At 40.4% G+C, this 72,089-nt stretch overlaps 1 protein-coding gene across 1 annotated transcript; it reads left to right on the top strand.

Moving 5' to 3' along the window:
• Positions 1 to 10,028: 10,028 nt before the first annotated feature.
• LOC122813792 (zona pellucida sperm-binding protein 3-like) lies at positions 10,029 to 58,739 on the top strand. The gene is made up of 9 exons (XM_044086303.1): positions 10,029 to 10,566; positions 11,938 to 12,056; positions 12,278 to 12,381; positions 13,100 to 13,277; positions 41,896 to 42,016; positions 42,088 to 42,179; positions 55,494 to 55,618; positions 58,192 to 58,302; positions 58,571 to 58,739. Exons 1-9 carry the CDS (start codon positions 10,162 to 10,164, stop codon positions 58,681 to 58,683), a joined length of 1,368 nt encoding a protein of 455 aa, XP_043942238.1. The 5' UTR covers positions 10,029 to 10,161; the 3' UTR covers positions 58,684 to 58,739.
• Positions 58,740 to 72,089: the final 13,350 nt, after the last annotated feature.

A 72,089-nucleotide genomic window follows, 5' to 3' on the forward strand; every position in this document is an offset into this window, starting at 1 on the left:
TTATGTGTATTAATACAATGTCATGCAGACTATAGGCAAAGCACAGAGATGTCCAGTGCTTACTGATATTAGCAGATATTAGCTGGTGATATACCTGTAGCATAGCAAGTGTCAGTAAGGCAACATTTTCTTGCAAGTTGATGTGACTGGATAGTAATGTGCTTTGTGTGCTTGCTGTTAAAGGGGGAGGTGGGGGAATACAAAGCCTTGTGAGTGGAACTTTAAACACTATTGCAACTTGAAGCAGCACATATGTAGGCCCCAGATATTTAAGTTTGTTTACCTCTACACCCAAGTTCCTACAATGGAATCCAATATGTTCCTAGTATTTGACAAATCAGCCATGGGATTATTGAAGTACCTCTGGCCTTGGTATGGTATGTGTTTATGGTTTACTTTAATGTATGTACACAAATAACACACATCCATGCATACACCAGTTAGCTCTCATACACATATAAGTTAGCTCACATACGCATATAACATTAGCATATGTTCTTCTAGTGGGCATGTGTAAAATTTATGATACTCAGCTGTGGAATACTGTGAGAAACCCTTATTATCCTCCTCTGCATGGATTCAACTTTTTTATCTTTTGGAGTTGGGGCTTATAAGGGGTCTATATCACTTTATTGAATGTTTTATTCAGCGAATCACTATTTATTGAACTCAGTTATGCAAAAGTGTATTTAAGCGAACGATCATTTTAGCAAAAATTTTCCAAGGGAAAAAAATAGTGGGCCAGCTACACACAGTAACAAACACAGCAAAATGAAAAACTCTGCAATGTGGAGGGCTGTGCCCCCATTCCCCAACTAAATATACCAACTCCGAGATTGCACTACCATGGAAAAAGGGCAAATTGCCATTGATGGCCAACCACATCTTTTCCCTTAGAGAAAACTTGTTGTAACAATTGTACATTTAAATGAGCTTTCACTTGTGAGTTTGATAAATAGTGATTCATTGAATAAAGCATTTGACAAAGTGATATAGACCCCTTTTAAGGCCTATGCAAACATACCTACCTATTTGTACTCCATATCTGTATGAGTTTCCACACAAATGTATAAAGGCTGCATACTTCTTTCCACACCTTCACTTTGCACTTTAAAAAGCTGTTATATGTAGGTTCATTCAGAACATAAAATGCTCTTACATTGGATTTTCCTTTCCATTTCAGAAAAGTATATTACATTGTGATAAACAATGGAAAATCAAGTTATTCCACACAGAGAATAACATCTTGCTACAGGCCATCAGTTTCCATAGTTGTCATATGCTCAGCCATGAGAAAGCTGACAAGCCCTTCTGTGACCATGCCTGGTGGGGTATCATGAATGACATCATTGCTGTCAGTGGCCATAACAGAACATGTATAGCCCCCGAACATGATAACAGCTGCAAAAGGTCAGGCAACTTACCTGGTACAGGAGCAAAGGGTGACATGAAGCAGCTCACCCACCATAGGTTCATAGTAGGTTACTAGGATAATGGCCCTAGGGCCTTTACAAGCCTAGCCATGTTATACCTATGTTCCTTAACTGACCTTGGGTAGATGGTCATTATTCGCAGAGTGCGTCTATGTTCAGCACTGACTGCCCCTGTCCATGAGGGACATTGGTGCCAGCCCCCAGGGTGAATTTTTGGTCTTCTATCAAATTGTCTAGGTTACACTTGAATAGAAGAGCTCTGCTTCAAGTGAATTGGGAGTTTATTCCAGAGGAGCGTCTGTCTGTGGGAGATATATCTGCTCTCCAGCATGTTCTGTTACTGTCACAGGCTAGGTTGAGATCCCTGGAGCGAGTGACTCTTGTCCCATTTGATTTGCAGACATGCAGCATTTCCATTAGGGCAGGGTCAGAGACTGCTCTGTAGGCCAGGCACAAGTCACATCTCAGAACCTGTAGGATACAGAGTACAGTTTTGGAGGACCTGACTTTTCTTGATGAGAAACCTCTGTTGTCTTTCCAACAGCTGCAGGTGTCTGGTGAGGTACATGTAAAAGCGAGCATTATACTCTATTAGTGGTCTGATGAGGGTCAAGTACAGAGGAGTTAAAGCATCCTTAGTCTTGGATGCAATCCCCTTACTTATGAGATGCACAATGTAGATCATTGACAGAGATGGAGGAATTCCTGGCAACCCTGCATTATGATCGGAATGATACAAAACCCATGGTAGAGTCCAAAGTAGTAGTACAGAACTAAGAAGAATGCTTTGAAAACTTCTTTCCTGGTGTCCTAGATGGATATGTCTTAACGTGCAAATGACTGCCATAATTTGTAAAACTCTGGTGTATTACAATGTTCAACAATGACAACTTCTTTTAATAGGAACATCTGGGCTTCAGGTCCAGAGAATACTGGAACAAGGTATGTTACCTATTAATCTCATGGATTACAATATTGAGTAGTAGTATTTCATTCGCTGTACTTTAGCTACTGGTACAGGTTGTTTTATGTTGGTGCTTGCACAAGTGCTGCTTTACTAGGGTTCTCCACTGTGGATATACAGATGCAGGATGGTGAGAAACTATCTGGCTCTGATAATGATGGCATCCAGCTCTCAGAATGGCCAGGAATCAATGCTGGACACAGGGAATGTGATGTCCACATCACCACTCCATTCCATAGGCATAGATTCTGTGTCTGTGCAATCCCACCACACAAACCCAGGATAACATATTAAAGCAGGAAGACACAGAGAGAGGGATGTCTTCATCTGTTGCCCACTCTCCATTGGTTGCTGCAAGCTCCACTGAGCAAGACGAAGACATCGTTGGGTGTTGTGCCAATGGCCAAGTATAATATTGGTACCATCCAACCAGTAGTTTAGCTAAATTTGGGTAGAGAAGGCAGGTATTTCAGATTCAAGGTGTTAATGAGGTGCAGTTGTACTGGCATTCTGAATATTAGGATGCAAATGAAACTACTTCTGCTGTCAGGACATAAGTGCTTGTTTCAGTGCTTCATGTGTGGTCTAAATTATAGCAAGTTGCTAGCTACAAATATAACGAGATTTCCTACAATTTTTAAGGAAGATCTCTTTTCTTTTTTGCTCATTTCTTAGTGATGAAGGGCACAATGCACATGGCACTAATCCTTAGGAGATAATTTAGGAGTGCCCAATCAGAGAAAGTGGACCTTTGTTTTTATTTATTTATTTATTTTTTGGATTATTTGCTTTTTGCTTAGAGTAACGGGGCACCAGATCAGGGAGTGGAACTTGATGCTAGATGTACTAACTATGTTGTGACATCCAGCACCCAAGCTTGTTATATTTATGGTTGCAGTCCAGCATTTCTATAGGGCCAAAATAGAGGGACAGGCAGACATCAACATCTGTCTTGGTGAGCTGGTAGGGTTAGTACGTGGCCTGCTTGATGATGTCTGTGAGTGCATTGGCCACATCTGCAACACCAAGGACATGTGATGTAGGGGGCTTGCATGCAGCAAGTGCCCATATGCAGTCAGACGTCATGGCCAATGCACTTCCCATGGCCATTTCACTGCTGCCTCCAGTTGGGAGGGTCACTGTGGAAGTGGGACGCCACAGTTAGGTACACTTAAAGCCACCACATCTACTCTGTCCTAGAATGTTGTGGGAAATGCTTTGTTAATGTGGATGTCCACATGGGAGTGGTGTTTGTGCTGAGTTCAGCAACTCACTGTTTATTGTCATGGAGTTCTCCATCTGCACAGCATTGTGTAGATGATGCCTTTGACTTTCTTTGGATACAGCACTGCCATTTATCAGGATGTGCATGGTGCATGCATACATCTCCTGTGGGTGTTCTGGAATGTCCTCCAAATCCCAGCACTGTGTTGCAACATTTGCTAAGGCTGTGTCCCAGCAAACACCAGACTGCTATATTGTCTACCTCTACACACTCTCACAGTAATAGACACAAACCCCCCTTCCTGGTCAGTCTACTTCACTCTCCCAGCCCACAAACTATGTTTGGCACACACAACATTTATTGTTCAAACACATGACCACACACACAATTAACCATTATTTATATTTATTTATTTATTTTATTTATTTTACATTTGTTAACCGGGATGGTCCGACTGGATACATGTCCTTTTTCAGCGGATGCCCGGGGAGAAAAGCTCCAACAGAGTTACATTGATAATTAGGTACAGTAAATGAGCTGAAAGAACTTAACAAAAACATAGGCTATTTACATACAAGTACAAGACTGTCATTACTATTTCTGAGATTACTACAAATGTAACATTAATAACATATTAGCAAGGATGGTAGGCAGTATAATGACATAGAGTTAGACAGGATGCATATTTCTTTATCACAGTATACAAAGTACTTATCATCTTAGCTAGTTGTTTATGTTTTAGTTAGTGGCACAGAGCTAGTCTGGGTTTGAGCAAGGACATAGCCAGTGTGACTTGAAGTGGAGTTTTAGACTATTTTTGAATTGACTTAGAGAAGTTGCAAGCGTGATGTTATTTGGGAGAGAGTTCCATATTTTACCAGTGGTGTTGGCAAATAGCGCACCCTTCCTTCTGTTCTGTTACTTGAATAGCCTATGCCTGATAATCAGTGTGGCCAGTCTATGCATGGTATAGTGCAGCCAGGGTGTAGGTTTGCATGTCTCTTTTTTACTGCCCTGTATAATACTGTATTATAGTCTATAATTATGAACCAGATGCTGCCTCTTAGCCAGTGCTGGCCATACACTGCCTGCCTTTGCCTTCCGTAGTTCTTCTCTGCAGTCGGCTCCTCCATAAGCTCCTCATCAGGCATCTCCTCCACTGCTAAGGTTGTGAAGATGTCCTTCTGAATGTGTCTTCCCTGCTACAGCTGGCTGCATTTAATGATGTTCTTTAACACTGCATAGACAGAAAATATCCCATAGCATGTGCTGGGGTTGTACTGTAAGGTATACCAATATATATCCAGACAGCAGAAATAGGAGTTCATCCAGCCAAATACAAAGTCAACAACAACAACACAGGTCCAAGAGAAAGTTCTTTTGTTGCTATTCTCTGCCATTATCTGGGGAATTCTGATAGGTATCATTAACCACTGCTCCAGGGCATATTCTCCATCACCAATAAAATGCTCCTTGGCAAAATCACCCTTCACATACCACAAATATACACTGCACATATGCCACATGTAGAAGTCAAGGGCACTGTCTTGGTGGCTTGCAGATATGCTATATATTATATCTTGTACATAACAGACTACCTGGCATTTAATAGAAGGGAATGATTTTTAGTTAATATGCATTCTTCCATGTTCACCAGATAGTGTCTTTATTTCAATGTAGGTACACTCTGTGTAAATAGACCATATCACAAAATTACACCATGTGTTAGGTGTCCCCTTTGTTGTGAGTAGAATCCAAATATGCTTCTCCACAAGCTGTTGCATGGCATCTAGGAACTGGTGGTCCATCCTTGAAGCAGATGCTTGGGATACACCCTCCAATTCTCTTGTTGGTCACTGAAAACTCTCTGTTGTTAGTATTTTCAAAGCCACATATATCTTGGTGTCCACAGGCATACATACTCAATGCATCCCATAGACCTACATATGATAATAGTACACAATTTGAGTGTTATGGAGGACATAATATGTTAGACATGGATGGATGACAGAGCGCCCCCAGTGCAATGATGTGCAAGACAATGGCTACCAGCTGTGAGAACAAGCCTCTTACATATGCAGGTTACTATGTGCATCCCCTACCCAGTACATGTCTTTGTAGTCTGTGTACTGTAACTCCATGCTTTTCCTCTGGGCAACAGCTTTGGAGTTAGCATCTTGGAGCAAAATATATGCATTTCTGAATCACTCTGCCATGTTGTATACCTTCATTTTCTTCATGTTTGCCCACATTTTAATACTGTTGCTCATTAACATGTAATTTTGCTGTTATTTGCATATTGTGTAGGCTATGGAATTTCTTGTACTTCCAATCCTATACTCAGTATGTCTCTGAATTACCCCCCACCTTGTATTCCACTGATCGTCAAGAAAGATTGCTTGCCACGACAAAAAAAAATGCTTCTGTTTCCCAACCATTCAGTGGCAGATTATAATAGGAGCAAAATGGGTGGCACTTAGTACCCCTAGCAAGTAGGGGTCCCATGTTTCTCAAAAGCAATTTAATTTTAATTATCTCTATTGATATCTATGGTGCAATCTGAGGAATTCTCTTTTCTAGGGACTACAGCTACAGGAGTAATACAAGCACTGGCAACAGACGTAGTGGCTTTCTTCAGTTAGAAATATTGGCTGGTCAGCTTTGAATCACCAAAGACATGAATCACTGTTCTAACTGCAGCATCTTGTAAGTGCTTGAAAGTTACTGTGTGTGTCCCTGGAACATGTAGCTCTAAGGGATTTGGATTTCCTGAGGTGGAGCATGTCCATTAATTCTGGGTTGGACAAGGCTTTATACGTCAGATGGCTTTATACGTCAGACACAGATCGCCTCTGAGTACAGCTGGAGTTTCTTTAGCCTAACTGCGTAGGGCATCTTTTTTGAGTCCCTTGATCCTCTTGATGAGGTACTTTTGGGGTCTTTCCAGTTGCTGCAGGTGTCAGGTAAGGTACATCCCAAATGGGGCATTGTATTCAATTATGGGCCTGATGAGTGATGAGTAGAGGGGCACAATGATCTCTCTTGATCTAGATGTGAACCCTTTCGTGATAAGGTGGGCTATATAGAAGGCCTTTCTAACCACTTTGGCAATGTGATTGTCAAAGGAGAGATTGCTATCTACTTGGGTCCCCAAATCCCTAATTAGTTCTTCCGTACTTAATGGATTACCACCTATGTGGTAATTTGTGGGCACTTTGTTTTTGCCAAAGGGGATGACTATGCACTTTTTGGCATTTAGCTTTAGGCCATGGCTCTGGCACCAGTTATCCGTCCCTGTGAAAGCCTTTTGGAGGATGCTTGTGTCAGTCGGCGAGTCGATTATGGCACCCAGTTTGCAGTCATCTGCAAACCTAGTCAGCCATAGTCCTCCCATGTTAGCCTGTACCTCAGAGAAATATATACCGAACAAGAGAGGTCCCAGGACTGAGCCTTGTGGGACATCACTTGTAACTGGTTTAGAGTCTGACATGGCACCTGCAATTCTGACCATGTGGGTTGTATCCCTGAGCCAGTTTGCAACCCATCTCATGACATAGGGGTTGATATTTAAGCTGGTGAGCTTATTTATGACGCCCAAGTGGGTTATTGTGTCGAAGGCTTTTGCGAGGTCCAGGTAGGCTGTGTGGACTACCTTCCCTTCATCTATGGCCTTGGTGATTGTTTCAAATAAGTCAACCAGGTTCAAGAGGCAAGATCTGCCCTTAACAAAGCCGAATTGGGTAGGATCCAGTGTTTGGAGGTTCCCAATGTCTTTGTTTATGAGTTCCATGATGATACGCTCCATAGCTTTGCAGACCAGGCTAGTCAGGCTTATAGGGAGATAGTTTCTGGGGTCCGTTGTGGCACCACCTTTGTGGAGTGGGACCACTGTTGCTGTACGCCATTCCTTGGGTACATATCCTGTAGTAAGGCTGAGATTGAACAGTGAGTTTATGTGAGGGTTCAGTTCTTCTTGGAGCTCATGCAAGATGCAGCCCAGGACACCGTCTGGTCCTATTGTTGTTGTGTTTTTTGCTTTGGAGAGAGCAGCTCTCACCTGTGCATCTGTGATGCCAGGGAGGCTACACTCTGTTGTTTAACAAATTGTTAAATGGAATCCATAAGGTCTGCCTTATTTTTACTTCATCATTGCCTCAGTAAATAAAGAATAATATAATTTGATAAAATGCACATTTTGGTGGTTTCTGGTTATGTTGTGTATTTGTCTTTGCTAGCCTTTATAGTTTCTGGTCATGTTTTGTGTATTTGCATTTGTTTGCCTTTACCAATTATTTCACCATGCTTACTGCTCTTTCAGTCTTTATTCTTTGCGTCCAATGATGTCGTCAGTTTGTATCCTTATTCAACGAGCACTATTACTAATATATGCACTACTCTATTGCTGTTTTTTTTTTCCATTAGATCCTGTATCACTAATGACTTCCTCGTGGTTACTATTCTCTATGTGTAAACATTCATACCAATGAATTACTTTAGCAGGTAGTTCTAATGACATGTTACTGTTCTTTTCACAGCATTCCCTATATAATTAAAATAATCAGTTCAGTCTTGCCTAACACCGCGGTGCTAGCTCAACGTTCAACCTTCAAAGAAGGCATGCCCGTTTACGCATGTCTTTCAAATGCCCACCCAACCGTGGGAAGGACATGCAGACTCCTTCTGTATGGAGTCTGCATGTCCTCCCCGCGGTTGGGTGGGCGTTCGAAAGACATGCGTAAATGGGCGCCCCTTCATTGAAGGTTGAACATCAAGCTGGCACCTCGGCGTTCGTGAAAATCTACTGCCAATCATTAGGGGACCGAAGTTCCGCTGTGGTGACCCCTAACCGGGAAAAGCCAAAAGACAAACAACAACAACAATCTGTTTTTAGCATATTATAAATGCAATGGATCAAAGTCACAGAAACATTTGTAAAGTTAACCCAAGCACCCAATGACATAGGTATGAATGGTATTCAGACTCTGGAGTCATTCCCAGTAGGACTAGTGTGGAACAGTGTTCATTTCTGAGCTGACTGTTGTTCATACTAGTGATCTACTATGTTAGGAAACAGGTTGGAGAGGAGTCAGAGGATGGATCAGTGAAGTTGCTGTATGCAGACTGTGTCAGCATAAACAGACAGCCTCTGAACAGGAACTTCAGCAAAACTGAAGGCATATGAGATGAAATGGAGAACAGGCAAAAGATTGCCATGTAACAAACAAGGGAACTAAGAAGAAAGTGAAAACTGAACAGAAAATAGTGTTACAGTTTAACACATTTGAGTATCTGATAGAGAAGGTGAGGAAGAGAGACGTAGGAAGAAACAGCTAAACTATATAATCAAGATAATTCAGCCCAGTGGCACAGTATGTCAAGAGTTGTACATAACACAAGAATACAAAAGAAACTGAAAATTAAGGTGTACAAAACAATGGTGTGACTAGTACTTCTGTATGGCACAGAAATCTAGGCAATGAAGGGAGAGCAGGTATCAAAGATTGAGTTAGTAGAGATGTGCTGTGTGAAATGGAAAGTAAGAAACACATTGTAGAGCACACAAAGAAATGAGTACATATGAGTAGAAGCCAAAGTAGCTATATTTGCAGAAAAGTTCAAGGAAAACACATTATGGTGGTTTGGCTACAAGCACAGGAAATCAGAAGACAATTTGGAAAAGAGTATTTGAGAGAGACAGGAAGATGGAAAGAGGAAATGAGAGGTCTAGTCAAGAGATGGATGGATTGTGAGACAGAAGATCTGTAATAGTCAGGCATTACTGTCAGAAAAAGCAGAAGAGTAACACTGACTGGACAGAGGTGTCAACAGTTGGTGCAGTACATTGACCCCATGTGTTAAATGGGTAAAAGTGGTTCATGATGATGATCTTAAATATCTTAATGTGTGGCTGCCTCAATCTCTGCTGTAAATATTTATTTTCCAGTTGTGCATTCTGCCAACAATTAATAAATAAACATGTACATAAATAAAACTCTCAGCATGGAATAAAAACACTGGTCCTGTCTGATTGCTCTTTAAAATGCCTTTAAGTTCTGAAAGTTATATCTAGTCTGTCACTGCTGATATACATCTGCGTAGTCAAGAATACCCCATTAAAACTACAGGTTATCAAAATATGGTCAGATATAATTCTGTTCCTTAAATTTGGTGTCCATCCATAGCAGAAACATTTGAGTTAAATTATTTTGGTAAACAAATGGCTGTGCATTCCTATTAATAAAGACTGAAAAATGTTATACATCCAATAGGACTTGTTTTAATGCAGTAGTGTTTTTCATTGTTAAATTTATGCTCACACCCAAAATTTCAATTATCTTCAGGTTGCAGGCGTAATAGAAGTAATTAACTAATCTGAGCTTCTAGCAATAGGTTAATTGACAGCAGTTGCAGAGTAGGCTTCAGAAAGTACTTCTGAGATTACTGAGAGGAGGTAAAACAGAAGTGCTGTGGGTTAGAAGTGTTTTTTTTTTTTGGTAGTTAAAAAGTCATTGCTAGACTACTGAAGTCTCTACATTAGCATGGGATTTTCTTTTGTTCTCCAGTACTTCTTTCTTTGCTTATTGGCAAGTAAAGGCTACTGTTCTCATGGGCAGGGGTCACAGAAGTTGAAGACCTTTGCTAAAGGCGGTAGTTCCTATGTTTGGAGTTATCGGTCTGTGGCTGGTATTGCACAACCTTCTGGGTACAATGGATATGATGGCAGTTTTCCTCAGTATTGGGCTCTGCCTCCCTTGCCAGCAGTTACAGTACAGTGCAGAGAGGCTGAACTACTTGTGACTGTGAACAAGGATTTGTTTGGTATTGGGCAGCTTGTAAAGGAGGATGATCTTACTTTGGGTTCTGAGGGTTGTACCCCTTCTTCAGTGAATGCCACTACTGCTGTTTTCCAGTATGAGCTTCATCACTGTGGGAATACTGTAATGGTAAGGAACTGAATACTAAGTCTTTACTAGTAAAATGCCATAAATGTAGTACAAACTAGTCTATTATATGGCTCTTGGTTATTAAGAAAATGTGCAGTATAATTAATAGTGACTGCAACCATTCCTAAATTATGCTGTGCTATTCCCACTAATCTTTAAAGTTGTGTTTTTTTAATGGGTGCTTCTCTCTGTTGTAAATTAACTTGGTCTTTATTTTTTTTTATTTGATCCTCTCATTTTAAACTGCTAAAAAAAAATGTACTGCTTTTAATATGGTGCATGGAACCTTTAAAAAAATGCCCCCAGCATACCTCTCAATGGTCCAGATTTTTGCAGATTGCCCAGATTTTTTTGACTCCTACAGTGGTATGACTTACACACTTGCGTGATATATTTTCATACTATAACTGGAGGCCACTTATCCCCACTATGAAGTACATGGCTCAATTTTCCAGTAGGCATTTACTGCCCATCTTATTTTAAGAAGGGGCTTAATGTCCTTGTATAAGTGCAATTTCAGTCACCGACTAGACTAATGACATCTTTTCTTGGAAGATTCAAGGTGGTATTTTTACTTTTAGGGGAAATTTTGGTCCGGGTATAGCAGCTTTTTCCCCCCACTCCTTTGCAATATTTGCCTGAGCTACCACCAGCTCAAGTAGATGGGACCTCACTTTAATGTCTTCATCCAGAGGATGATCGTACAATGCCCCTTCTATACTATTGTAGTATTAGCAGTCCAATCACCTGATGTGGGAATACAATCCACAGCCATTTGGATTTCCAGCACCACAAACTGCTAACAGTGATACTATAACAGAATGATTTTTTTTTTAATTTAGCATTTGGCCTCATCTAATTTTTGATATTTGGGAAGAAGGTATCAAAATGAATGTCCTACAAATGAATACTGAATTTTTTTTTTTTCTTTAAGTTGGCTAGAATTGCATCTTTTCCCTGCCCTGTTCTAATCGAACAGAAATATTTTCTAAAGTTATCCACACTGGGGATTTCAATGAATTGTATTATGGACTGAGTGAGTACATATGCCCCATAACCCACACACACACACACACAAAAATACTGAGCTTGGAAGTTGAAGGATCCTTGTGCCCTGCACTCAGTGTGACTGGACACTTCTCATAAATGAGTGTGTATAAGAAAATTGTTAAATGCTTATTTGTCTGATTATTACAATGCCAGCTTATATCACAATGGCAGCTTGTCTGTCAGGATGTTAAGTGTTAAATGCTTATTAAGTGTGTATGTACTCCTGGAAATCTAGCATATTTACTTTGCTGTGTTGGGATGCTTTACCACCATTCTTGTCAAAGACTGATGCTACAACATGGTAATTTTCTATCCATATAGATGACTCCTGACTCCTTGGTCTACAGCACAAGTCTCTTCTACAACCCAACTCCTTCTGATAATCCTACTATAATAAGAACTAATGAAGCAGTAGTCCCTATTCAGTGCCATTATCCAAGGTAACCTGCTCCAGTACTTTGTCTAGTTTTATATAAAACACGTAGGTGTCTGTCTACAAAGCTGCATGCACATTTGCCCAAGAAAGCAGGAGTGCTCTAGTACTTGCTGTTGTTGGCAATGATCTTGTTAGTTTTTTTGAAAAGCTGCATTTGACTCTGCAAGTTTATCTGCAAAAGTTATGCATGTTTATCTGCACAACTTTTTATTTTTGCCTCCTCAGGAGAAACAATGTGAGTAGCAATGCCATCAAACCCACCTGGATTCCATTCTATTCCACTGTGTCTTCTGAGCAAAGATTGCAGTTCTCTCTGCGCCTCATGAGTGGTAAGCACCATGAACTACCATAGAAGCACTTTTAAGGTCTGTTTTCTACTAAAACTGCAAACCTAATGTCCTTTTAAGCAGCTCTTGAAAGACCAGCAGAACAGTAGCATGAGTGGAACACTTAAAACTAGTAATTGATGCTTGTGTGGCATGTTTGGCTTCCTGCATGGATACTGATCACGTTCTGCCCAATAACTCTAAATTGTTCTGATATGAAGCATTCTAAAGTTTTATAAGAATGTGCAGGCCCATACAGTTGATTAGCCCAATTTCCATGCACTGCTATTCTACTTGAAGCTGTTTTACTGATATGTTTAAATTTCCTCCTTAATCTGATTTCCTAATGGATGCCTTCATTTCTAAAGCATCACTTGGCAGCACTGGAGATGCCTACTTAAGGTATAAAACTTTTACATTTTATAGACTTGTTTTTTACACATTCCTTGTTTGTTCACATTTAAAAGCTTTCAGGTTATGCTATGGTGAAAAACGGATCTGCATCTCCTGCAATAACTATGGTTTTCTAGTCTTAAATATTGCATTCAGTTGTCATTGACCAGGGTCTTCATGTTTAGATGTGGTATGAGCAGACACTTGTAAGTGAACAAGTAGCTTTTTATTTCCCTACATTCTGTGCAGTTGTGAGCTCTACATAAGAATATATAACTTTACAGTTGAAATTTTAATAATGGAAACAGTAATGGCTATATGTTCCTAGATGACTGGACCACTGAGAGGACATCAAATGTGTTCCTGCTGGGTGATGTGCTGAATATTGAAGCATCTGTCTCCACTGAGAACCAGGTTCCTTTGCGCATTTTTATAGATGGCTGCATTGCTACTCTGCAGGAGGATGAGAACACTTCTCCTAAATATCCAGTCATTGATAATTATGGGTGAGTAGCTACTTGATTGCTAAACCAGAATGGGGAAACTGTGGGGAAAGGAAACTGAAATGGTGGGGAGGTACAGAGCACTGTGTGGAAAGGAAACCAAAATGGGAAACTGTGGGAAAGGAAACTGGTGAGGTACAAGCACACTAGCATTCATGGAAACATCAGATCTTAGAATTTAGACCATTTGCTATTGGTAGTACACTTCAGCTGTTGATATTTAGATCATGAATAGCAGCTAAGTGGTGTGTTGCCAATTCTTTGATATAGAACAGATCTGTACACTTGCCAAGGCTGCCACTCTTGTATGATGTAGCTAGGATTAGTCTTATGTCAGTCTTTGATAACCCTTACTTGGGAAGGGTAAAACTATCCAACCTTGACCTAGATGTCTGGTCTAAAACAAATATATAATATGGGTCTAGGACATTGAAAGTCAAATTAGTAAGCTCAATTCACAATTTTATATATGGCCTTTTCCCCACTGTAGTGCGACCCTGGAGCTTGTGTGTGTGGGGGGCTAATTTTTTATATATTGGTAACATTGTCGCCTCAGACTTTGCCTGTTCGATTCTCAGAGTGTCTTCTGTGTGGCGACATGCATGAATGGGTGTTCATTCATTGAAGGTTGTGTGTTAGGCCTGGCAAGCCCCCTTAAATATTACTCCAGGGTCGCACTAGGGAAAAGGCCATGTATAACTTTCAGTAAATTTTATTCAATGAATTGTGCTTTCAGTCATTTGAGTTTCAGTTAAATGTGCATTCAGTGAAATGTCCTAGACACGTGTGAGTAGACTAATGGATGAGTTACTAGATTTGTAGTGCTCATTTACTTCAACTAGGCAGTCACTGCCTGCTCTAGAGTTCTTAATCTAGCCTTTCCACAGGGACTCGCCCTTATTTTGCCAGCAACATAGCCAAGAATAGCAACTTATCTCTGGCTGCAAGACTTATCTCTGGCTGCAAGACTTAATGAGTCTGGCTTTTAAAACAAATAATTATCACTTAGGGGCATACCTGTTAATTCACTTTAGATATTGGTGAATGTTAACATAAAAGCTGGACCCATGATTACAGTTCTCTATTTTTGCAAGTATAAATCCATGTCTGAAATTCAGGTGTACATTTAATTTTCCAATTTTTCTCAGTACAATTTATCTTTCTTGCATCTGCTCCAAGGGTGGGGAGACCATAGTCTGAGGAGTACTGTCCCAAATAAAGGTTACTGCACACCAAAATTCTTAGGGTTCATCCAATTTCAGTAGCTTAAAATGTTGCAAGTGGGCCTAACCTTTATAGGTAGAAACTGGATTATGGGGAAGGGTCCTGTCACACTACTTGGTTATTAGACAAGTTTAACTACTATGTGTGGCTACTCAGTCTGGCAAAATATTTCCTGCTACTGGAGAAGGTGTCACTGACCTATCTGCATGTCTGTCCAACTATGTGGTGTGTGTGTATTCTCTCTTTAGATCCCTTTTTTGGGTATGTACTGCAGCATTGTTAGGTTTGTTGAAGTTTTTTGCTGTTCTATGCTCAGTTAGTGACACTGCCAAGCTTCATCCAGGGTTTGCGTTGGTGACACTGCCAAGCTTCATCCAGGGTTTGCAATCCCTTTATCTGTTTCTCTCTTTCCTGTAGTGGCCAGGGTCATTTGCTCCCTCTAATGGTAGTCTAGATCCCCCAAATCCTTCCACTAGGAATTTTCAGCCTTAATTGTTTGGCCCTGTTGCAGTTTGTAGCTGACCCTTTCCAGGACCCAGCTTATTGGGTCAGTTCCTTTAGCAGCCACTTTTAATCAATCGCTGTAGAAATTGTTTAGTTTCTCAGTTGTTTAATACCTCTTTCCTGTAATGGAACCTGTCCATTCATGAGATTCTTTTTATTTTCAGATAGAATCTAATAATGCTCTCCCCTGATTGAGACAGTAGCTAAAGGAAATGGTCATGAATCTTTCTAGTAGCCAATTTTAGGCATCACAAGGACAGTTGTGTACTAGTTTGAGTAGCCATCATGATTAAATATCTTTATTTTATTTTTTTATAACCAGTAAGTTACTATGTCTAGATGCTCATCTATTTTTTTTCTACAGAGACAAAAATGGCCTCTTTGCTCAACAAAATGCAATCTCTGCAAGTAAATGTAAAGCATAATCTGCTTCAGTGCTCCAGGTAATCTGAAGGTCTGTCTCCTTTGTATCCATATCCTGATTTCGAGAAACGACTGGATCGTGGAAATTTCCATGATGTATTTCTGTTCACCCAACTCCTAGCCACTTCCCATCGGATAAGGGAATTAAAGGTTCAAGGATGCTAATGTAGTCTTATGCTGGCAGGCAGACTAGAGTGGGTAAAGGTGGTGCATTAAGGCCAGCATTTTAATGTCTGTCCCCCAGCCAGTCCTGAAATGCATAGCATGCATGTGATTATGCAGCTCCACTGCTGCAAACTATTGGTAACCCACTCTGTTATCAGTAGCAGCTTATTGCAGTGGTAGGAAAAGTTATGAAAAATTGGTATGGGTTTGGGGAGGAGTAAGCAGGAAACTGACTAGTTTAATGCTTTCAAAATCTGTTGCCGAAGATGGGCTTCTGTAGTATGCATAAAATTCTTTTTCCCCATGCAGGAGCAAAATATTGAAATGTTTTCTCAGTGGAGTCTAGCAAACTGCAGCTCTTGCATATACAGATGAAAGTAGCATTGCTTTTGTATAGCTTTGGACCAGTACAGTATCTAGACTATTACAAGCTAAATGATAGGCACAAACTATAGTTTATTCTACTTGTAGTGCTACTATATAACTAACACTGATTGGAGAAGAACTGGTGTAATATGTATCCCTAATAACACCACAGTCCAGTCCTATATATATATATATATATATATATATATATATATATATATATATATATATATATATATACTGGGCATAACATCTGATCTGAGCTGCAACTTCTAGACTTGAGTCAAAATATATATGTGCTGACCTTGGCATTTTTTACCAAACTATCCCTTAACACAAGGCAAAGTTAAACCCTCAAAGGAGAGGGATTTGCTGTTTAAAATCGTAAATAAGTTGCTTCAGATGCTGTAGTCTGTGAATTAATGGAAAAATTAAATGGCAATCAAGATAGCTATGCTAGTAAATGGAAGCAAAATACTCAAGCCACAGGTAAAATTGCTAACTTGATTATAAACGGAAACCAAAAAGTTAATCTCTGACTGTATCTGGTAAAACATGCCATTCCAACTATCGCCCAAATTGCTAACGGCAATAATGCTGTGCAATATATTGGCCCCACCATTCGGTCAGAAATTTGATTAAAAGGGATATGTCAGAGTAACATGTTTTGACATGTCACTCCTGGTCTTTGTGCAGGTATTCACGCTCTGAAAATGAAAATCTCTAGTCTATATATTCTAAACGGATTGCAATCAAATGATTCCTTCTAGTTTGACATTTGAAATGTGCAGGAAAAAATTCAGTGAATGCATGCTAGCAAGTCTCCAATATTCTAAATTCTGGCTCCCATCTGAAAACCAGTTGGCTATCTTTTGCATGACTGTGGATAATGCCTACTGGGGGGGGGGACACAGTGCGGCCCACTATCCATCAAATGCCTCAGCGAGGCCAAGGTAGGGAGTTGCACTATTTTGCCCCATCCATTGCCTTGCTGACCTTTTTAAAAATTCCAGGATGTGTAGGCATGATCTGCCTTTGACAAAGCCAAACTGGGCTGGATTCAGTATCTGAAGGTTTTCTGTTAACTTTCCCATGGTTTAGCATGAGACTAGTCTGACTTATGGGTCTAGTCCCCAAGGTCTATGGGGCACTCTTATGCAGAGGGATAAGTGGTCCATGTAGCACACAGCCTCCACAAAAGGAAAATCCTAGCTAAAATTTGAATCTGGGTTCCACCAGGATGTCTTAATGAGTTTATTTCCAGTAGGCATAGCTGTTCTCTCTGCATCTATTAATGTGATTGTACAGGATGTCAGAAATTCTGCACAGGCAGCTGTGTTTTGCATAATTTCAACCCTGCCAAACCTGAAGTAGTCTTCCCCTTAAAAGTAGTTCCTGTTAGTTTTCTGTTTCCAGCAGATCCATGAATGAACCATCGGTTTCATGGTCAGTGATGTATTCCTTGCATGATATGGGATGCTACATAAAGTAAGGGTTATCCTGTAACTTGTGAGGCATATTTATTTATTTATTTATTTTTTTCCCATGTTGGTCAGGACCTCCACCATAGTCTAAATCTGTGGAAGCCATGGCATCCCTACTGCTGGGGTGCTTTGTGGATTGGAACGCTAATTTCAACATATGACTTTAATAGGGTCCATTCCTGATAAGGTTAGAAACCAAAAAGATCATTAAACAGGCCTTAGCCTTTCCCCTTTGTGGCATAGCTTATTCTTAGTACAATTGTACTTGATTGTGCAATTTAGTGTTGCAGATGTCTGTATAACTGACTGTTGCCTAAATCCTTCCCTGATCCCAAGTACAGAAGGAAGTTTTGGCAAATCTAGAATCTTTGGGGATGGAATTAGCTCCCCCAAACTAGACATTAGTGGTGTCAATTTAATATTTTACTCTCCCCTTGGATACTGGTCTGTAGCATTGACCAGTAGGTGAAGGGTCCTGTTTTTTATTAATCTGACTTGATTAGTTGCTATTGCATTAGAGGAAATGGTTGGCTCGAGTGTGGAGTATTTATCCAGCTGAAGTAAGCTGAAGTAGACTGCATTAACAGTGCTGCTGTAAAGCATAACTACACTTTGGAAAAAAAAAAATCAGTAGTACCTAAAAAGTTGGTGCAAAGGATTAAGGTCCTCTGCTGTTAACGCTGCTCCTGTATCGCAGGGTACCAAGATTTTAATTTTGTACATTCATCTGCCTACTGTGTAACACTGAGCAAGTTAACTTGACCAGGGAGTGCTTCTAGGTGACTCCTGAAAAATAAATGCATCTAATCTGCAAACTTGTATATCATGGAAAGTGCAGAGGCAAAGAACCATTACCTCCAAGTGCAACTTGCATCTATTTTGCTGATTGGTACAATAGTGAACACTAATAACATTTTTTGTACCTCCTAGATGAGGATTAGTTGTCAGTACCTCACGGAAACTCTAGTACTATGACTTGCTAATTAACTATACATCCAGATGAGCAATGGAGCTGAAAATAACATTAAAATGCAGCCATGGCTTCTAAACACTGCAAAAATGTGCTTGCCCACCTGGTTAGAGCATCAATTGAGCTCCCAAATCAACTGACTAAACTAGATTAATAGTTTCTCAAGTTTGCAGGTTTGAGAAACTGTGCTACAAACTGGAGCGGGGGAGAATTTTAATAAAGTGTACTTCCAACTCCACAAAATCCTACCTCTCAACTGTATAGACTTTTACAGAATGTCCAGATTTTTGGCTCATTTTTGGTCTGTTCCTCAAAAGTTGTTTTTCTAACAAATTACTGTGATGGTCTGAAGTCACCTTTTAGTATCGCTCTAATATTTAAAATGTTTTGGGCCCATAAATGTCTCTATTTTTTGGGCCCATTTTGTCAGTCTGTCAGATATTAACCCAATGTGTGTAAAATGTTTGTGGAATATGTAAATAAGACTTCTGTATTTCAACACTGTAGTGTTAAGAGTGCTGGAGGGTGGAATGAGGTCTGTATATTGCTATTGAGAGTTTTGAATGCCCAGTTTGCAATATTTCCCATTTGTGTTCCAGTATAGTTCTTGACTGATGGAGAAGCATGGTTGCCATCTTGACTGAAACCTAGTTGTAATTGGCATTGCCTGGCTATACTTCCATCTATGGAAAGCATGTGTACCAGTTACCAACAGGAAAGTCCCCAGTCTTTTTATCAAAACTGCCTTACCACAGAGAAGGGAATTTTGGACTCTTGCATGTCAGCCCATGTCAAAAATATGAGTATCTAAGCCAGACATGCTCTTAAAATAGTTTTATATTTTTGAGTGTCTTAAGAGCTGAGCAGTGCTAACAGCATTTGAGGATAGTTGTTGGGACAAATCCTTGCTTAATGAAGGTTTAATTGGGAATGCTGGAATAAGGGAACCTGGCATTTCAAGCCACTCCTGTCTTTCACAACAGAAGGAAGCAGGATCAACAGTGAGAACTTGACTGAGGATAGTTACGGAATGGGCATGTACTTTGGGAGCTGTGAAGGCTGGTTAGAAAAATTTATGGATAGATGGACAAACTTAATACAGCCGCTGTAATGTTACAGCTTGGGGTATAAAGGGAGCATAGCAAATTTTTTTGCCTGATTTAGAAGGTGATGCTGGTAAGGGCTAGGAGTGTACATTTTAGTTGCATCTAGACATCAAATGTCCAATTTATTTACATTTGACCAGGATTGTCTGACTGGACGTAGGTCCATTTTCAGCACAAGCCTGGGGAGAAAAGCTCCACAATTTATTAGTTACATTGGATTACATAGCGAACAATTTGATTAACATAGCAATTAATTACAAACATTTATAGATTTAACATCGTACATCAGACAACTAGAATCTTTATCTGCGAAGTACATAACTGACATTAACAAATATAAGTCCTGCTGTATAGTAAGTACTAGGCTTATGAGCATCTGAGCTTGCTATAATCAAGGTAGTTAGTGGGGTGGGTGATGGTAGTGGGAGTTGCAAGGGCATAGCCAGCATGGTTTTAGGTGCACTTAAGTGGGTGCATGATGGTGCGGAGGTAATTGTGGGTGGGAGGGAGTTCCATAATTTGGCTATGGTGCAAGAGATTGGTGCTTAACAGGGTTATTGGCTTTGGTTATTGGCTTTGGTTATTGGCTTTGGTTATCGGCTAGTGATTTGTTAGTGGTCTGGTGGTATGATAGGGTTTGGGTAGATTCTGGAGGGATGACTCATTTAGTTGATGGTTTACTAGTTTGTGGGTGAATAAGAGTTGATACCATTGAAGGGAGGTGAGGGAGTTCAAACAAGCCCAGTTCAGCAAGTGAGAGACAGTGGTGACTACTGTAGGATGCCCCTGTGGCAGACTTGGTGATTTTGTTGAAGCCGGTCTCTAGCTTGTTTAGATCGCATTGCCTTGGTTTGGTATATATTGACAGGTATAAAGTAGGGTGGAGATAAGGTAGGAATTTGCTATTAATCTTTGCTTTGAGAAGTTGCTTATTTCTGTATAACGCTCCCAACTTTTTTTTTTTCTATAGTCATGGATATGGGAATGTCAAATTTTAGTTTATTTCCACTCCTAGCAATTTGGTGTGTTCAGTTGGTTATATTGAGTATTAATTGGGCATTGGATAACCAAGTTTCAACAGAGGAGAAGGCTTCCTGTGTGACTTTTTGTAGTTTGAGTAGGGACTGGGCTGAGCAGGGACTGGGCTGAGCAGATGATGGGAGTCCCTAATGTGGAGGGGACAGCCAAGGAAACTGGCAACTTGGTAGTGGCTTTGTAGGGCAAGTTTCCTAGATTAAACTAGAATCTAGCAGCAGAGTTGGGAATAGAGATGTCTGGCATCTGACCCCAATATGGCAGAGCAATTGGCAATGGCCAATTGGAGGCCTTATGTTCCAAGTGCAATTTTAACAATGCTAAAGGTTTGCATCTGTCATAACCAGTCCTAATCACTTGCCAGTAAAAGTGCTTTCAGTATTTGGGAGGTTACACCACCATTTGGTGCATTTGTACAGTAACAACTTGTGCTGGAAAGTCATAATTAAAGATTGGACATAGCTGCTTGTGTTAGGGGTGTAAAATTCCACCAAATATCAGATTTTCATAGCCTTGTATTCTGAGCATTAATTTTTTTTCATTTAATACTTGCTAGTGAGAGTACAGATCTCCACTGGGTGTTTTCACTGAAAAATGTAACATTTAAAATTTAAAGCGGTCTACTATTACAGCAAGAGATTTCTTGGTGTGCCTTTAAGGTGTTGGTTTTGAATAGCTTGCTGTTAATAGTGCTAGTGTGTTAAGCCTGCATTAATGTTATGTAGATGTCCTGTTTTTTGCATTCCTTTTCTGAGTGGAATGGGGTTTTTGCCACAAGTAAGCATAGTTTGGTTGTGGAAATGGGCCATTTTCTATGCTGCAAATCCATTTTGAGTAGAATGGTTTGTACTGGACTAACTAGTTCTGCTGAGATGCTCTCCTAGCAACCCCCCCAACTAAATGCAAGTGCACAAGCCAAAGAAAGTGAAAAGGTTATGCCAATTATATTTTTGTATTTCAAGATGCATTTCTGCAGTGTGTGATATAAAATACTCATGGACACCACTACACCATAGTGGCTCACAAGGTGCATTTTTAAGCAGTCTCAAGATTTGGTCTTGTATGAATGTGTTGTCTTCAGTTTTCACTCAGAAACCTGCTGATCAAAATAAGTTATGACACTGAAAGGAGTAAAAGTCTCCTGTGTTAAGAGCTCAGACATAAAGCTTCCCCAAGTACATTAACTGGTCAAAGCATACTGTATTGCTTGTTAATCACTAGTATGTCATGGTAGCCACTGAATGTCAGAACTTGCTTGACAGTATAAGCCATGTGTTAACAAGTTCTCAGTTTAACAATAGCATTCATGCATGCAAGTTGACTTTACTAGAGCTGGTTATGCAGTTACGTTGTGCGGGGCGATGAACACCATCCATGTGAATATGGTTCCAGTTCATCTTCTGAACATTAATGTGGAGGGTTACTTGTGCTCTGAGACTTTATAACAAACCTTGCCACCTGCAAAAAACTATGCCTTTGGGTTTTTGATCAGAAGTTTCTGAAAACTCTATCATATGGTCTCTGCCATATGAAGTTCCGAGTTTTCAGTAACTCTACAATCTGAAGTGAAACCATATATGCACACGTGCTGACTCTCTTGTCCAGGATTGTTTTGTGACCTACAACTGATTGCTTTCTATCCATTAAGAGGAGTTCTGTCTTGCATTCGTTGCTTGTTGCAGTAGTCTTTACCTCTGCCATTGCCCAGAACTAGTGTCTTGTGTTAATATCCTTGGAACAGTAATACAGTACTAACTGTACACCATGGATTTCCTCGGGATGTTTTTTTTTTTTCTAAGGGTGTTCTAACAGTGGCGGCAGAACTGGTGTATTCCTAAGGAAAAGGTTTTCCACATCACTATATGTATCTGATCTTGGAAGATCTGTATGAGTTGCATTAACTATTCCTAGAATGTGTATGCTGTTAGTGTCCACTTTTTTGGATTGAACTATAGTTTTGGTTAAAATGGATCAGATTAATGACAAAGTAAAATCTTTTTAATACAAAATGGTGAGAGCTTTCGCAATGGTAACCTTTGCTTCATCAGACAGTTCATTCAAACAGCAACAGCAGTTCAATACTCTGCAATCAATTACTATGGTTACATTTTGCCCTTAGTTAATTGCTGAAGTCAGAAACTGTTTTAAAAACTGCACAAAATGTAAAGACAAGATGTGGATAAATATAAAATACATGTCAATGAATACATATACTCATGTTTCCCGTTTAACTACTTGTGTGCATAGATATAATCATAAAAATATTATAGTATACGCAGTACACAATTGAAGGTTGTGCATCAGGGCTGGCAACTCTGCACATAAAAATATACTGCCAATCATTAGCGGACTGGAGTTCCACTGTGGTGACCCCTAACCGGGAAAAGCCAAAACACAAAACAACGCAGTACACAATTAATACATATATTCTGCCTAATAAATGCATGTCCACCTAGTAAATACATATGCTTTAATACATCTGTCATATTGACCCAAAGCCCTGCATGTGTTTATGTAGTCTTCTCAAAATATTTTTCTTTTATTTTAACCTTCTAGATTTTAGCACTAGCTTCAGTGGAACACTCATTCAAACCCAAACCTCTATGTGCTCCTAAACGCAAAATCCATTTTACTTCCATATTTTCAGTAGTGTAGTATTGGGCATCCTATCTCCTCCCCCCCCCCCCCCCCCATCCTGTTGCTGACATTCTGAATGTGTAAAACCTGAAGCAAAAATATATGGTCATCCCCCTTATCCAATGTATGCTTAGCCAAAGCATTATACAGTTGCCCTTTTTCTAGTGCAGTAAAGGTGATCCCTTAGCCCTTCCCTAAGATGACTGGTTAGTAGTTTTGCCAACATGGAAATGGAAACGTTGTGCAGTGAGCAGCATACACTAAATTCTTAGTACTGCAATCAGCAGAATTCCTTGGCTCCCATAGATGCCCTGTTTCACTGTGCTTAAACCTTGATGCATCTGAATAAATGCACTGCACATTTTCCATGTCTATGGGTACCATTCACTGTGCTATCAATCTGAGCAGGTGTCCTTGGATAGCAAAGCTGCTCAGCTTTTTCTTATTTCTAAATGCAAAATGCATCTACTAACAACATATGCCAATTTTGTCTTATTCTGGTTTAATACCTTTTCACATCTCTTGTTTTCGGTAAAACCATTGGGAATGTATGGTAATACACTATTCTTAATACCTACCCTGTCACTACCTACTCTGTAGTAGGGCTTTGCTTACACTTTCCTTTCTTAGTGTACATTATGGTGTACCTTATCAATTTCATGTTCACTATGCTGCCTATTAATGAAGCCTGTTCTTAGCTTGGTTAACTCCTTTCTATACATTTCCTCTTAACAGGCAAGATGTTCTCATTGCCGGACCTCTGATTTTATGTTGGGGGAAAAAAATCTTAGGGTTATGCATAACTCTGTGTAGAAAAGACTGTCTGTAACATTGTTTCCTATGTAATTTCATAGACCATTGGTAATTTTCTCTGTATATGGTAGCATCCAGGAAGTCTAAACTCATCTCGGAACACTTCACCGTAAACTTAAGTCACTAGTAGTAGTTTGGTATGCATACAGGGATTTAAGTTGCTCACAATCACCTTTTCAAAAAAATAAAAACATCAATGAAATGCCTATAAAAGGCTATTTGGGGATTACCTAATAGATGTTCATATTCCCAATTAACCACAACCAGGTTTGCATATGTGTTGGCACAACTTGTGCCCATGGCAACCCCTGACAACTGCTTATAGCATATGCCATTGAACATATGTTGTGCTCTAGTACCAATCCTAGTAACCTACAGAGAAAGTCTTAGTATTAGAGAAATTTCCCTGCCTTGTCAACACTGATTTCACCATGCTTATCCCCTGGTCATTGGGTGTACTTGTAAATTGTCAATGTCAAGCTGAACAGCGCTTTGCACTGGCACTAGACAAGGTGCATTATGGGATAGTCTTAAGCTGTTCTATGCAATAGGTGGTAACATGTTGACAGTATAAAGGCTAAATTATCACCTTTTCTCCAAGGAAGCTGAAACTTAGCAGCAGTCTGCTAATTTAACAATTATGCAACATCTGAATAGAGGTGGGTGACCTTACCATAGCCTATTCAAAAGGGCTTGCCTGACTTTGCTGGCATAGTTGTAACAAATCCGTAGTAATGTCCACCATGCTTGAACCATAAGGACTAGATCCTGTGGAAGAAAAATCCTTGTGATGGGGTGAATTTCATGACTGAGATTACATTTTAAGTTCAGTAAAGGTTTTACCATTTATTTTGAACTGTTTGCCTCACCACATCTACTAGCTGTAGACTTGTCGTTGGTTTGCTCATTTGTTTTCTGGGACATTACCTTGACTATGGTGCTATCGGATTTGTAGCGTGTTGGACCTAGGTACATTGGTTTTGTGCGTGTACACTTTTCTAATTGCAGATGTAGTGATTGTACATAACATTTAGCCATAATGAGGATCTGGATTTCTTTGCAGTGCTGTCCGCTTATCCAGTAGACCTATGGTTAATGGTGTACCAAATCACTTCAGTGAATATGGAACACTGAGCCTGACTATTTGGTTAGCTTTGGTTGATTACCTTGGTGGTTAACGATTACTTGTAACATAATGTTTGCCCTTAAGATTCATGTTGACTGCTGTACAATGACCCTGCAATTCTTGAATACAATAAAATCTGGGCATTGCTTTCAAACCTTGAGAGAGAGAGAGAGCTAAAATGTCTGAAACTCCTTGTTTCCTGCCAAGCACTTCTAAGCATGTCTACCACAAGAGGAGTGGCTTCTGGCCCAAAAATTGTAGTTCATTTGGCCATTTGGGCAGTTTTTCCATCTAGCCCACATTTACACTGGTTTCCCACCTTTCTAGACTAGTCCAAATACAGATTTGTGTATCCAAATACAGATGTGCTGTATCCAGCACTGTCTGAGCGGTGCCAATTTTTTCCTTGGATCTTGGTTCTCTCCTTTCTTGCACTTTGCTAGCTTATTAGTCTAGCACTTTACCATTTATTGTAGCGCACAAAATCAGCGCTAAACTTTCTAAGAAACTGCTCCAGTACTTACTAATGCCCACCTCTCCAGGCAATCTAAGGTCTCTTCCCTGTGCTTTCTCCTATTCACCTGTTGTACTTGGGCATCCTGAGGCAATGTAGCAACTGCCTCATGTAACAACCCTCTTCTTCAACACTTGAGAGACTTGCAAAAGTGATGCACTTGTATATCCAAATTGGAAGCCATGCACTCCAGCCAAGACTGGAGTAGCTGGTCAAGAGCAGGTGGCAAACACTTGTACCACATCACATTGAATACAATAGCCCTCCAGACACACAAACACTCTTTACATAGAAACACAAACTACACACCCACAATCTACCCAAGCAGCAGAAACTTTAGAGGAAAACACAACACTAATCATGAGACTCTCCTAAACGGTGTGCCACAAAAGTCCCCAAGGCAAAACAGCATGCTTAACACATTAGTGTCCCTCAAGTCACCTGTGACTAAAGTTCCACTCCTTATGTTGAAGAATAAGGTGAAAAATTATGTTAGCTGCCTGTCAGGTGCCAGGATCTTCCACATAATGCGTCCCTCAACAGGTACAAATGACTGTCATTGTACATGTGGGTGTGAATGACCAGAGATCTACCTCCGTGGGCTACATGAAGAGACATGAGCTCTTGTTTATGTAGCCCAGGCAGGTATGACCCTAGCCCTACCAGCATCCTACCATCAACCAGAATGATACCACAGTACAAGCAGACATTTCAACAATTGCCTAGTTTCTGGTGTTTTTCTAAGGGGATAAAGGTCTGCCTGGGATGACATGATTGATAGACCTCTATGCTTTGCCAGAGATGGCCTGCATCTGTCGCCCCTGGGCTTCCCCGATACAGAGCAAGGCTCTTGCCACTCCTATAGTGTATATTTTGGTGGCAACCAAATTACTACCATAACTGCTACAAACAAATGCCATCTGAGGGTCCTGCTGCTCAATGCCAGAAGTCTAATCTCAAACATGCACTTGCTTGAAGCACTCTTAACACTTGTGCTGCTACAGAGACCTGGTTCAAGGTAGCAGAAAGCACCCTGCACTACCGGGCTATAAATCATTCCACACACCCTTTCAGCCCCAAGGGTGGCGTTTCCATTTTCATAAAAGTATGTGCACACTTCAGACTGTTCAGCGCAATGCATCTGAGGTACTTCAGGTACAGCTAACATTGGTTAAGACAGTGTTCTGGTCCTAGCCTGATATAGGTCCCCAATAGCCTGATATAGGTCCCCAACCATGTCCCAAGACTCACTCCATGTTCCTAACACTCATACTAGGTGACTTACCCCTCCATTAACTGGGAACTACTCGTGTACCAATACACTTCACCAACTTTTCCTGGAATTCATGAATCCCAATACCCCCTGGGCTACTAAAAACATAGATGGCTAACTTCACAACAATGCAAATTGGGAATAGTTGCATGACCACTGAATCCTACACCAATGCACTGTACAAATGAATCTATCTTGCTATATCCAATAGAACCAAGACGCTCTCCTCCAAAAAAGAAAAGCCAATCTAGTGGTTCCTGCCCATAAACTCCACAACAGGAGGAGGAAACTGATGTGGAATAGGGTGAAGTCCAAAGACTAGAAAAATCAGCCTGCGGATCTCCTCGTATGCTCTAAAGCTAGCTATGAAAACAGAATTGCAGCAGATAGTAAAGGCCACTACAAGGCTGCCTATAATTATACAAGAATCTCCACGGCAATACCCAGATTTGCTCTTGGCTACTGCACAATGGTGCCTCCTGTATTGAGCCAACAGATATTGCCAATATACTGGCTGACAGATTCAGTGCCAACTTTACCCCCCTCCCCAAAGGAAAAGTCACAATACAGTAGATTTCCAGGTACCCAGTATTACTGCTGCACAGGTTAAAACGGCACTGTCCAAGGCCAAGAATACAGCTTCTATTGGACCTGACAATATCCATGGCTGTGATCTACATGAACTACAGAGTGAACTGGTACCTCACCTGTGTGCCCTGTTCAATCACAGGCTCACCCCAGGCTTTCCCCCTACTGAATGGTACACTGCTACAGTCCTCCCTCCACAAAGAGTGACTACAGACCCTGGGAACTATCACTGCATTAGCCTGACTAGTCTGGTATGGAACGCATCATCCTGGACCTAAGGGTGTAGGGAATCTCCAAACTCTGTATCCCGCACTGTTTGGTTTTTGTGAAGGGTAGATTATACCAGCTCAACTTTAAGTCATCACCAGAGCTGTGGATGAAGGCAAGGAGGTTCATACAGCCTACCTTGACCTGGCCAAGGTCTTGATACCAGTCCCCACTCAGGGAATCTTAGAAAAACTCCCTAAGCTAGGCATCAACCCACAAACTGGCTCACAAAGAGTGTGAAAGTATCTGATTAAAGTCGGACTGACCAGTCAAGAGGAGTCCCACAGGGTTCAGTCCTGGGTCCTCTCCTATTTGTATCTACATAAAGGGACTCTGAAGTTTGCAGATGACTGCAAGTTAGGAGCTATTAACTCCGCTGTGGCCAGAAAATCCATCTCATTACTAAGGGTTTTGCATCCAGGAGGAAAGAGGTCATGGTCTCCCTCTACTCTTCCTTTGTTAGGCCAATCATGGAGTAAAATTCCCCATTTAACAACTGGGAGGCGCCACAAAAGTACATTGCAAAGAGGATCCTAGGCCTCCTATATGGACAGACTCAAAACTCCCAACTATTCTCATATTGTCTACTTAAAGCGATCTCTGCTTGACTTACAAAGCCATGCCTGACCCAGGTCTGTTAGATTTCCTAAGGAAATCCCAATCCCTCCACACCACATGCTCCAGGTCTGTGACCATATGAACACCCTGGAAACTCTTGAACTAAGATGGATCTTAAGGCTAAAGGCTCATATACCCCCAGGTCTGAATACTATAGTCAATCTTCGTCCAGCTCTAGTAGGACCTGGCTAATATTTATACAAATGGCTATCCAGTTTTCCCTAGCTTCAAAACTCTCTAGCTTTTTAGGTTTTCAGTTTGGATATGCCTAATATTTTTATGGAGTAGAAATGTATCTCCTGTTAAAGATCTGATGGAAATGTCCATTGTGACAGAACCTAAGCAAATATAAAGTACTGAAATGAAAAGTCCTGTAATGTAATGGCCATCTAGTACATAACTTGGATATTGTCAATATGAATACTACATAGAAGTACACTACCTTTTAATAACATCTAAGGACTCTACAGACATATCTGTTATAATAGAACTCACATGAGCATGAAAGCGTTGGTTTTTTCCATGCTAATCAGTGATTGTACTGTACATCATATTTTAATCTAATATAAAATTTCTTCTAAAAATTTCTCCTAAAAATACGTTGGGAACTTGTATTTTAGTCCTCCGGACTATTAATTTGAATGTCCGGTCTGGAATTGTGTTATAGTATAATGCATTACGTCAGAACATACTTCTTGACACAACCATTTTTTTGTTTAGACAAGGAAAAAAAGGTGATACTTTAGTAATATCGGGCTAGTTAGCTTTCTGGTAAACTAGGAATTATTAATTCCATTTGGTATATATTTTTTGAAAATTAAAATTAATATTATATTCTTCAGGTTTTAAATTTTCTGTATTATAATCCCATGCATTTTCTACATAATGTGAAACTAATAATCTATTCATATTAATATGCTAGCTTGTAGATTTCTCTAAATTTTTCCATGTTTTTCCATGTTTTTGGATAACTTGGCGAACATGTATATTCTAATGGCGTTATTTTTGCCAATGAGTTTTGCTAATGACTTTCAGCATGGTTTTTGTTATATATTTTTCTTACGCAATTAATATAGCTCTAAGCTAATTATGTATGCTCTTTTTATTTGTTATGGTGATCTTTATATTATGTATTCTGATCTGAGCTTTTTATACCTTATAACTCTGGTAATATCTACATAATACATAAATTCAAGGTGAGAATAAAAGGCTGTATTAAAATGATAAAATTACTTATTTGTAATGAGACAATATCTTGAAAGAATGTTGTCCTGTAAGAATTCGTTATTCATTTACATGACGGCTATGTACGTCTGTTTTATTATTATTTTTATTTAGTATTATTATAGTCTTGGCTTTGTTTACAGTGTCTATTTTATATTCAATATAGTTTATTCTATGACATCTGTGGACATGATACTCAGTTGTATGAGTTTTAATTTCTCTATACTAAATAGGAATGTTTAGTTCCCGATCTATTTTGGAATGATTACTAGCTAGTAAGAGATCGGACATCATGTGAGCGTTGACTAAGGCAACCATAAATGCCTCTGATGAATGTTACGTTCCTGATAGACAATAAACAAAAAGAAAGTTCAACAACTCCAATGCTAAAAAGAACAGGAACTTCCCAAAGAAACTCGTGCACGAAAGGATGTAAATTCTTTCCTTTATTCCACAATCCTATAGCAGTTAAGCGCTTTCAACTGGAACCCAGTCTTCTTCAGAACAGTCAACAAGCACCATAACTTCCTTTTTATACATAAACCAATCCAATCATTTTAAAAATATGCCAAAACACTTAAAGGTATAGTGCACATTCAGCAGCAATGACCATAAAAGTCAAAATTTATAATCTTCCTAGATATTTGAATAAACCCATATCTAGTGTATACAATAATTATACTGTCAAACTGTATAAAATATTAATAAAACATTTACATATTTAAAATTTAAAATTATTTTTACACATGTATGTGAAACTATATATAGTATGTAAAAAAACTAAAAGCTCTATTTCATATTCATACTACTATCAATGTTGAAAGACTTGAGACTTTTTAATAAATCAATGCTATAATAACTCAATGATTTATACTAGAGAGGACCAAAAAGGTTTAATACTGATGGACTCGTTTAGTCCTGGGGTCTAGTGGCGCCTAATAAAATCTGCCATCTGCTTTCCAAGGCAGCTAGTTTCATCTTCCAGTTTCAAATATTGAATAACTAATGGTATCTATAATAGCAAACTGAAAAGTGTGCTCTTTACCATATTCATGGATATGTTTAGACAATGCATTCTTCATGTCCTTCCTCTGAATGCGTAAAGGTGTTCATATATACGCTTTTGAAAACTCTTTCAGTCTTGCCTATGTAATACATAGGACAAGTACAACATGTAGCAATATATATCACCCTACTTGTGTTACAATTTCCAGTTCTAGTTCTAATACATGTGGAGTTGAAGTTTTTAAGTCTAATGTATCTGGATTCATTAATAAACTTACACTGTTTACATCTGCCGCATTTTGTTGTACCTTTGTACATATCCTTTGTGGCATTATCATAACTCCTTCTCTAATAATCTTTTTAAATTAATGCCTGTCTTATATACAAATTCAGGAGAATTTCCCCACATTACGCTCCAAATTAAAAAACAAGTATATTCCAAATGTTGTCGTAATATGTCCTTAATAAAACACGATGTGGAGTATAAGTCAAAATACATGCTCGACTAGAATAACTGGATGGCAGCCCTTCATGTTTTTCATTAACTATATATTTACCTAACAAAGGACATATTCAATTGTATCCATCAGCATGTGATCCGGATATCCACGGTTACTAAATAATGTCCTAATGATATCAAGTTCCGTTCTCATCACAGCAAGACATCCTCGCTGCACGGATACACTGTCCATGTTCTTAAAATGTGGAGGATGGTTACTTGTGAAATGTAGGTAATCATTGGAAAAGGAATATTCTAGAAGTGAATGTATGTTGATCGAGACCAACCAAGACATCCAAATAAGCAATGTCCACAGTACTAGTATGATGAGTAAATTTTAAAAATGTAGAGGATAGATTGATGAAAGACATAAATTCTTGTAATTCCTCTATAGAGGCCTTCCACAAAATAAAAATGTCATCCAAAAATCTGGCATAGAATGATGTGGGTTATAAAAATGACTCTTAAATAACACTTCCTCTTCCCATTCCAACATCACCATGCCTGATAGAGATATCTAAGTTTATATCATTTTTAGTATTTTTTTAAATACTGATTATTTAGTTATGGCTGTTTTAATTTTATCTTTAGACTGTGTATAAATACCCTGAATCGTGTTTCTTTAAACAAAATGACAATAAATTGCAAATGAGCTATTAGAATTGCTGCCCTAACTTCTGGAAATAATGAATGTAAAGCCTTAACGTACTAACAGCTTTACTTCTTCTAAAAATGGGCAATACTTCCTGCTAAGCAGGATTGTATTTAGCAATCATGCAATCAATTAAGGGATATTTATATTTATGTATGTTGATATGAATCTACTGCATTAACCTTGACATTATTATGCCGTGAATCTATGAGTAACTTTAATATGTTGCTTATTTTAATGTTATATTTAGTGTATTAGGACTAGGTACGTAGATGTTGATCTCAGTAAACCAATATTGTAGATGAGCTTAAATTAATCTAATTAGCAAAGTTAATTGATTTATTGTAGGCAATGGATTAGTATAAAAGATGTGGGTATTTTTTGAAAGATTGTAACCTGATGAGTCATTAAATGCTGTTAAGGAAATCCCTAAACTCATTACCTCATAACCCAGAGATTGCCCATGCTATGTAATAGACTTCCCATGCATATCGAACAGAGCAGCTCTCTGGCCCTTGAGAAATCTTGAGTGGATGGGAAATAATTACTCCAGAGGCACTGGGAACCAAGGTCTGTTGGCATGCCAGGGTAATCTATGGACTAGGCTTGTAAAGGCTCCAGGGCCATTAGCCTAGTACACATGTGTAAGACCATGCACATGTTTTTCTCTGGTATTGAACCTATCTTGATTTGTTTGACTTGGTGGAACCAGCGACTTGTGGTCAGTCGGGAGCATTGGCTCTTAACTTTATTCAACTTTTTCTTGGCCTTTCATTGTGGTCATAACTGGCTTAGACTGCTCTGTATTGGAAGAATTAACAACTAAGCTGGGGCTCGGTGGACTCCAGAAACCATTGGAGTAACTTATTGGCTAGGCTTATAAATGCCCTTGGGCAGATAGCCTAGTACCTACCTATGTAATGGCCTTAATGCAGTAAAATTCGGTCCCTTTTCTTTCAAGAAGATTGGAGGCAATTCATGAACTGAACCATGCTTTATATACAGTCCTTTCCTCCCTAAGTCACAACTTGTATAGTTCCAAGTTTCACAAGTCTGTAAAGAATAGTCTCCTTTCCCGTGCCACTAAAGATACCTTCTGTATACCACTAAAATTCTGTGTCCTTGTCTGGGAGAAAATTGGTTTCAGCTCGTTTCTCAAATGGTACACTGTTTTTGCAGAAACTACAGCTTGTTAATCTGTCCCCAAGCAAACTACTACCTGTGCACCCCTCTGAGCAGGGTCAGTCATGCATGATGAGCTCTTGAGACAAACCAAACACGGACCTATTAAAATCCACTTGCATAGCCTGGAGTATGAGCTGCTATGCTTCCAAATTTTGATCATAGGCTAATTTGCCAGAAGGCCCAGCCAGCAACCCTGTACCTTGTCTAAGGTAACCACCTTAACCATTATGCCAATCTCCAGTCCCTTTAGGGCCGGGAGGGTCTGTGATATTTGTTTTAAAAGACTCTTCTAGGTGAGCTTATCAATTTTGTGCATTAATTTAACATGCACGCCACTAGCGTTGTCCATGTAGATACAAATGTGTCTAGCATGCTTACTTAAAACACTGGGTGCCAATTCACCTACATGTCTTTAGGGTTTTGGAAAACTGCGGCTGCTGGTTTGACACTAAAGAATCCATAGACTAGAACTCATGCTGGGAGTACCAGTGATGGTTATGTTGGTTGCATCCTGCTTTTGCTAGACCACCACTGACCACAGATGCTACTTGTCTACACTTGTATGAATTGCACTGCAACTTTCCATGCACTGCAACTTTCCACAACACGCAGCATTAGTATAATTGGTGGTGGTGTGGCTTATCAGTAAGTATATAATACATTACACTACTGCCATGCTACAGCAGTCCCTGAATAGCAAAGCTGCAACTTGTATCCACAGATGCAGTTGGAGATCTAGAATGGAGAAGGGTAAGGGAGCTCCTGCTCGCCAAACATTCCAAGGGGCCCATTCAGTACACATCCATGGTTTCTCTTCACATTCTGCAGATTTAAAAATGTGCAGTCCTTTGTATAGGATTTGTGTAACTAAAGTAACAGATGGCATAATTGCTAAATGGTAGTGGTGCCTGACTCTGCACAACCCCTAAAATGTATGCCCCCCTCAACGAGTGAACAAAAATGTGCTCATAGTAACTTGATACTAGACATGCGCACACACCTTGCCTCCCATAAAATTTAATACTATGACCTATAACTTGGATACCCTATCCATCAGACTGGATGCTCATTGACCACCTACTCCCCACCAACTTGTCCCAACCTATCTGTATATGTTTTTAGACCGTGGAAAACCACCATGAACTGTTTTAAGTGACCTAATGACAACACTTCTGCAGGCTTGGCCTAGCCACTGAAATGAGCCTTGTAAGACAGTGTGTTCCCTTGTTAAAGCTGTTGTGTTCCTGTAGTAAGTGCCAACAGATTAAAAGTTTCTGCTCAGACTGCACACCGCCACTAGACAAGGCTATATAGCCACCTTTCACACAGACAATACACAACCACATCCATTTAAGCTTTAGAAACCCAGAAAAGAACCTCCTAGGCCAGTTTCACCATATATAGCTGATGGTTTGGGGACTGCCAGATCCCCAGGAGTTAGCAAAGTTCCCTATGGCATATATTTAATGTACTGGTAAGTAGCAGAGCACCTGGCTAAAACCTATAGACTTGGATGGCATTAAGACATTTAAAAGTGATTTTCTACCAAAGTTCTCTGGTGCTGGGAGATGGAAACTGACCTTTGTGCCAACATTGCTGTTCCTGCTCTACTGGGTAGCCAGTTGTGTACCGAGCTGATGTATAACCAGAAAGTAAAAATATGGCCAACCCTTGCACCCATCCATGTGTGCATGCTCACAAGCCATAGTAATTTTACTCTGATCATGCATGGCTTTATTTGATGAAATTGTGAGAGCCCCTGTTATGCCAACTTTTGCTTGGAAAACCTACAATGACTCATTTATACTGCCTCTGGAGCAATAAACTGGACATGACTTCATTTTGGAGAAATGCTACACCCAGGCCATTGCAGCTAAAATCAGCACTTTTGTTTAGTGACCAAATGTATAGATCAGGTAATGGGATTTATTACAGTTGAGGTGGCTGCAACTTATCCAAGAATTTATGCCTAGGGATTATTTCAAAATTGGGTTAGTTCAGCTATTGCTGCGACTTTGCTTGCATTCTAGTACTGATGCTTTGACCAAAATACTGACACTCATGATTACCAAAATATTATGTCTTGGTATATAGAATAACCTAAAGTTTCCAGAGTACTGCCAGTTTAACCATGCATTAAATATCAAGATGTCAGTCATTCCCTTGAGTCACTACTGCTTAAAAAAAACTTGTGCCCTGTGCAGTGTCTTTTAAATTGGCTTTTAGCATTTTTTTTCCCTCTGGGGTATTTGCCAAAACCCATGTTACAAACTTGTCATCTCACATAGGTAGAATGAACCTTATTGCACAACTTTTTTTTTATTTGTACATTTTTACTGAGATCATCTGTGCACAGCACTTGGTCCCGTCCATTCCGTTTTTACCAAGGCTTTCTCCAACATTGTCTCTACTTTAGACAGCATAGGAAGCAAGCTGAACTCTCCTAGAGTGTTGTGGCATGTGGAGCAGAATTCAGTTTTATGTTTATTTTTCCATCTTGGTGACTTCATGCAATTGCATATTCTTTGAGAAACTGCACACATCATAAGAAGCCTATGTTGAGTATAACAGCCCCTTTCAGTCTTCCACACACTCCGTGAATGAGAATTTTGCCAATCCTTATCTTCACTTGTTCCAGGAGAAAAAGCAGTCTCTTAAACTAATAAAATGGTCCAGCCATCTAAATCTTCAGCTCATTTTTGCATTTCACACACATTTGGCATTCTTTGGCAACTGGTGTATGGCCTCTAAAGTAAGATTTCACAAGTTGCAACTTAAGGTGTTTCATCCGCTAACCCAATAATTTATAATGCTAATGCATTTTACTTCTAGTAAACCCAAATGTTTCTACCAGTTCATAAGTCTTGCACTGTAAGAGATTTCACCTTCCCCTTTGGATTGTGCACACTTTTTTAACTTGGCAAATATTGGTTACCCAGTAGTGTAAATATCTGGATACACAATTTTGAAAGAGCTCTTCTGTACAAAATGGCAGCTCTGAAGAACAGTTGGCTTATCCTGAAACACTTGCTGTAAACTATGCATTTGTTTAAAGCAGTGATGGCAATAAAACATTCACAGTACATAACTGACTTCAGTTTGCAACATCTCTGGAGTTGGAGGAAAGGAAACTGGAGATTTCCCCAAGTTGAGTTGTCCAGTGGTAGCTAGGTTTATGCAGTTTGCTGCACCTTAATGGGAGCAAGGAATCTCTATCCTGATGTGCTAGAATAGGTCTCATTTCTCCCTACCCCCTAATCAGTGGATTATCAGTTGGGTTGATGTGTCTTTTGGAACATGCAATACTTATTAGCTTACAAATGGTCTGAATTAGGGAAGTGTAGACATAGAAATGCACATCCATAAAATGAAAGCCTTTTGATAAAATGTCTGATCTATCTATACATGCAAAAAATTTTGATAAATGACCCCCCCCCCCCCCAACTCAAAACTGGAGCTCTTCGCTGCAATGGTTCCTTTGCTGCATCTCAAAACAGATCTCTAGTAGTGAAATGGAATACTTTGCTGTAACTACTAGTGTCCACAAAGATCTGAATAGGCCTCCTGTATTTCAACATTCATCTATTACTTATAAACTACTAGAAAAAAGGAAATCTTTGCTTTTATCTGGCGGCACTGATAAAAATAATGTCGCCCAATTACATGGTGTCATAGATCAGTTGAAATTTGATCATATACATGGTTAAACTTGTCAAACTAGTTGCATATATAGAGTGAAAGCCTACCTCACTAATAGCCACTTGCCACTCCAGTCTTCTCTCCACTGTGCAGACCTCGGAATTAAAACTGTTGGAACTACCTCCTCATCCAATGCTCTCAGCTGACAATACATGGACCTCTCGGTGCTCCCTCAATAGAATGTTATGCTGTACAGAATCACTATATAACCAAATCTAATATTGCATGTGACTACAATAGTATCCTAAATTGGTGGACCATTATCCCACTACCACTGGTTCATTCAGAATACAAACTCACTTAAAAGCACAACTAAAACTTCTTGGATAAATGGATCTACTTCTGGAGATCTCCAGGATAAATGCCGGTTATCTTAAACTTGTATTTCAAAATCCTATGCTTCACAATTGACCAGCACCTGAGTAGTTTTACTAGAATCTCCCGGCCATAAGCTGACACTACTACCCCCACCTTCATTCTAATATGCACCTCATGATAAACTTATGACAACTGTATATATAAATCCTGGAACTTTACTATCAAGCTCCACATCACTCAACCGTGGCGGATTTAGGCTTTGCGCCTCCCCCTTTTGGCTAACCCACACATCCTGAAGGCAGAAAAAAAGCTTTTAAAAAATAAAATCTCTCCACTCGCGAGTGCAGAACATGTTTTACATCTGCAGTGCCAGAGTATTCTCCTTTAAGGAAGACCTGGTATCGCACATGCATGTGCCAACACAGATGTAAACATTCTGCACTCGTGCGCAGAATTAACTAGCAGTTCTGCGAGTGAGAGTTGCATATTCCATGACTGTTAAGTAAACATTTTTTTATGAGACTGCACACTATTTGGTTACTTTATGTGGATATTTCCCATAACAGTTTGGTAATTTTCACATTATCAGCCTTAACTCCATTTCTTGCTGTGATCCTGCTGTATTAATGGGGGCTGTAGCTAAAATGGGTCCAGTCTGGGAGTATGGATAGCGGATTTTATTAATTGAAAGAATGTGGCTAAGCATTTCATTTAATACCATATATATTTCTTAGGTCTGCTTTTCTTATTGGCCTGAATAATTGTTTGGCTGCATGAGGAAGAAGTTGACCATTATAACAATTACTTTGTCTTGTTCCCTGTGTTTTAGTGAGTGGCTAGAAAACAAATATGAATTTTATCATGCAGGAGGTTGAGGTGACTAAATGTCACCCTTATGGGTCAAGATGGCAATCGAGCTGAGGAAGTACAGGTGGGTTGAGGTCTTGGATGTAAATGTCACTAGTGGGCATGGATGCTGGAGTACAGCCATTCTAGAATTTAATGTCCTTAAGCACAATGCTAAGGAGGAGGTCCAGGACCTTGGTCTGCTGTGGGATAGATAGTAGAGGGTCCTCACAGCAATGACCAGAATTAATAGATAATGTCTTACTCTTTGTAAAACATGCCCCAGTGATTCCAAAAACTGAGTCATGGATGTTGGTGCATCATGGAGGGAATGTTACTGCTTGCTTGGGTATGTTACTGCTTGCTTGGGTATATTTATCATGGGAGTATTAAAGTACGTTAACTACATATACAGACTACTACACAATTCTCAGCTGATGATGGATATTTCAGTATAGGTGGTGATGGAGGTAGACTTATCCTGTGAGCCCTGCAGATCATGTAGGATCATCTTATGGAGGTGGGATGCATGCCTGCGCACAAGATTGTAGAGTATACATGTACTCTAAATGCCTGACTGGGTTTGTGGATGTATGCTGTAGTGTTCCCCCACAGCTCCCTAGGCAGTGCAACTGCTTTCACTTGTGTTAATGTCCACTCTTGTGTGCATGCTTGTATATCACCTACTGTGGTGTCTGTGACAGTATGGTTCTGAAGGATAGCTGGCATGATGCTGCGGGCTGCTGCCCACACCTTTGTTACAAATTTACATACTAACCGTGTGATGTACATATCCCTATTCCCACTGTTTTGAGTGCACTCATGATCCTTGACCACCTTCAATGGTCTGGTAATTGGAGTGACAGCTGTTGGCATCACAATTTTTTTGGGACTGATGGCACACCTGTGTAGTGACATCACGATAACTCTAATTTTGCACAGGCAGTCGCATCATTAGTGAAAGGTTTCTGGATCTGTCTGGCATTGTACCCAGTTTACCTGGCACATGGCATAAAGTGTGGAATTCACTCTTCCACAGGTGTCCACTCAGCCTGCATCCAAGGCATGTGACTATTCATCACTGCACTTGACAGACTCTTAAATTTTGTAGGATCTGGTTTATAAATGCTTTCAAAACCCCAGTAATATATCCAGTTTGTGTAAAGTTCCAGCGGCCAGCACAGTCGCTGCTAAATGACATGCTGTTCAGTGGAATGTTTGTTTCCTTTATCCCTGCAGCTGATGTTCAGCTGCCACCAGCTCCTCTCAATTCACTGGATATGCTATATCCACCATAGCCTTCTCTTGGCTCAATCTAACCCATACCTGACGCTAGTGAATAGTCAAAACATACTAGTATTGCATCAAACTTCTGCTGAGGAGTGCAGCCCACCTCCCACAAAGTGTATCTTTTCAAAGCTCTGCATTAAAGTGCATGCTCTCTTCATGCATGGTCAAACCTCAACTAAGTATACTACCAGGCACTTTATGCGGCTATTCCAGGGAGCCTAGGCTACCTCCCTCCTAGGAAAGGTGTGTTGACATCAATTTTCCCCACCCAGTCCCTCCAGTGCCCATGCATCTAATCAAACAGACGTCGCCCAGAGACCATAGTAATTCATTACACCTGCTGTTTAAGTGGTAGCAGGGTTATGGACATAGGATTTGGACATGTAGGACTTCTGCATTACTAATTAGTGGATAGTATAAGTGGCTGGCAGGATACATACACCATCTGCATGTCTTGCAGTATTGTCATGGCTTCTCTAGAATGCATAAGGGAGAAGCCCCTACTTAGCAGTAGTTATTGATTGCTGTATATGCAGGCTCAGTAATGAGATGCAAACAGTCTATTGTGGTGAGCACAGGTTAACTAGGGAGCAAGTGATATAGTCCCATCACCCCTTTTGTCCTATTCTTCCTGGGTACAGAGGCAGTGAATCACTGGCTACAAAGATCTGCATCCTACTGGAAGATACAACCCCTTTTTTATAAGCTGTGCTATATAGAACTTACCCTAGTCACATTGGTTAAAATTATGTGTCCAGATAGCTTCCCAAATCCAAACAAGCCTACTTGTAGGGTCTTAATTTCCTTGTGGTTCTTCCCTGAGGTAGAGGACTTCCCAAAGAATACAATAATGCATTTATTGACATTATTTTTGGTCCATGATTCTGGCACCAGTTATATTTTTGGGATAAAACTTCCTGCAGGATGGCTATGTAATTTCAGGTTTCAGTGACTGTTAGTAACTTGCAGTCATGCGCAATCTTAGTCAGCCAGAGCCCACTGGTATTTTACTTCAGAGAAGTAGATGATAAACAGGAAAGGTCCCAGCACAGAACCCTAGGGGACTCTACTGGTGACCAATCCCTTTGTGGAGGTAACCTCCCTTTTTTGTTTGTGCCCGAGTGGGAGATTGTCAAAAGCTCTGACCAAGTTGAGGTATGCAGTGTGTACCCTTACCTTCTTCCATTTCATTGGTAACCTTTTCAAAAATGTCCAAACTGAGTAAGCATGATCTGCCCTTGACAAATCCAAACTGAAATGGGATCAGTGTTTGGAGGTTTCCGGTTTCCTAAGTCTTTCCATGGCTTTGCATATTAGGCTGATCAGACAAGTAGATATTTTGTGTTACTGTCCTCTTTGAAATGCTGCAGTAGTTAAGTTGTATGCAAAGTATGAAAACAAATTTAACTTAGTTTTTAGGACTTTTTCATAATATGTAGTTCCTTAACTTGCTATGCTCTTTTTAATTAACTGAACTTCACTTGGGCACACACAATGATTTATGCTGGTTTCACAAATCATGATTTACTTTGGTAAGGGTATTGGGGTGATATCACCTTCACTGGGACTCTCTGCTATCCGTATCTATCTAGTGGTACACACCAGGTTTTTTGGATCCTAGAAGAAGTCTAGCTAATAAGCAGAGGTCAGAATCAAACCCGGTACTTTCTGAGGTGAAGACCTTAACCATTATGCTACGTCCACCCACACTGACTTCCAACTGATTGTATGTTGCAGTGTTTTCACACATGCCGATGGAATATGTTAAGGTGATCTCTTAAATTCCCCTTCCCCGGTGTTCTGCTTTCTCACCTCAACTAGTCTACTTTCCAGACTGCACCAGCCCCCCCTTTTTTATCAAACAATTTTATCAAACAAAATTTTAACATGTCTGTAGATGTCTGGAATCTACAAATGCATTGTGGTGGGAGAGATTTGGGAAGGAATAGTAGGAGCTTAGTCTTTTTAGGGTTGTATGAGTTGGTGGTCAGTTAGCCATTTTTTCTACAGATGAGAAAGTGTTTTGGGTGATGGAAAGAAGGTTAGAGATGTTATCAGAGAAAGATGACAGAGTTGCTGGCGTATTGTTTGAGGGAGGAGGTGGTGCAGGAGTAGTAAAATTTAAAGAACACAACCATGCCTTTCCTGCATTTTAAAATTATCTTTGTTTAGTCTACTTTTTGTGTAGGCATTTCACTATAATAACCACAGTTTTAGTGTGTTTACCCCTCCTGTTTTTACTGACCATTTTAATGTAGCATTTTCAAGTACCCAGGTGGGAAGCCATATTGGATTCCTGCAGTCCCATTCTGTCAGTACATTACATAGCACACCTCTGCACTCTTGGGCTTTATTTCACTGTCCTACCTTCTGTCTCAACTGACTTCTGGACCACAGAGAGAACGCATTGTGTTATATTGTGTTTCATATGAATGTAATCTAATTGGCAAATTTTAGTGTGCAATGTATTGACGTCTGTCCATGTACACTTACTGAAAGTTGAATATTTGTAATCCATCAAGCTTTCCTCCCCAGGCCTCTGAAGAGGTGTTTTAGTACATCCTACAAATTCTAAAACAAGATGTTTGGATGTCGTACAATAAATAAGGACAAAATGGAACTCTCTCCTTGCCAGTAGGTCCAGGTAGAGGCTTGGTGAGGTGGTAGGATGTGGATGAGCTACTTGTAGCTAATGGCTTTCCTGAAAACATTTTGAGACTAAGTGGACATTGAAGAAAGCTCAGAATACTTGCAACATTCACCAATTAACTGTACATTTTGTTTTTGCAGTTGCTTAATGGATAGCAAGTCAAGTGATTCATCTTCAGCATTTATATCACCAAGACCTCAGCTAAACAAATTGTGGTTTTCTCTGTCTGCCTTCAGATTCTTCAATGATACAAGAAGCATGGTAGGTTCTTCCCTTTATGGACATGGCTTATTTGTTTAATACTTTAGCTAAGATTTGTTTTCTAATTTCAGATATACATAACTTGCTATTTAAAAGCTGCTGATGCTACTGGGAGTCCAAACTCTACCAACAAAGCATGTACCTTCATTAAGCCTGATCATATGTAAGTGTAGCTTTAGCAAATTTCATTACAAAATGTAATGCAGTTTGTGTTTTTCCTTGTCTCAACACTGATTCAACAAACTGGTAGATAAGATGTACTTCTGCAGGGTCATTATAAAATTGGCTTCTAGCTACTTGTGGAAAAGAGTATTTGCTGCTGTTACTAGAAGTCTCTTGTTCTGAAGATATCTTGAGTACACCCAAATAACTTTTTACCCCCCCCCCCCCACCTTGACTGCCAATGTATAGGCTTTCCTAGTTTAGCCTCTCCCATTATAGCTCAAAATGAGGGTTAAGTTTAATTCATTTCCACCAACTTTAGATATGGTTTTAAATGACCCAGAGTTGGAATCTGTGATCCAACTTTTATTAGGTCAAAGTTGAAGATGTAGTTAATTATTGCAAGGAAAGAATTAAAATAAGTGATGTGCATTGAAGCTGCAGGAACGACTTCCATGGAAAAAGAATGGAAAGAAGAAATGCAATTGGGCAATTTTTTAAATGCAGCTTTAAGGGGAACAAACTGTATTTCTGTGCTTTGTCAGTTGTCAGCAACTGACTGGTAATAACTGTATATTCTTCGCAATAGAGGTTCAGTTCCAGATCTGTTCTGTCCTGTATAGTATGTAAACGAAGAGCCTTCCGTATCACTGTTGCAGTACTCTTCACCTAAGGGATCTCCTGCCTCAAGGATAGCCCATCAGGCCAGTATACCAGAGCCTTCAGCTCTTTTAGGAAACGTACATCCCACTCCTTGAGCAAGACCTTGGACAGGAAGGTGACATTTGGATGTGCATACTGAGAATCTTTGCTGCCAGTCCAAACTACATTGAACATGGGTCTGAACACCTTAATCTGCCATGTCTTCTGATAAGTGCCCCATTGGGGGTGGGTGGGGGTTGTGCTCATACAGAGGCAAAATCAGTGTGGAAGGCAGATTCACAGTCTCTACCAGTGTATTTGGGTGTGTTCCTACAATCATAAGCCATGTTTTGTCAGGTGTTCTACTTCTCTCCATATACATGGAGAAATGCCTCAAGTTGGCTCAGGGTGCTATGGCAGAATCTTTCCATCTTTGAGGTTCGGCAGGCAGTCTAAAAAGTCAGTCTGATCTGGCTGCTGTCCGCCCTCCTTAGATGTCTCAAGGCTGGTGAAAGCCCAGAGGATTGTCCTGTGCCTGTCTTACTCAATCCAAGGTCAGCAAGGATCCAGCTGCTTGCATGTCTGAGGCTTTGCAAGCCCCTGTGGTTGATGTTGAGGAGAGCATCTGATTGTATCTGAAGGACTTTGGGGGATGGGGGGGGGGCTGATTAATTTTAGTGATGGAGATTTCTATTATGGTAATAAGAATCTCATAAAAGATGACATATGGCCTAGATTTCTCGTCAGTGGTCTGACCCTCGAGTATTTCAAGTGGACAGCCCACAGAAAAAACACAACAGGGGAAATGTACAACATCTTGATCAGGATTGTTTATTTCATGCTTTGGCCTCTTAGTCACCTCAAGGGGTCTCTGTTACTGCTCAACCCTGGTCTTGGGATTCCTCTCAAGAGGCCTAAACTGGATTTTCAAAACTGAATTCTTCTGAGGATTTGGGCTGTGCTTCTTCCTAAATCCCTTATGCCTTGGGACTATGGTTCAGAGGAGGAGGATTACTCCCTTTTTAATACTTATTGGGATTGTTCTCAAGTCTCTGATATCCAGAAAAGATTGAACTCCTCCTACAGATGGAGTATACCAAACCATTTGGTGTTCCTCTTATCCTAGCTGTTCTTGCTTTGTGCAGCCCCTGACTGTTTCCTGCACCTAAGAAGCCAGACAGATGGTGCCTGAAGAGTGCAAATTTCCTAAATGCTCTTCTGCAATGTTATCTTATGAGTTACTGCTGTCTACCAAGCTATTACTTCTTGAACCATGGACAGGTTGGACATGAAAGTTTATACTGATCACTGCCATTTCTAAGGTGGTTTCTAACCTGACTGAGTAAGGCTTTGGCCCTTTCCTTGCTGAATTCCACTTCACAAGTTGTCTAGCATTTAATCAAATGTGGCTATGATGTGGCAGATAAGGGTTCAGTTATGTGGAGGTGGCCCAGGTTTCATCCTCTGGCCTTTGCCTGACATCAAGGCCAAGCTTTTGGATGTTCCTTTAGGTAACCCTCTTTGGATTACCTGTTGCTGACTTTCCCATGTCCCTCCAAGACCAGTGCAAAGGTTTGCAGGAACTGAAACTTCTCCCATTCCTAAATTTCAAAGTAACTATTACAAGTTTACTTTTGTTCATAGGCAAGCATGCCATTCTAAGAAAAGCAACAAGGGTTCTAGGCATGTGACTCCTTGGACTCTGCCTCCTAGGAAACCTTTTCAGGATGTCTGGTTTTGTTTGCTTCCTCCTTCCTTTTGGCCAGGTTCCCTTGTCCTTCCATCTTTAACAAATTTGGAAGAGAAAATCACTATACTGTTGGGGATCTGTCCCTTGGGACTTATTTCATGGCTTGGAAGTCCCTTCCTCCCTTTTTGGGCATTCAACCTCCCCGAACAATGCTAATTTCCCAGTGGTTTTCCACTGTGGCTCAGGGCAGCATTCAAGCAGTCTCTGGTAGGGAAGTGATTTTTACTGCAGACTACTTTTGGTCCCCAGAAAAGAGGGTGCATGGAGATGAGAACTGAGCAGGGAAAGATCCAGAATTCAAGTCTCCTTTTGGAATGCATTTCTTCAGTTAACTCTTCATATCAACTGGTGTCCATCTCAAGGATGCATACCTTCATATTCCCAGCCATCCTCTTTCAGGAAATTCCTCTTCCTTGCCTTTTCAGTTCTGATGTGTTCTTTGGCTTTATTGCTCAAGGGCATTCTCCAGATGTTCACACCTGGAATTGCTTTTTGCAGTTTGAGGCTTACCAATGTTTACTCATCCTAGAGCTGCTTAAGCTCCTTCACACAGCAGTTTACCACTTGACTCTTAACCATGCAGGATTCACCATAAATCTCCAGAAATCAGTGCTGATGCCTTCCTAGAATGTTTTCCTCTGCAGGTTTAGGATGGTTCCAAGCTCTCTGCCTTTCCAATGTTTGTCATTGTTAGGAAACTTTCTGGGGTCCTGGGATATATGACTTCCATTATGTTCTGCTTCCTCTCACCAGGCTTCATATGTGGAAGCTTTAGTAGTACCTCAAAATCTGTGTGGCTTCAACATTGCCTAACACCTGGAGTTCCTGGTTTCTTTTCTACCTTGTCTCCAGCTCTAGCTTCAGTGGTGGATTCAACTCTCTCAATCCAGAACTTTAAAGCTCCAGTTCTGAGCATTTCACAGATGCCTCAGATGTGGGGGGTACCTCTTGTGGCCCATAAAGATCTAGAGTGTCTGGTATCAAATGGCAGACCATATCAACATAAGTGAGGACTCACCTTCTGGATCTGTAAGCTTTTCATTCCCTCTCACTGGCCATACCACAAAGTTGGAGTGGGCATGAGGTCCTACATTTGCATGCTAGCTCTTCAGGTCTGGGATCCAGCTATCGACTATCTTCAGGTGCTATCGACTATCTTCAGGTGGTTTACATTCCTTCAGACCACAGTCTTGTGGCAGACTCTGAGCAGGTCCAGAATACAAACCCATGAATGGATGTGTCAGAATGTTCCTAGACATTCAGTTGGTGGGCTATTCATCTGGTAGATTCTTTGCCTGCCCTCTGAACATAAACTTCCTTTCCACTTGGAAAGTGGACATCCTGTTTTTCCTTGGAAGGGAATACACCCCCACCCCTTTACTAAAAGTGCCACACAAGATCAGGCAGGATTCTCTCAATCTTGCTGGTGACTCACTTTTCACACAGCATTTGCTCACTCTCCCTTCCTTCTAACCTGGCCATACCTTAATGGGTGGTTCTCGCACAAGACAAGGGGTCTTTTCCTCACTTGTCCATTCTTCAGCTGACACTGTGCATGATGTGGATCCATTTTAGGCACATCTTTCTGAACTTGTTTCAAGTTTTGCAGGAGGCCAGGAAACCCAATGCCAAAAATCATGCATTCAAATGGAAGATGTTCTGTAGGGTTCATCTGGTGGTGTGATCTGCCCCATGCTGGGTTGGCAGTTTCCACTCATGAATCCTTCTCTATCCTTTTAGTTTTGCAGTCAAACAATTCCTTTAAAGGCGTCCTTCAAATCAGGCTTCCCAGGAAGCTTAATCCACCTTCTTGGGACCTCAGTTTTGTACTTGGCGCCTTTTTGAGCCTACTTTTTGGCTCCCTTTTTGTGCCTTTTTTTTGCTTCCTGACTCTCCCATCCTCCTGTTTTTCAGATGGGATGTCTGTATACTAATCCTTTTCATGCCCAAGGTGGTCGATGAATTTTCCTTTAATCTGTGTATTTATCTCTTCCTAGTATCGTGACAGTGAGAAGATTCTTCATGCCTTGGATTTGAATTGACAGCTCACTAAAGTTATTGCCACATATGAGAATATTTTCTTTGGGTTTGCTGTGTTGTACATGTACTAGTCATTGCACCACAAGTACATGACTGTCACAGTACACAAAGGTGTAAATTAACTGAACATGTCTCCCCCTCCCCAATGGACCTATGGACATCTACATGGGGAGGCGAGATGGAATAGTTGTCAGATAGGTATGCACCTAGTATTGAGCAGCAATGCAAACAATACTATTGACTCATTGGTTTAGCTTTGGTGAGGGATTTAAATATAAGCTGGGCCCAATATACATATTTCTAGGAGGAAATGCAAAACACTAAATGCTTTGCAAATGATGGCTGCACCTTTCTACCCCCCCCCCCCCGAAGCTTTCATATATTGGGTAAATGCAAATGATGGCCACACCTTTCTACCCACCCCCCTAAAAGAAAAGCTTTCATATATTGGGTAAATCCTTGTCCATATCCATAATGCCTTTTAGGAGAAAAGCTTCAAACAGTTTGTTCGCTACTTCAGGAAGTCCCTTAAGCTTTAACAAATTGTTCTGGTCTCCTCTATGCATATAAGTGCAGTGCTGTAATGCCTACCCCATATTCAGCTCCACCACACTAGACCTCAATGGTGAGGTCTTGCACCATCTCAGACAAAGGATTGAGTAAACTAGCTAAATATGACACTTTCCCCTCAGCCCATACTTACTACCTAAATAGTCCATATGCATTAAGCCAAAAAAAACATTCTGACCTCAATTAACCCAAACTGAGACTTACTTTCACGTCCTCCAAAAATGTCTGGGAGTTTCTAAACTTAATACAAACTCTTAATTAGCCAGATCCCAAATGGCTGATAAAAGCAAGGATAAGAACTTGCTAGTATAATGCAAGGATCATAACTTACTAGGCTAATGGCCCAGGACAGCTTTGCTCCCCCATAAAACTGTTAACTTCCTCCCTGGTTAAATTTTGACATCAATCGCATTCACCATAAGGCTGAAGCCAGAAGCTTATTACAATAACAATCTTCAGAAATTAGGCCAAGGCTAATCTAGTAAAACTAAGGTCTGTCTTAAGCCAAAATCTCCCAACTATACTCCAGTGGTTATGCAAAGTCCTTTGTGTATGTCCATAGAACTGGTGGCATAGATAACAGCTGTCCACACCCTTGCCCAGAAATAAGGGTTTAAAGCCAAACTAACGGGGGTGTACATTTATCCTAGAAAAAAATGGTGTTTTACTCCTAAACCAGAATTGGAATGAGTCACATGGCATAGGGCCATTTCATACCAAGTTTCATGAAGGCATGAATGAAACTGGCGCAACCTATACTTCCTTTGCATCTAGTTGGCACAGTGCAAGAAATATATGGGGGGGACTGTGGTCCTGGAGACACTCCCTGGGATGGTGCCCTGAATTGTATGGAGGAATCTGTTAGTGGTGCCTTTGCTAGGAGCAAATGGCAGCTGCCATGTTTCATTAAATGGTCTCTGAAATGCAGTCCCCTTTCCCTAGGGAAAGGAAATTCAGGGTATGTTTTTTTGGTAGATCTGGCAACCACAAGTTCCTGTGCTGTAAATTCTGGACTTCAGATAATTACACTTTGGAGGGGGCACTAAGTACTGATAGCATCACACTGTGCTGATGCAAATGTTCTGTAGCATTTATCACATTTTCGAAAGATGAAAATGGTGAACGCTATTTCATCTGCCCCAAAATATCTAAACATGAAAATATAGAATATTCAGCAAATTTTTTTCCCATGGGAAAAGTTTGCTGCTCCAAAACACACACACACACACACACACACACACAGATATATGTATGTATGTATCTACCCACTTACTTTAACCCAAACCCTAATGTCCGTCACTATGCACACACCTAACCCGTGCCCCAACTCACTTAACCTGCCCCTAACGTACAAACAATCGCACACTTACTTGAACCCAACCCATAACTTTCCACCACAGTGCTAAGAATAGCAAAGCCACAAACTGCCAAATTCTTTCCCAAGGATTTGCTGTTCTGCGGCTTCGCTGCTATTGGCGTTTTGAATGTTCTGATATTTAACACTATTCAGCAAAGTTTTAATACTTGTGTTCTGATATAGACCCTTCCTGTAGGTTATGAATGCTATGAAATGGGTCAGGAATACTGCCACCTTATGACCTTCACCCTATCAGATTACATCCAAGTGACCCCAGGTGTTCCTGCAGTGCATCCTACTGTTGCCTGTAGGCATAAAACACAAGTCCAAAGCCATACTATGTACAGTTTGACATCTGTATTCAACCTGCACCCTATATATATATATATATATATATATATATATAAACACGGACAAAACTGCTTCACTTTGTATAAAAGTGGGAGTGATTTCATTGTAGATAATTGTGTATTGTACCTAGCTGGCCACTGTAGCTAGATAGCATGTGCATATGTTACAGAGCACATGCAAAATCTGTGCCATTTTGTATAGTCAGCCAGACTGAGTGCAGGCATGAATGGGAGATGCACATGCGAGTGAAGTAATGAGTCAGCTTAAACATATATGTTCATTTGCAGCTCCCAAACCCATCACACTGCCTCAGTGTCTCGTATGACTACCTGAGATGACAGTGTCAGAATGGTATCTGAAGTTGAAGAAACCATGAGGCACTAAGTTAGAAGTGGAGGAATGTACAGGAGCAAACTCTCAAATGGGTCTGATTTCAAACCTTTTTGTATTTTTGAAAGTGTTTAAAGGTGTATGAAAAGGCTAAAACTACAAAAGTTTCTGGAATAATTAGTGTTTTAAGCCTTTTCAGAGATTATTGTGCAGTTGAGCATAATTACCTGGTTTATGCTTTCCATTTTATGGAAGAGGGATTTCATACACTTGGGGTCTGCTGGTGTTTATGCTGAGAATTGAGTGAGCAGGAATACATTTTCATACAGGCTGCATTTTCTGATAGATGTATGTAGAAAGGCATTCCTAAATGTTCTTATGTATGCAGTGGAGGGGAGAGAACCACCAGAGTGCTTAAAATGTACATTTAGAGATGTATAACCCTGAAACTAATATTAAAATGGAAAGGCAAATCTTTTACACTAAATCAAAAGTCTGGTGAAACTAGCAGCATAGATTACCAATTTAACAAATTAAAGCAAAAATGTGCAGATTTGGTGATCTAACATGACAGGCTTGTGTGGTTTCAATGATGCAGTGATAGATTTTGCTTGGAGAGTGATTTAACATTGAGCATAAAAGCTTACAAATATGCTTACAAATGAGAAGAATGTGCATGCAGTGCAAAGACCCCACAAAGTTAAGATGAAAAAGAAATGTAAACTGAATGGTGTCGCAACACCCAACCTTATTGTTGGCTGTAGTAATTGTGGGGGCAGTCATGAACCTAAATGAGAGAAGTGCTTAGCTTTTGTTCAGCAATGTCACAAATGTAAAATGGGGAATCTGTTCTAAAGTGAGAACTGTGAGCAAACTTCTATGTCTCCTGATTTAATGAAGCAGTTAACGCTGTAGATTATCATTTGGCAGCAGAGCAAAATATTTTGTACCATTTGGATTAATGGGAAAACTGAGCTTAAAGTAGACTGGATCCAAGTGCAATGTGTACTGAAAGGAAAAGCTGGTGAAAAACTTTCAGCAAAGTGTGCAAAACTAGTTGCTTATGGTTGTGAGATTCAAACTGGTGGTATAGTAGTTCTCACATGCTATTCTGGTGGGAACAGCCATGACTTGCAGTATTTCACATAGTCAAGACATATGCAGCCATCGTTAGGCCTCAAAGACTGATAATGGGACTAATTAGGTTCACCATACATATCGGGACAACCACGATAGTATTGCATGGAATATATGGGACTAAGTGGACTATATATATCGGAACAACTATGATGGCATAGTCACTGAAAATGTTCCATGTAAACTTCCAGTCACACATTCCATGGACAAACTTCCAGTCACAGATTCCATGAACCAGGAAGTAAGCCCAGTTGTCAGACCAACAAGGAAGATTCTGGTAGCAATGCAGAGCAAAGCGAAAAAGCTTGACAAAATGGTGAATTTGGATGCCCTTGCCAATTTGTTGTTTTTACTGGAGCTCCATGGTCATAGCTTATAAGAAAAGCTCAGATGATACTAGAATATGTAATCAGATTAAAAATGCTTAAATGCCATTCATTGTGCACAGCTGCTCTCGTGCCAAATGCCTTTTTTGTCTTTGAAAAAAGTTCATTTTGGCAAATTTCACTAGACCACAAGTCTCCATTGTTAACCACTTTCAGTACACCATTTGGTAGATATTCTTGAATGCCATTGGGATTAAATTCTGCCAGTGAGATATTTCAACATGTAATGGGACAAATTAGGTTAGCAAAGGCTAACATGATACAAGCCTTAAAGTGACCTTTCTTGTGAAGTAAATCTTAAACTGAATCCTCAGAAGTGTAAATTCAAACAAAGAATGTACTTATGTGGGTCAGTTTAGTTCTGGCTTACAACCAGATCCATCAAGCAGCAATTCTTGAAATGCCAGTTCCAGGAAATAGGCTCATAAGTGTGTACTAGGCTAATAACCCTGGAGCCTTTACAAGCCTAGCTCATAGAATTATACTGGCATCGTGCCAACTGACCTTGGTTCCCAGTGCCTCTGTAGAGTCACTGGAGTGATTCCTGGGGGAATTTTCCATTTTCCATCCACTCCAAGATTTGTCTTTGAGGGCCAGTGTGAGACTCCGCTTGACATGTGTGGGAAGTCTATGCAAAAGCATGGGCAGCCTCTGGGCTATGAACCTGTCCCTCCAGCTTCATTTGTGGTAATGAGGTTGAGTTGAGCATGTAGTGTAGAGGGACTGGGATTTCTTTAGATATAGCACTTCTAACAGAGCTGGGTTAGAGATGTCTAAGTCGAGCAGAGATTGCCTCTTAAGTAGGCAATATGAGGCCAAGAATAGCTGGAAGCTTTTGAGTCTGTCCATATAGGACAACTGTTTAAGGCCTAGGATACTCCTGTGAGGTACTTTTTTTGTGCATCTCCAGTTCTTGTCTAGTGAGGTGCATGCCAAATGGGCATTGTACTCTGGCCTAATGAGGGAAGAGATGACCTCTTGCTTCCTGGATGCAAAACTTAGTAATGATGTGCCACACAGAACTTTCTGACAATGTTGTGGTAAAGAGTTTGCTGTCAATATGTGTTCAGTGGACTACCATCTATGTGGTCTACCATCTATGTGGTAATTCATGGGAACTGGGTTTTCCCCAAAGGGGATGACAACACGTTTTGGCATTGAGCTTAAAAGCCTTTGTTCTGACAAGTTGTTGGCCTCACTGAGGCCTTTTTGTAGGATGTCAACCTCACTTGGGAGTTGATTATGGCACCCAACTTGCAATCATCTTGGGACTTTGGCAGCCAGAGTTCCTTCATGTTGGCCTGAACTTCAAAAAGGAGAGTACCCAGGATACTCCACTCATGACTGGTCAGCAGTCTGACTTGGAACCCAGTGTGGAAGTAGCCGACTCAGTGAGCCAGTTTGGAGCTCACTAGCCCACCTAGTGATATAGGGGTTGATGCCTAGCTTAGTGAGTTTTTCTATGATTCCTGAGTGGGAATGGTATCAAAGGACTTGGCCAGATCAAGGTAGGCTGTATAAACCACCTTGCCTTCATCCACAGCTCTGGTGACTGACTCAGTCAACCAGGTTGAGAAGGCATGATTTACCCTTTCAGAAAACCAAACTGTGCGGGATCCAAAGTTTGGAGATATCCTTGTTAAGTTCATAATGTGTTCTATAGTTTTGCATATCTGTCTCATTTTCGGGGTTTGTAGTCGCTCTTCCTTTGTGGAGACTGTAGCAGTGTGCAATTTTGTAGGGATAAAGCCTGAGGTGAGGAGACTGTAGCAGTGTGCAATTTGGTAGGGATAAAGCCTGAGGTGAGGCAGAGATTGCAGTGCATGTAGTTGAGGTGACAGTTCACTCTAGTTCATGAACACAGCCAGGGATATTGTTCTGGTCCCATAGAAGCTGTATTCTTGGCCTTGGACAGTGCTGATTTAACCTGTGCAGCAGTAATACTGGATGCCTGGCAATCTACTGGTATTGTGATTGGTCCTTTGGGGGAGAGGGGGGTAAAGTTGGCAGTGATCCTCCAACAGTGTATTGGCAATATCTGTTGGCACTGTATAAGAGGTGCCATTGTGCCATAGCTCTGAAAAAATCTGGCTATTGCCATGGATATTCTTTACATAATTATCTTTGCAATATTTTCTTGCTGTGGGCGATTTAGGAAAGTTCCTCCCAGACCTGAGTGAGCTTTCAGCATGAGTTAACATGCAGTAATGTAAACCGGTCCTGGTTGGAACACCAAAAAGCATTTTGACATTCTGAAACAATTGCCAGTCCACCCACATTGAGATTATCACAAACCTGTAACTCTTGTGCGATGCTACAAAGTATGGTCTTGGTGCAGCATGCCTTAAAGAAGGTCATATTGGTAGCCTGTGCATCCAGAACTTTAACCCAAACTAAAATGCAGTATGCACAAATTTGAAAGCTTTTGGCATTTGGTGATGGTGTTCACATGATCAGAAGTTCAATGGTTAATATATTTATGGCAAACCTAGTCAAATTTAGACTGCTAACCTCTGGTGACAATTATGAAAAAGCCAATACATACAGCCTCGGCATGCCTGCAATGCATGATAAAATTTCAAAAGTACAAAGGCAAATTTCTATACCTAAGGGCACCCAGACATACAGAATAACAATGAAAAAGCAGACTTCCTAGTCATGGAAGTAACATTTTCCTCACCGCATCTTTAAGTTGTACACAATTTTCCAGAAGTTGAAACGTCACCAGCAAAGGATGACAAATTGCAGCTACAGAGATGAGCTTGATGGAAGATGGAATTATCATGAAAGGTCTTAAAGTGGTAATGCTGTACAGAAATGTATCCATTTTCATTGTGGTTACTGGGTACTGATTCTACCAAAAAGGGCAAGGCATAGTAGTATGTTGGCCTATGTCAAAAGATATACACCAAATTACAGTAACAAACCACCACACCTAAACCAGATTCCTGAACTACCATGGTCGACTGTTGCTACTGATTTTCAAAATGGAATGGTCAACATTGCTTGGTATACTCTTGTTCAAATTGGTTTGAAATTTATCTTCCCAACTTACTGTCATTACAAAACTGAAGAACCTTTCTGTTTAAGGTAGTCCACACTTATATCAGACAGTGGTGCACAGTTTACAAAGTCATGGGATTTTGTCCAGGATAGTAATATTCATGGTCCAATGGATTAGCTGAGTGTGCAGCATAAAGTACTTTAACAAATGCGGGAGAAATGGTACCAGGGTTTAACTTCTCAAACTTTCCTCTAATTTTCTTGGTGCACTTGCTTGGAGTCTAGTCCAGACTAGAACTCTTTGCATTTAGAATCAATTGTCCACTGATCAGAACAGAATGGTTGACTCCACTTTTTTGAAAAGTCACAACAGTTGTACTATGATACAACCCAGAGACTCCCAAGTGCCTCTTTGGCCCTCATTAAAAGGAACCTTGAATGGCTGGGAGATGGGGAAATTCACCCCGGGTGTCCTGTGTCATCCTGCTAGACGGGGGTCCAGGGAAGTACATACTGTGGGAAGAAATAACCAGGGAATAGTTAATGGCTAGGCTTGTATAGGCCCTAGGGCAGATAGCCTAGTACTAACCTATAAATCGCCTAGTACTAACCTATAAATCCAGCAAACCTTAAGGATATGACAGAGTAGGAATGGGAAAACACATTGCCAGTCAGATTCCTATGCCAGAGAATGACTCAATAGACTGTGTACTTCAGGTAATCCAAAGTTTCAATTGTAAAAATCTCCAGAGATTCATTGTTAAAATTTCCAGATCCAATCCGGAATGCACTGCAGCTTTGACAAATTCATTTGTTCTACATTGATGCGATTATCTAGCTTGTAAAAAATCTCTCCTACTGCATGCTGAGGAAATGAGGGAGGCTGTAGATAATATTGTACCTAGCTAGCCATGCATATGTTGCTACGCATGTGCAAGATCGGTGCCACTTTGTATAGTCGGCGAGAGTGTGTGTGTGCAGGCATGAATTGAGATGCAAGAGTGAAATAATGAGTTGGATCTGAGTTTACAGCTGATTATGTACAATAAACTCAGATCCATCAGTGCCTCTCTCCAACACAACAGACTTGCAACCGTTGCTGATGGTTACAATGTTTACTTTGGCTTAAAGAACTGGAACCTGAAGAATACTCGCTATAGTTAATTGTGAATTTTCCATTTACTTTTAGTAACCCGTATGGTTCTAGAGATACTTGACGCCTGGGCTCTAACATTGGAAGCTGTAGTCCAAACTTCATAACTCCATTGGATGGCATGGCATGAGTTAAGATTTCCTGCCAGCATGAATTGGTCATACATGTTTCAGAACGCATCACAATTTGTCACTTAAACATGGTATCCACCGGAGTTTGTTAATCTCTATGGCAGGATGCTGAGCCCACTACTATACTACCCCACCACTGGTAAGCTAGTGGTTTGTTACAGGTATAGTGAAGATGGATAACACTCTGAATGAAGCTCTTCAAGATTTGCCTTGGCTACTGTTCACTTGTTGATGCTTTGGAAACTGTGCCTGTAGGGTTGACAAATCATGTAAAATGATGCCCAAGGACCTTATGCCACATGAAGCCCATGGAGAGAAACCAGCAGTAATGCTTAGGCTTGCCAGGTTTATTCTCCTACATATATTTGGGTGTTGCTTTACTGTTGCTGTAACTAGAATGGAATGAATGTGTGTGTGTTTTTTTTTTTTTTTTTTTTTTTAACATCAATGCTTTCTTTACTGCAGTTGGTCTCCAGTAGAGGGCTCCAGTGATATCTGCGACTGCTGCAATACTGGCAATTGTGGAGCCTTTGGGTCCTGGAAGAGGTCCTCTTTTGGCAGGCATGTGAAACGAGACACTTCAAATAATGGTAACTATATTTTTGACTTTTTCTGCAGAATTGAGGAGTTCTGTACTGTTTGCAGAGTGGAAGTTTAATATGCCATTTGGGGTTTAATATGCCATTTGGGGTTTAATATAATATGCTTCCCATTGGTTCATAGAGTTAAAAGGCGGTCCTATTTACTTTGGTCACCTTAACACCTTTTTTCATAAGGTATCCAGGAGGAGGCAATTTGAGCCTGAGTTCCTATCCAGCCATGGTGCTATGCATCGCTTTTATGATCCGTAGTGTAGGGTATTGAGAGAGGGGCTATACAAATGGTGAAAGGGTAGAAGATTTATCATAGTACAATAAACAATGGTAAATCTGCAACTAACTTGTGGGGATGGTTTCAGTTTTTGCAAATGGGTGAAATGTTGGATTTGAGGACTATCTTAGGTGTGTGGTGGCTTGGGTGGTGTAATGCAGAAAATTTAAGATTTCCTGGAGCCTTCTCCTGAGTCTCTAATTTTTGAATTTTTGTGGAGCAAATTATGCTCTGAGGAACAGCTTTTGAAGGGATAAGGTCTCTGCTGCTATTTTTAAACTGACATTTTGTATTGTTGGGGGATGGCACTAGTGTTGGTGTGTTAGGACATGCCCATTATTGTGGTTGGGACAACTGGGGGGAATTTGTAGAATTTCAATGACTTGATCAAGGTACAAGTGATTTGTTTGAACATGAAATAGTATTTAGTTGTCCAATTTTTACTGTAATCAAATTTTGATTTTTTGAAGGTTTCTTTAGAACCCATGACTATCATTTCACCGAGATTGTTGTGCTCCAATGACATTCATGGGAGTAAAATTCAAGTGTAGTTAAAGGTGGAAGTTTGAGAGCTCTTTGAATCCACCACAGTTCATTCTGATAGGTATGGCTGTCCTAAAGAATATAACTGATAAGAAATGAGGGATGATCCAAGGGCAGACTTTGATAAGGTCAGGAAGATTGACCTCTGGGTTGACTAGCTAAGCCTTGGGAATGTCCTCCTAACTCTGGTGGTTAGTAGCCAAAATACCCCATGAAGAATGTTTACACCTTAGCAGGCTATGAATTGATAAAACATTTTCTTGGGTCATTGGGGGGGTCTGTAGAGAAGTGTCTTTGTGTTGGGACTCCCATTAGTTGTCAGTAGGGTGCTGAAACAGTAAAACTGGAACTGCTAAACAGACTATTACAACTTTGAAATGGATATGTTCATTACTGTGCTGTAGAGATGTGCAACAAGTGTAACTTGTAATGGTGAAATTGCATATTACTAGAGTACCATTAGTCGACTAACATGGCTGGAAAGTTGCTACACAAATTCCAACCGTATTATGCAACTCCTGTGTAAGGAGGGTAAATCTGGTAGCAAATAAAAAAAAAAATAGCAAGTCCATATGCCACAATCTGGTGTACAGTAACTAAGAATCTTGCATGCTTCAAAGTCAATAGTCTTCAGGTGCAACACTGGCTATTGTTGGCACAAGCTTGGATGCATAAAAATGTAGCAAGTCTTATTGAGAAATTAGCCTAACTGATCTGGGGCTATTGTATCTGTGCTGATATTGACAGTTTGGGAAATTTGGCCAGGAAACAAGTTTGAGGGGACATGTCTTGCATCCACCCTCTGAGCATAATTTCTGTTCACCGAGACCACCTTCCATGTAGAAGGGTGTAGTAATTCCTACTCGGACGTTGAAGTTCTTCTGTTGTTCATTCATCCCATCTAGTGAAAATGGCCATGACCTTTCTGTCCAGCTATGTACAGGATGCATGCTGATATTTAGTGGTGGTGTTGGTGGTTGACATTTGGTGTAGGTGTGTCAATGGTTACAGTAATGAGTGCTCTGGTAGCTTTCTCCTTTAGAAACTCTTGATCTGACTGTAGTGCAGTTATCCCATCCATAGCTTTTTGATGTGCCAATTTCAGGGGAGGACTTGCATGGAGGTCGACCCTCTGCTATAGTATAGTTGTCTCAATGTGCTTGTTCACATGCAGTGTGCCTAAAGCAGCTGAGGTACATAATTGAATTACTATGATGGGACACAAGTTTGAGGGGGGTGGTAAGTGGCAACATCTTTGTTTGGGTGAAGATTGGCAAGGGGGGCAATAAGCCATGGTAGGTGACAAGGGTAGGAAGATATGGTATCCATGAATGTTTAACTGCTCTGTTCTAATTTAACTCAAAACACTTATTGCAGCCCTATGTGTAAAAGTAGCTTTTTTTTTTTACCCCAAACCATCGTCTATAGAAAGAGCACATTACTATACTGGTAGGGGTATAGGAAGATGCTTCACTTGTGTTGCACTGCAGTATCATACTTTGGAAAAGATGTTAAGATGTTAAACTGTTAACTGTGGTCTATCTGCTTGAGTTGGTGGTGGTGCAAGTGGCTGTAAAAGCACCTATTGAAAACAATGGGGGAAGTTCCCTGATGACCTGGCCAAATTTGCCTTGTATAACCATTTCAAGTCTATTTTTAAAAAGAGCCATTAGCCTAATGGGCCTAATACAGGCAAAGTATAAATAAAAATGCTTAAATTGTTTTTAATGAGATGAATGTCATCTTTCAGAAAACACAGTTGGTTCCGTACACCTTACACCAGTAGTAATTCTGGGTATTCCAGCTGAAGAGGCTGTATATTCATCTGAGAGAGAATCTCTCGTCCAGGAGAATACAGATGGTATGTACAAGTACCTTTTGCCTAGAGTATTAATGTACTAAAGGAATATATCTGCTGTCACTATAGTGCAGTGGTGAATTTTACTGCCCCACATAGTTTTTCATTGGGATTTCATTGTGTATCTTCATCAAATGGCCTAATTGAATATCTAAAAATATTGCATGCCATTCCAGCTAAGAAAATCTACCCATATGCTGTGGTTATGCTTTAATGTGGTGGTACCCTTCCCTTTAAAGAAGTCTAACTTTGTACTTTTTTGCCTTTTCAGGATCCAGATTCGAGGCAATTGCATATTCCGTTTTTGCACTTGTTGGAGCTGCGGCTTTGGGTAGTGCTATTTTGTATAGCTGCAAGAAACAAAGGGCAAAGACAGAATCTTGAATGCAGATGCGCACTTTTTCTTGTAATGTAATAAAATTTGAGTATGGGGATACTAATTTAAGTGGTCTTATTTAAAGCTAGTGGGAAGCAGTGGAATGTGTGGGCCATACCTCTGAAATGATACTTGCAGAGCATGTTTTTTTTTTTCTCGTAGAAGTTGTGGTTTTCTGGGACCTCACTGGTCTGAGGATGGATTGAAGACACTAAATGACATACATTTGAGTTTAAAACTTCAAATCCTTTAGAAAATGCATGTTAATCCCCATTTTGTTGGGCTTTGTCCAGATTGCCTGCAGTAAGAGGTTGAGAGGTAGAGTAGGCTGCCATTGGTATGAAGAGAATATAGATCCTTGACAAATGTGAACCTGCACCAGTGGCCAAAATTCCATCTATAGTGCTCTAAAATGACAATGTTCACCTTGTGTTCAACACCAACGATGCAATGGACAGTGTATTATGATTTGCAGTCACATACGTGGGCAGTATCCTTCAGTTAAACTCCACATTGTCTGCAGGGTGTTGCTATGGCTTTCTGCAATCCATTCATGTAAATGGACTAACGTATCTAAAATGAGTGAGTCTGACCGTTATTTGATCACAGCAGTAAGTTTACTTGTAGGAATAGTTAGTAAATGGGGAAGCTTTTGTCTTTATGTAGGCAGCTGTAACAATGTCTTGTCTCTAGCTTTACTGTAATGAATGCTTCTATCTATGGGGAAAGTTTGCTGGTTTACCTTTGGAATCTTAAGTTATTAACTGCTTAAGCTTGCACAAATTCTTCATCCTCCACCAGTAGATGGTGCAGTTGGGAGTACTGACTTCTGAAAGTTGCTCAGTAGCCTAGCACTATTGGTGTTGTCACTGCAATAAGACCTGTACACTTTATATACTTGTGTTGAGGTTTGCGATACATTACAAATGCACAGAAGTAGTGGCTTGGATGGCTTATTGTGTCACCAGATCTGAATTCTTAGTATTGTTGGACATTCTGCGTATACTGTAATTCCACCTAATCTGGTATTTAACTTGGTAACCATTTGAAATGTTGGGACCACCTTAGAGAAAAGACTGACTAGGGAATGCTGATTGGAATTCCCCCCAAAATATTCCTTTTCTCTGACATATGATCTTCATATACACTAGTTTAGGAGGTGTGGGGGGACTGGCCCCACCCCCCACACATTGGAGGTGCAGTTAATAAAGTTTAAAGATCAATCCATTACCATTTCCTGGACAAACAGTTGGAGGGGGCTGCTAGGATTTGTTCCTAGATGGCTACCTTATTTTGCTAAATCTGCACACAAACCTAAGTAGTTCGGTAAATGTCTTGGCCAACTGCAGACTAGGTAATCTTCACTTAGGGTCTGTCCGAGTTGTATGCTCACAGCTGGGTCTCACTAAAGACACTAACAACCACATTTACTAAAGCAGACTGCTGCTGCGTACACTTCATAGAAAAATTAATGTAGGCTACTAATTGACTAAAATGCAAGTCGTGACTAATGCAGTAAGTTTGTAATACAAGGAACCCTGGTATGAGCTTCAGTGAGACTACACGATCTTGTGTAGTTAACTCTTGTGCTTCACATATGAACTATGCTGCCAATATAATTTTGATACTAGAAATGAATGTACCACAACCTGTACCAGAGCTCTTTTTTTCTACTTGTGTGGGGACAATTTTCAAGCCAAGAATTGAAGGCAGCACAATGGAAAAAGGGAAGAACTCCCCATACAGTCTTGAACAAAATGCAGTGCTTGTAAGCAGTCCAGTGGAATACCAGAAAATGGCATTTCGTCCAAATATAGGAATAATTTACCACAAACAACTCCCCACCAGTCTGACATCCAATCAGTAACTTGACAGGTAACCTGAACAATGCTGACTGGTCTATCGTGCAGATATGAGAGTGCAAGTTGCTTCACACATTACTATGCAGCACGTGATGTGCGTCGCCACATTACTGTGCAGCACGTGGTGTGCATTCTCTGCTTTTACTATGAAGCAGACAATCTGCCCATCAATATCGGTGCTGGTGATTTTTCTTGTAGTCCTAAAGTGACTGGTAGATTGACTCTTATTATTAAGAATCTGGGATGTGAAGCTGCATGTGAATCAAATGATCTGGTAAAAGATCAAATACTACATGGGGGTGGGGGCATTATCTAGCATTACTTGTTTGATTTTAAAATTTCTTTGTAATTGTGTATATGTTTCAGTATTAAACAGTAAGTTGGTATTTACACACTAGACAGGCTGTGGTACTGAAACAATTCCCAACCTCCACCACAAAAATGGGTTAATCGGCCCAAGGGCCTATGTAAGCCTAGCCAACAAGGTTCCCTGGCTTACGCCACCCAAGAAAGTTATTTTCCTGTGCTCGATGTGCCACTGTCTAGCAGAGAGACAGAAGAAATGATGGCATTTGCTTTGATCCTTGGTTTTGAACATGACCGGAGTTTTTGTATGCATGCCTAAACATTTGACCAAATAGTATCGAACATCAGTCCTCTCATATCTGACACCTAATTCCAGAAAAGGTGAGAGTAATCCTGAATAGTGGTTATAGCTTCTAAAGCATTTCTTAGCAGTCTTAATTTTCTGCAGTTTCATTAGTCATGGGTACCCAACAACCCATAACACTGTTTAGTTTCTAACATGCTTGTATGCATAAGCATCCTTAGCTTGTTCACCAAAGGTCCTACATATAGGCTGTGGGTAGTTAGTGAGTTGGCACTGTGGTCACTGAGCAGTCCATGCTGCACCATATTGATGTGATCTGAGAAGTGAGGGCTAAATTAAAGCAATTTCATAATTTTGGAATGTACACTATTCTAGGACTCGTGTGGTCAGTTTCAACCCCTTTGACTTCAGTCTGTCCAGTAGCTTGAGCAGCTGTCTTATGTTCCTGCTTTCTAGGACCTCAAAACTAGAAGTCTGCTGCTCTTCTCTGTTTAAGCATGTAGAATCACTTCTGAGATGGAATAGAGCTGCATTTGACTAAACTTTGCTTTAGAGCTATAAACAATCTGTCTTGTCTAGCAAAATCTGTCACCCAGTTTCACTGGCCATGGTTTCAACCAGTAATCTAATAGCCCAGAGCTGGTAATGGAGACGTTAGCTCTTGTGGATCACTGTGGGTCTGACTTGCTGCTACCACAATAAAAGCACTTTCTTTTCTATTGCTAATGACTAATCTCTGAAGTTGCATTGATGTGTACAGCAGTGTAGTAAGAAGCAGTTACTCATGCTCCAGAGTATCCACTGCACTTAAGTTGGTGTTGCTTTCAATGTGCTTCAATTTGCGTATGGCTTGTGTACATGTAATTGCTGAAGTTTACTGCAACTGTGGGCTGTTTTGACGGTATTCTGTAATTTGGTATATTGCCTTTGTTGGCACACTACTCTCATCTGAAGTATTGTGCACTGTTGGCATTTGCAATAGAATCTCTAATTTTGTGTGAAAGTAAGTGTGTGTGGGTTTATTTTTTTTTTTTTTTTTTTTTTTTTTTTTTTTTTTTTTACCTGGCTTGCACAAATTTCTTGAATCTTTGGCTGCATTTGTATGTAGAAAGAACAAATTCAACTGTTAGTCCAGCACACTTCTAATGGTACTTGGGTAGTACAGAGTCTTGTGTTGCTCTGACTTCATCTTACTGTAACTTTAACATGTGAACTTGTCCTGAGCTTTATTGCTGCCATTCCTACTGCATGTGCTTTCCAAAAAAATTGGTGCATCACCATGCCAAAGTATCTGCGTCTACAATGCTTGTCTGAAACCAGCATATTTACAGGGTGGTCTGCCTGCTCATTTGTTTCTTGGTGCCATCTTGGATGTTTTGTTCTAGTGCACTCTGGCTTTGATTTTTATGCACCGTTGTAAAGTTCATGTCTGCCCCTTGTGAGTTCTGATTCTGCAGACAGTATGGCCAATTACAGCCTTGAGCGTTGTTTTCACTAGGCTCTCTAGTTGCAATGTATCTGGAATTGCAAGGCTCCATGTGACTTCCAAAAATGGGACACTGGTGAAAATGCATCTTTGGGCACAGATGGTTTGCTTCTGATGCTTTATCAAATGCAAGTACAAATGAGAAGGCTGGTTTGAACAGTACATGGACAGACCACAGAGTTTGGATGGTGTCTAACCTGGTCCCATGACTATGCCCCATAGGTAATCTTATCACTGTATGTACAGATAAAGGAGGTGGCTTTTAAAGTCTAGCCCATTTGAAGTGGGAGTACTAAATGTCTCCCCTTTAGGGAGAAGATGCAATGTTTGTACTGATGTGATAAATTCTCGTAGGATTTCATTTATTCCTTCACTTTGGTACAAGAGTCAGCTTGTCAGTTGTATGACAGACCCAAATTGCACACACAATGGATGACCAAGCCAAATGAAAGTATGATCCTTGGATGGGATGAATGTTACTAGGTGACTACCTTTTCATACATGGATGTTATTATTCCATCTGGTATTTGGCTATTTGTGGACTGTTTCTTGCCTAGAAAGCAAAAACTAACATGCTCAAACTGTCTCCTCCACCACTTTCTTCTCCCCAATTAGTCAAACAGCCAGAAGGCAGTGATGGCTGAACTCACAAGAAGCAAATAAGGAGCTTCTCAGAAGCAGCAGTTGGTCTAGAACTTAATTTCTGACACACTGATCCCCTTTGGGAACCCTTCCATATGGAATTAATTGCCCTTTTTTAAGACTGGAGCATTTTTTTTTTCTCCTCCTTGGTGGCATTTTTTGTTAACCTGACACTCCTTTCAAGATCTGCCTTGGCTGCAGAAGCTCATTTTCCTGAGACCTGTACTGTTTTTGCTGTGGAGCTCAAGTGCTAAAGGGTGTTGGCACTATTAGATGTGCATTGTAATGTTTGTATACTTTGACAATCTCACAAGTGCAGTGACAGGAACTTGGCAAGACTCTTGGGCATTATTTTGAATAAAAATCTTGAAGATGTTCTTGACAGTTCACCCTTTCCTGTTGGTCCCAATCTTCAGGATGGATGATGTGTTGTGGGAACAGGTATGAAACTGAAGGAGGTCCTGTTAACTGTTCCCATGTTGCTAACCTTGGGGATGTCTTAAATGCTGCCTGCAATAATCCTAATTCCCAGCCTCAAGTCCTTTTTAAAAGGCAGAAGTGAGGGTTTGCCAACCTAATTCCTCATCTTCAGTCTAATCCTGCAGCTATTTCTGCCTCTGGTTTAGTTGTCAATAGGTTTCTGGTGAATCCCAACCCCTCTGCAGGGGTTGAGGTTTTTTATTTAGGAAGAGCATAATCTCTTAAAGCCACTTTCACTTTTAGAATTCTCTGCCATGGCCATATGTGAAGGTTGTTACAGCTAAAACTTGTTCCTGAATCCCATTATTCCTAATGTTAGGTCTCTAAACATGTCCTAAAGTGTGATTTTTGTACTAATACTGTGTGCAGGGCCACAACTCTTGTCTTAAGGAGAGGTATACATGGGTACATGAGCAAAGCTTTGTAGATGAAGCTAAATCTGAGGTTTTGAACTCTGCTTTAGATAAATATGTTCTGTCGTTTTACATCTTGGGTACTTGAAAGTGGGAAATTCATTTTGTCAGTTCCCCCATTAAAAATGAAATGGATCCTCTATTCCCTGCAGTCCTTGCCTACTTCTGGTAAACTGGGCAGAAAGGTGGCAGAGATCAACCTTAAAGCAGTGGGACATTTCAGAAAAGGGGCAATTTTGACTTGAATGACTAACTGCATTCTTACTCTCAACAATATATCCCCAACACAGGACTTCAATCTCTCCTTGGCAATTTCATGCAAACCCTGCAAATCTAGTGCTATTAGACTGCAGAGGAGATGGTGTTTGGAATTGCTGCTGATTCCAAAGAAAACTGTGGTTCTAATTGTTATCAGTATTCTGCATTACCATATTGCAATTAACTGTCTATTGTACAAACTTAATTTCTAAACTGGCTAAAATTTCTATACGGCCTAGCCCATGAAATAGCCCTTTGGGCATACTGATTGGTTTCCCTTCTTGGAAGTCTGCAATCTTTAACATGGGTTTGTCTCCTTCCTCACCATTCTGGGGTTCCAGATGCATATTCAATATTTCTCTGACCTGTCTTAACAGGACTGGGTTCCTATGTTTCATGAGTACCCAACATTGTATACAGATTCTAATTTTTGGGCCTTATCAAGATGCAACTGCATGGGTGGAGACTGCAGAGTTCAGGAGTATTCCAACACAACCTGTAGCAGTAAATGCTTCAGACTTTGCTTGGGAACCAGTTTTGTTAAGGTGCAGCCTGTTGCACAAGGGATAATTGCTATTTTTTATGTCTAGTGTCTATGACCTGTGTTGCATCAGCTAGTAGGACACCAGGGCTTGAGTGTCTGGCTAGGGAGGACAGCATTTCAAACATTTGCTTACTCTGAGCAAGTTGAGCCAGACCGTGATAGACCCTCATCACTGGAAGTTAACAGGAGAGGGTCTTGTGAGATTCATCCAGTTAATGGAGGTAACATGGCATAGTTGTAAGAACTTGTCATTACAGTAGATATTCAAATTCCCCACTGCTGCAGTAGCTGCACATACCCCACCAATTCCCCCTCTTCCTTCCTATACATTTTTTTTTTGGGGGGGGTGATAGAAAATGCTTGTGTATAGACCGATCAGAGGTTTGTTTGCTTGTGTATAGACCGATCAGAGGTTTGTTTGCTTATCTTTTCTGAAGACAAGTCAAGTTACTTCTGCTATTTTAGCTCTTGCTAATAAACAGCCAAAGGGAAGGTGTGGTATAGTAAGAAGATTCATACTATTTGAGTTTTAGATATGGTTATTTGACTATTTCTAAAACATGGTGACTTTCATGATTTCAAAAGTAGTTTAAATCCACTGATGTCCAAAGTGTGTGGAACATTGCCCCAAATCTTTCTGTAAGACTTGAGTGGATGAGGAAGAGAAGGACTTCTGAAATGTACCCACACATGATTTCTGCCCAGTCTTCATATACATCAGGCCATTGACTTTTATCCACCATATTGGTCCATTTGTTCCTTCACCTCTGCATGCCAATAAAAAGCCTAAATTGGTTCAAGTATCCCATCCACTAACCTACACAGCTTCTTACTGGTTATAAAATTAGTGCTAGACAAACAGATGGATTCTGGATAAACATTCTACACAACTATGTTCGTAGTTGGTCATATGATCTAATGACTTAACTCTGATCTGTCCATATTTTTCAAATCTACTGGGCATTGCCTGTACTTGTACCATGTTACTAAGGCCTGGAATTCATCTGTTTCCATCAGGTCAGTCTCCCTCCTACTCTAAAACTGTTCTGAAAGGGGGGCAGAGTCTGAATGGCTAACTGAAAGCAGCAGATTTCCAGAGCTCCATAAAACGAATATGAAATATAGGAAATTTACCTGAATGACTTTGAGGGAAGTCTCAAGGCAATACATATATCAAACAAAATATTTGGCTTTTAAACAAAGCTGACCTTGAAAACTGGGAGAGGAGATCTAATGTAATAGCTGGCATCCCTGAGAGCTGAAGGAGAAGACATCATTTTCTTAAATAGATTCCTTAAGTCTTAGACTTGGAGGGTTTCTCATTTGACATTGAGAGAGCTCAGTTCAACATCCACTCCCCCTAAATCAAAGTTTTTTTTATCTTATTTAGACAAAGAACTGGTCCTAAAGAGCCTTTGTTTTTTTTTTTTTTTTTTTTTTTAATCCAAATTCAATAAGGTTTGACAATGTCTATTCTGTCAGTCGTGGGGCAGAGAAAAAAAGCCTGGCCACGAACAGCTTCTAAAGTAAAACCACATCAAAACTTGCCTTTGCCAAAATTAAAATCTTACACCTAAATGGGGACTCTCAACAACTTGGAATAGGCCACTGCATTTCTTCCTGGACTGATGTTAAAGAAAAAACAAAAAATCAAAAGTGCTGTCCCTTGGAAATCTGTATCTACTGCAACTTGAATTACACTCAATTGTTTATGCTGTAGTTCAAACAAGGTATGTTATGGTAAATGTACTTTACTACATATTTGCAAGTTATTGTTTAAAAAAACTGATTTAATTTAGATTTAATAGTTTAACAAGTAAAATGACGACTTGTTTCTTGTGATCCTAAAAATAAATAAAGGGGGCTGTGATGCCCATGCCCTGACCCAGCTTCAATCCTCACCACTAACACGAGAGGGTGTCTCGTATAGGAGGAAAGGATAACAAATACACAGTGCAATTTCCCCCAAAAGCACACAGAGATCAGTCCAGGGTTGGTCACTCCCTTGCTCTCCAGGTCCCCAATAAGAATCCCCATTGCCACAGCTATAGGGTCAAGATCTCTGCTTAGTGGGCAAGCTAAAGCCTTGAGCACCTTCTGTCCAACCAGTGCTTCATGTCCCTGACACACAGATGCACTTTGAGAAGAGGTTATACAGCCAAACACACTCCTGGTGAAGGCTGGCACAGGTTCTCCAGCTGTGCTCCCCCTTTTCACCAGACTTGTATGGTAGTACCAGTTGCCACCACCCACTAATTATCAGCTACTCACCCTTAAGAGTGTCCAATTTCTGTGCAATATTAATTCAATTGGTAGATGTGAAAATGGCTCCTACCTGGGATCTTAATTTTGTTTTGGAAAAGCTGACTCTGCCTCCTTTTGAACCTGCAGCTACAGCTGAATTGCAGTTCTTTTCTTGGAAGACTGCTCTTTTGTTGGCTATTACTTCTGCTAGAAGGGTATCTGAATTACAGGCCCTCATGGCAGTGGAACCTTTTCTGATTTTTCACAATGACAGGGTTTCCTTACGTACTAATCCTACTTTTCTGCCTAAAGTGATTTCTAATGTGGCATTGAACCAGTCTATACATTTGCCTACTTTTTTATGCTGAAGTGTTGCATTCTTTGGATGTACATAGGCAGTTGAGGTATTATTTGAGCAGAACCAAAGAGTTCAGGAGTTCTCAACAATTATTTGTTTCTTTTGCTTTGACTTCACTAGGGAAAGCTGTCTCGAAACAAACTATTTCCAAGTGGATTAGCCATTGTATTGCTTTTTGTTACTCTCATCATGGTAAGGATGTTCCAGTTGGGATCAGGCCTCATTCTACTAGGGCTATGGCCACTTCTACTGCTTTTTTGAGAGGGGTAGCTACTAAAGACATTCTAGAAGCAGCTACTTGGAGTTCTGTACATACCTTTACAAAGCATTATCATTTACCTCTTTATTCTAGGTCTAGGGCTGGGTTTGCCTCTGCAATCTTACAGGGCATGTCCGCAGCTCCTACTGCTATTTAGTTGACCAGCCTCCCTTTTTTTTTTCCGTTGCTCTGGGATTCTACCCCTATGTCAGGACTGCAGCAATGGGAGACTAAGAACATAGTACAGTTTTGTACCTACCATAAATGTAGATGTTCGAGGATCTCCATTGCTGCAGTCCAATTTTCCCTCCCTCCTTCCCCCTTTTTCTTTTTAGGTTGAGGTTTGGGTGGTGTTTTTTTTTTTTTTTTTGCATTCTGACGTCCGAGGCAAGAAAGACTGAGGTTATGGCGTCGGTCATGCGCATTTGTACTGACACGTACTGATGTCAGTCTCGAGCGCCGATGACCGACGCCGGTTCTAGCCCTTTGGTATTAGGGCCGATGGTGGGCAGCGGAATACCTCTATGTCAGGACTGCAGCAATGGAGATCCTCTAACATCTACATTTATGGTAGGTACAAAACTGTACTCATGCTCCAGAGTATCCACTGCACTTAAGTTGGTGTTACTTTCAATGTGCTTCAATTTGCGTATGGCTTGTGTACATGTAATTGCTGAAGTTTACTGCAACTGTGGGCTGTTTTGACTGTATTCTGTAAGTTTTTTTTTGGTATATTGCCTTTGGTGGCACACTACTCTCATCTGAAGTATTGTGCACTGTTGGCATTTGCAATAGAATCTCTAATTTTGTGTGAAAGTAAGTGTGTGTGGGTTTATTTTTTTTTTGTTTTTGTTTTTTTTATACCTGGCTTGCACAAATTTCTTGAATCTTTGGCTGCATTTGTATGTAGAAAGAACAAATTCAACTGTTAGTCCAGCACACTTCTAATGGTACTTGGGTAGTACAGAGTCTTGTGTTGCTCTGACTTCATCTTACTGTAACTTTAACATGTGAACTTGTCCTGAGCTTTATTGCTGCCATTCCTCCTGCGTGTGCTTTCCAAAAAAATTGGTGCATCACCATGCCAAAGTATCTGCGTCTACAATGCTTGTCTGAAACCAGCATATGCTCATTTGTTTCTTGGTGCCATCTTGGATGTTTTGTTCTAGTGCACTCTGGCTTTGATTTTTATGCACAGTTGTAAAGTTCATGTCTGCCCCTTGTGAGTTCTGATTCTGCAGACAGTATGGCCAATTACACCCTTGAGCGTTGTTTTCACTAGGCTCTCTAGTTGCAATGTATCTGGAATTGCAAGGCTCCATGTGACTTCCAAAAATGGGACACTGGTGAAAATGCATCTTTGGGCACAGATGGTTTGCTTCTGATGCTTTATCAAATGCAAGTACAAATGAGAAGGCTGGTTTGAACAGTACATGGACAGACCAGAGTCTGGATGGTGTCTAACCTGGTCCCATGACTATGCCCCATAGGTAATCTATCGCTGTATGTACAGATAAAGGAGGTGGCTTTTAAAGTCTAGCCCATATGAAGTGGGAGTACTTAATGTCTCCCCTTTAGGGAGAAGATGCAATGTTTGTACTGATGTGATAAATTCTCGTAGGATTTCATTTATTCCTTCACTTTGGTACAAGAATCAGCTTGTCAGTTGTATGACAGACCCAAACTGCACACACAATGGATGACCAAGCCAAATGAAAGTATGATCCTTGGATGGGATGAATGTTACTAGGTGACTACCTTTTCATACATGGATGTTATCATTCCATCTGGTATTTGGCTATTTGTGGACTGTTTCTTGCCTAGAAAGCAAAAACTAACATGCTCAAACTGTCTCCTCCACCACTTTCTTCTCCCCAATTAGTCAAACAGCCAGAAGGCAGTGATGGCTGAACTCACAAGAAGCAAATAAGGAGCTTCTCAGAAGCAGCAGTTGGTCTAGAACTAATTTCTGACACACTGATCCCCTTTGGGAACCTTTCCATATGGAATTAATTGCCCTTTAAGACTGGAGCATTTTTTTTTCTCCTCCTTGGTGGCATTTTTTGTTAACCTGACACTCCTTTCAAGATCTGCCTTGGCTGCAGAAGCTCATTTTCCTGAGACCTGTACTGTTTTTGCTGTGGAGCTCAAGTGCTAAAGGGTGTTGGCACTATAGATGTGCATTGTAATGTTTGTATACTTTGACAATCTCACAAGTGCAGTGACAGGAACTTGGCAAGACTCTTGGGCATTATTTTGAATAAAAATCTTGAAGATGGTCTTGACAGTTCACCCTTTCCTGTTGGTCCCAATCTTCAGGATGGATGATGTGTTGTGGGAACAGGTGGCGGTTCAATGAAACTGAAGGAGGTCCTGTTAACTGTTCCCATGTTGCTAACCTTGGGGATGTCAAAATGCTGCCTGCAATAATCCTAATTCCCAGCCTCAAGTCCTTTTTAAAAGGCAGAAGTGAGGGTTTGCCAACCTAATTCCTCATCTTCAGTCTAATCCTGCAGCTATTTCTGCCTCTGGTTTAGTTGTCAATAGGTTTCTGGTGAATCCCAACCCCTCTGCAGGGGTTGAGGTTTTTTATTTAGGAAGAGCATAATCTCTTAAAGCCACTTTCACTTAATTCTCTGCCATGGCCATATGTGAAGGTTGTTGCAGCTAAAACTTGTCCTGAATCCCATTATTCCTAATGTTAGGTCTCTAAACATGTCCTAAAGTGTGATGATTTTTTTTTTGTACTAATACTGTGTGCAGGGCCACAACTCTTGTCTTAAGGAGAGGTATACATGGGTACATGAGCAAAGCTTTGTAGATGAAGCTAAATCTGAGGTTTTGAACTCTGCTTTAGATAAATGTTCTGTCGTTTTACATCTTGGGTACTTGAAAGTGGGAAATTCATTTTGTCAGTTCCCCCATTAAAAATGAAATGGATCCTCTGCCACCTTTCTGCCCAGTTTACCAGAAGTAGGCAAGGACTGCAGGGAATAGAGATCAACCTTAAAGCAGTGGGACATTTCAGAAAAGGGGCAATTTTGACTTGAATGACTAACTGCATTCTTACTCAACAATATATCCCCAACACAGGACTTCAATCTCTCCCTGGCAATTTCATGCAAACCCTGCAGATCTAGTGCTATTAGACTGCAGAGGAGATGGTGTTTGGAATTGCTGCTGATTCCAAAGAAAACTGTGGTTCTAATTGTTATCAGTATTCTGCATTACCATATTGCAATTAACTGTCTATTGTACAAACTTAATTTCTAAACTGGCTAAAATTTCTATACAGCCTAGCCCATGAAATAGCCCTTTGGGCATACTGATTGGTTTCCCTTCTTGGAAGTCTGCAATCTTTAACATGGGTTTGTCTCCTTCCTCACCAGTCTGGGGTTCCGGATGCATATTCAATATTTCTCTGACCTGTCTTAACAGGACTGGGTTCCTATGTTTCATGAGTACCCAACATTGTATACAGATTCTAATTTTTGGGCCTTATCAAGATGCAACTGCATGGGTGGAGACTGCAGAGTTCAGGAGTATTCCAACACAACCTGTAGCAGTAAATGCTTCAGATTTTGCTTGGGAACCAGTTTTGTTAAGGTGCAGCCTGTTGCACAAGGGATAATTGCTATTTTTTATGTCTAGTGTCTATGACCTGTGTTGCATCAGCTAGTAGGACACCAGGGCTTGAGTGTCTGGCTAGGGAGGACAGCATTTCAAACATTTGCTTACTCTGAGCAAGTTGAGCCAGACCGTGATAGACCCTCATCACTGGAAGTTAACAGGAGAGGGTCTTGTGAGATTCATCCAGTCAATGGAGGTAACATGGCATAGTTGTAAGAACTTGTCATTACAGTAGATATTCAAATTTCCCCACTGCTACAGTAGCTGCACATACCCCACCAATTCCCCCTCTTCCTTCCTATACATTTTTTTTTGGGGGGGGGGGTGATAGAAAATGCTTGTGTATAGACCGATCAGAGGTTTGTTTGCTTGCTTGTGTATAGACCGATCAGAGGTTTGTTTGCTTGTGTATAGACTGATCAGAGATTTGTTTGCTTATCTTTTCTGAAGACAGTCAAGTTACTTCTGCTATTTTAGCTCTTGCTAATAAACGGCCAAAGGGAAGGTGTGGTATAGTAAGAAGATTCATACTATTTGAGTTTTAGATGGTTATTTGACTATTTCTAAAACATGGTGACTTTCATGATTTCAAAAGTAGTTTAAATCCACTGATGTCCAAAGTGTGTGG

This window comes from Protopterus annectens, chromosome 1.part1 (assembly GCF_019279795.1).
Source record: "Protopterus annectens isolate FY-2018-M chromosome 1.part1, PAN1.0, whole genome shotgun sequence".
NCBI lineage: Eukaryota > Metazoa > Chordata > Ceratodontiformes > Protopteridae > Protopterus > Protopterus annectens.

Excerpts from the sequence above, each read along its gene's own strand:
- LOC122813792 (XM_044086303.1), top strand. The coding sequence starts at position 10,162 with ATGGGATTTTCTTTTGTTCTCCAGTACTTCTTTCTTTGCTTATTGGCA. Across the intron at positions 10,567-11,937 it reads ACTGTGGGAATACTGTAATG|ATGACTCCTGACTCCTTGGT; the intron begins GTAAGGAACTGA and ends CTATCCATATAG. Across the intron at positions 55,619-58,191 it reads ACGAGACACTTCAAATAATG|AAAACACAGTTGGTTCCGTA; the intron begins GTAACTATATTT and ends GTCATCTTTCAG.